General features: G+C 41.1%; 2 protein-coding genes, 1 long non-coding RNA gene and 1 pseudogene across 3 annotated transcripts; all 4 read left to right on the top strand.

The window, feature by feature from the left end:
* Positions 1-22,318: 22,318 nt before the first annotated feature.
* LOC120729282 lies at positions 22,319-24,787 on the top strand. The gene is made up of 2 exons (XM_040024816.1): positions 22,319-24,022; positions 24,248-24,787. Exons 1-2 carry the CDS (start codon positions 22,625-22,627, stop codon positions 24,764-24,766), a joined length of 1,917 nt encoding a protein of 638 aa, XP_039880750.1. The 5' UTR covers positions 22,319-22,624; the 3' UTR covers positions 24,767-24,787.
* A 1,019-nt stretch (positions 24,788-25,806) lies between these two features.
* LOC120729280 (lymphocyte-specific protein 1-like) lies at positions 25,807-68,508 on the top strand. The gene is made up of 14 exons (XM_040024815.1): positions 25,807-25,978; positions 33,223-33,363; positions 36,058-36,316; positions 50,984-51,138; positions 51,903-52,197; positions 54,418-54,543; positions 62,460-62,483; positions 62,862-62,903; positions 63,765-63,796; positions 64,012-64,096; positions 65,241-65,381; positions 65,552-65,650; positions 67,084-67,167; positions 67,251-68,508. Exons 1-14 carry the CDS (start codon positions 25,920-25,922, stop codon positions 67,371-67,373), a joined length of 1,665 nt encoding a protein of 554 aa, XP_039880749.1. The 5' UTR covers positions 25,807-25,919; the 3' UTR covers positions 67,374-68,508.
* LOC120729281 lies at positions 41,807-50,773 on the top strand. Its single transcript, XR_005694878.1, has 3 exons — positions 41,807-41,988; positions 45,729-45,734; positions 50,763-50,773. It is a non-coding gene; the product is annotated as an uncharacterized LOC120729281 (long non-coding RNA).
* Positions 68,509-70,886: 2,378 nt separating the features above from the next.
* Positions 70,887-72,089, top strand: part of LOC120729289 — a 6,926-nt pseudogene continuing 5,723 nt past the window's right edge.

Below are 72,089 nucleotides of genomic sequence, written 5' to 3'. Positions count from 1 at the left end.
TTCCTTCTGACGATGCTGTCTGTGTTGAGCGCTCAGTGAATCTGTGTTCGACTACTCCGCCTAGGCTGCACTGTCGAGCGCAGATCCACTGAGCGCTCAACAGAGACAACATAGTCAGAAGGAAGAGCGCAGGGCAAGCTAGCGAGACAGAAGTTAAGCTCTACTTGCAACAGGCATTGAACCTCATTCAGATCTGGCGTTTGGAATTATTTTGGTTTTCATGTGACGTATGACCCTGAAGGTAAGCGAGTCATGGACTAAAGTAAAACAGTATGTTGGATGTGCCATGCAATGCTCAATTACATTGGTGTGAACTAGTGTGTTAGCGCAGTTAGCTCATTAACGTGTTGGTCGTCTAGCCCCATGCACGGAGCGATCGGCGGTAGCTCGTTAACGGAGATTTGCCGTGTTGTGGTGTTAAGGTCATTTCAATGAGATTAACCTGAAAACACTAGTGGGAACACAACGAATATGACTGCACATTTACGCCGACATCATCCTAGTGCAAACACAAGTGGAAGCAGACAAAAAAAAGCAAGCATGCTACTAACTTTAGCCGAGTCATTTAGACAGCTGTTAGCACATGATTCTCCTTATGCTGCTGAGAATATAGCCCAGAAGAAGCGGATAGTATAGCTTTTATTTTGGAAAGAGACATTTCTCTGTAATAAACTCTCTTTTCCAAAGATGAGTGATTCCTCAATCAGATACAGGGCTTGCAATATCGCTAGCCCGACGTCCCGGAGCTAGCGATTTTTTTCAGTCGGGCTACCAAAATCTATCTCTTCCCTGCCCGTCGGGCTATTGTAGGAAAAATATATGTCAATGCTTTTGCATTCTTTCAGAAATGTAGCTGGGTAATTATGTCATTGGCATCGGTGAGCCACTGTCAATATGTGACATATTGAAGTCGCGTTTGAATTTGCGCTTGTTTTTTTGCTTTCACTTTGCAATCGTGCGAACTGTGTATAGAGAGCGACAGCACTGATCTGTGAGTGATGATAATTTGTGCACCAATTCCTCTGACATCGTCTTATTAATCGTTAGCTTACTATGCAAACATGACAAGTGAAATCTCCCGCAGCAAGCTTAAACATGTGAGAGGTTGATCGCGCAGAGAATCGCTGAGCTTATGTGAGTGCGTGTGTAAAAGCATTTCAGTTCTGCTGAGCCAAATAAGACAGGTCGGGGTGAAGAAGTGACAGCCAAAGAAAAGCTTACCACAAAACGGAGAAGTTATGACAAATCAGACTATAAGGCAAAAAGAAAGTGCAGCTTTATGGTTTCATGGACAAAAGAATTTCTGTGGCTGCAATATGATGAGCTAAATAACCAGGGCTGCACATAAGTGGTCCGCAGGTGCGCATTCGCTGTCAAAATAAAAAACATGCACAAGGGTTAGGGTTAAATTTAAAAACTGTACTTTTGAGTTAAAATATATATTTATAATTTTAATAAATGACAAATTAAAAATGCATGAACATTTTTTGTATCGAAAAAATATCGAACCGTGACACCAAAGTATCGAACCGAACCGAACCGTGAATTTTGTGTATCGTTGCACCCCTAATACATACATATTAGGGGCGCTAACACACTAGTTCCCACCCATGTAATTGAGCATTGCATGGCACATCCAACATACTGTTTTACTTTATTCCATGACGCGCTTACCTTCAGGGTCATACGTCACATGAAAACCAAAATAATTCCAAACACCAGATCTGAATGAGGGTGGGGGGGGTCCATGTTGCAAGGAGAGCTTAACTTCTGTCTTGCTAGCTTGCCCTGCGCTCTTCCTTCTGACTATGCTGTCTGTGTTGAGCGCTCAGTGGATCTGCGCTCGACAGTGCAGCCTAGGCGGAGTAGTCGAACGCAGATTCACTGAGCGCTCCACACAGACAGCATCGTCAGAAGGAAAGTTGATAAAATAAATTACAAATGTTGTATTGTTCGATACATATGCGTACCGAACCGAAAGCACTGTATCGAACGGTTCAATATCGATACGAATATCGTTGCACCCCTAATATATATATATATATATATGTGTGTGTGTGTGTGTGTGTGTGTGTACAGGGAGTGCAGAATTATTAGGCAAATGAGTATTTTGTCCACATCATCCTCTTCATGCATGTTGTCTTACTCCAAGCTGTATAGGCTCGAAAGCCTACTACCAATTAAGCATATTAGGTGATGTGCATCTCTGTAATGAGAAGGGGTGTGGTCTAATGACATCAACACCCTATATCAGGTATGCATAATTATTAGGCAACGTCCTTTCCTTTGGCAAAATGGGTCAAAAGAAGGACTTGACAGGCTCAGAAAAGTCAAAAATAGTGAGATATCTTGCAGAGGGATGTAGCAGTCTCAAAATTGCAAAGCTTCTGAAGCGTGATCATCGAACAATCAAGCATTTCATTCAAAATAGTCAACAGGGTCGCAAGAAGCGTGTGGAAAAACCAAGGCGCAAAATAACTGCCCATGAACTGAGAAAAGTCAAGCGTGCAGCTGCCAAGATGCCACTTGCCACTAGTTTGGCCATATTTCAGAGCTGCAACATCACTGGAGTGCCCAAAAGCACAAGGTGTGCAATACTCAGAGACATGGCCAAGGTAAGAAAGGCTGAAAGACGACCACCACTGAACAAGACACACAAGCTGAAACGTCAAGACTGGGCCAAGAAATATCTCAAGACTGATTTTTCTAAGGTTTTATGGACTGATGAATTGAGAGTGAGTCTTGATGGGCCAGATGGATGGGCCCGTGGCTGGATTGGTAAAGGGCAGAGAGCTCCAGTCCGACTCAGACGCCAGCAAGGTGGAGGTGGAGTACTGGTTTGGGCTGGTATCATCAAAGATGAGCTTGTGGGGCCTTTTCGGGTTGAGGATGGAGTCAAGCTCAACTCCCAGTCCTACTGCCAGTTTCTGGAAGACACCTTCTTCAAGCAGTGGTACAGGAAGAAGTCTGCATCCTTCAAGAAAAACATGATTTTCATGCAGGACAGTGCTCCATCACACGCGTCCAAGTACTCCACAGCGTGGCTGGCAAGAAAAGGTATAAAAGAAGAAAAACTAATGACATGGCCACCTTGTTCACCTGATCTGAACCCCATTGAGAACCTGTGGTCCATCAAATGTGAGATTTACAAGGAGGGAAAACAGTACACCTCTCTGAACAGTGTCTGGGCGGCTGTGGTTGCTGCTGCACGCAATGTTGATGGTGAACAGATCAAAACACTGACAGAATCCATGGATGGCAGGCTTTTGAGTGTCCTTGCAAAGAAAGGTGGCTATATTGGTCACTGATTTGTTTTTGTTTTGTTTTTGAATGTCAGAAATGTATATTTGTGAATGTGGAGATGTTATATTGGTTTCACTGGTAAAAATAAATAATTGAAATGGGTATATATTTGTTTTTTGTTAAGTTGCCTAATAATTATGCACAGTAATAGTCACCTGCACACACAGATATCCCCCTAAAATAGCTAAAACTAAAAACAAACTAAAAACTACTTCTTACTTACTACTTATAGATCCAGAGGGCAGATTCTTAATCATTAAACTATCTATACTTGATAAAAAGCTATGTATTGCAAGTGTATATGGTCCAAATGTTGATGATCCCTCATTCTTTCACGTTTTTTTCAGTGCACTCTCTGAACAATTAGATGGCACACTTGTTCTTGGAGGCGACCTCAACCTTGGACTAAATGAAGACATGGATAGGCTCAATACAGCGGGAACTCAGCGTAATTGGCAATCCACAAATATAATCAAACAGTATATGAGCGACCTTGGTCTTTGCGATGCATGGCGCTCCCTTCACCCCACCAGTAAGGAATATACTTTTTTCTCACATGTCCATCACTCCTACTCTCGTCTGGATTATTTTTTGGTCAGCAGCTCACTGCTGAACGACATTTCAGACACTGAGATTCACCCTATAGCTGTCAGCGATCATGGTCCTGTATCTTTAACACTAATGCACAAGAATAATACTACGCCAAGAAAAAACTGGAGATTTAATATATCGCTACTTAAAGATGAAGACTTTATTAAATATTTTAAAAAAGAGTGGACTTCATATTTGGACTATAATGACACTCCCGAAACATCAGGTTCTGTTTTATGGGAAGCAGGGAAAGCTGTGATGAGAGGTAAAATAATTTCTTTCTCATCACATAAAAAGAAAAAAGAAAACAAAAATATTCAGGAATTAGAAAAAAACATCAAATCACTAGAAGAAGCCTACGCGTGCGACCAAGATCAGGAAACATTGAACAAAATACGCAAAACAAAACTAGAATTAAATGAGATAATTGATAAAAAAACAAAATTCTTAGTACAAAGACTACACCTACAAAATTATGAACATGGTAATAAATCCGGTCAATTTCTAGCAAACCAGCTAAAAATAAATAAAGAAAAAACAACTATATGTGCTGTTCAAGATTCATCTGGGAACACAATATATGATCCGATACAAATAAACAACATTTTCAGGGATTTCTATAAAACGTTGTATTCACCACAAATAAACCCATCTAAAAAAGAAATTGATCAGTTTTTGGACAACATAACTCTTCCAAAATTATTGGACACTCAAGCAATGGCACTGGATTCACCACTGACACCAGGTGAACTCCAGGAAGCCCTGATAAGTATGCCCAATAATAAGGCTCCAGGTCCAGACGGCTTTCTTGCAGAATTCTACAAAGAATTATGGACGATTCTAGCACCAGTTTTCTACAGAACGTTGTTGGAAATTAAAGAAAAGGGCAGACTTCCATCAAATATGAATTCTGCAAACATTAATCTCCTGCTAAAACCAGGCAAAGACCCTGTATATCCCTCAAGCTATCGTCCAATATCCCTTATAAATGTAGACCTTAAAATAATCTGCAAAGCTCTCTCAAAGAGACTGGAGAAAATAACCCCCCTCTTAATTCATCCTGACCAAACTGGCTTCATAAAAGGTAGGCACTCATCAACAAATACACGTAGATTACTTAATTTGATAGACTACTCATACAGTAAAAACCTTGAAACTACAATATTTTCTTTAGATGCAGAAAAAGCATTTGACAGAGTTAACTGGAAATTTCTATTTGCAACTTTACACAAATTTGGTTTTGGATCCTCTTTCATAAACTGGTTAAAAATATTATATAATTCCCCAACAGCTTGTGTTAGAACAAATGACCAAACATCCTCCAGCTTCTGTCTCTTGAGGGGCACCAGGCAGGGATGCCCACTCTCCCCTTCACTGTTTGCAATTTTTATTGAACCACTAGCAGCAGCAATTAGACAGAATTCAGTAATTAAGGGCATAAAATGCAAGAACGTGGAACATAAAATCAGCCTTTATGCGGATGATGTGGTACTCTTTCTCCAAAATTCACAAACCAATATCTCTGGGGTGATTGAATTGATAAACTCTTTTGCAAGAATATCAGATTACTCAATTAACTGGTCAAAATCTACAGTTCTACCGATTAATTGCTCCCTCCATAATTCCTCTTCTACACCACTGCAATCGGGAAATATAAAATATTAAGGTATTAATGTTTCTCCCAAGCTTGCAGATCTAACTAAATTAAACCATATCCCACTTTTAAAGAAGGTAGAAGATGATCTGGCTAGATGGAAATGTCTACCCATATCACTCATGGGAAGGGTTGCCGCTATAAAAATGATGGTCTTACCAAAAATAAATTATTTATTCTCAATGATCCCAACTAAACCGCCACAAGATTCGTTCAGATCTCTAGATTTATGTATGTCCAAATTCCTTTGGAAAAATAAACCCCCACGTATGAGCTTAAAAACACTACAAAAGACCAAGGATAAAGGAGGACTAGAACTGCCTAACTTTCAGCACTACTTCTTAGCCAACAGGCTTCAGTTTATCTCAGGATGGCTAAAACATACCCTCTTAGATGAACCTTGGCTAGATGTAGAACAAGCACTTTGCAATAATCTAGAGATCTCAGACCTACCATTTATCAGCTCAAACATCCAACGACATGAATGCTTTAAAAGCATCAACATCAGCTCTTCTCTGACAGCATGGTGGGAGTTTCTAAAATTGACGGCGTCTTCATTAATCCCATGCAAACGTACACCTATCTGGAACAACCCTGACATATTACAAAACAATAATATGATAAACTTTTCAGATTGGAGTGGTAAAGGAATCAAATATTTAGAACATATACTAGAAGGAACAGAATTTATTTCATTTGACGGACTAGTTACACAATATGGGATCAACAAGAAAAGATTTTTAGAATATCAACAAATTAAATCCATAGTAAAAAAGAAATTTAAACCGGGTCAAGTTGAACTACAAACACCACCAAGTGTGGTTCAATTTCTTACTCTTAAAACCCCCAAATTACTATCCAAAATATACAGAATGCTTTCTAAAACAGATGAATCAATATCACTTCCTATTGCAAAATGGGAAGCGGATTTATCAGTTAACTTAGACCTAAACTTATGGTCTCAGATTTGCTTAAAAACCTTTCATCTAATTAGAAATCCCAGTCTTCAATTAATTCAATACAAAATATTACATAGAGTGCACTATACAGGTCATCGGATGTTCAAGATGGGCTTTACGTCTACCAACAACTGCTCACACTGCCAAACCAATTCACCGGACAATTATATCCACGCTCTTTGGTTCTGTCCACCAGTTCAGAAGTTTTGGCGCGAGATATGTGAAGACTTATCGAAGTGTCTGAAATGTAACATTCCAACTTCCCCCTTAGTGTGTTTGTTGGGCAGCTTAGATAATGTCACTTCAGAAAAGAATATCGCCCATATGGTTTTCACTGCCCTATGCATAGCCAAGAAAACAGTCCTCATGAACTGGAAAAATAAAAATAATCTTAATTCCAACCAATATAGAAATTATCTATTAGATTACATTAGTCTTGATACAGCCTCTGCCACCACATCAGATCAATTGCTCTGGGCTCCTTTGATCAGCTCCATCACCTAGTGGGGGTGGGGGGTCATAGTTTGGTCCCGCCTTCACTGTTGTGATTGGTGTGGGGGTAGGGACAGGCTTAGGGCATCGGGGGGTTCCCCGGAGGCATCTTCCTTGGGGGGCTCAACCCGGGGTAGCGGTCATGTCCGGTTAGGGGCTCTGTTGGCTCTCAGGTGACTGTTTCCTCGCGGCTGCGTGCAGCGGGGCTAGGGGAGGGTCTGTGCTGACGGACGTGGGTTACTGACCTGGTAGCCTGGCTGCCCCTGGGCGGGTCCGGGATGGGCGTGAGGTTCTGGGGGCGCTCCGTCTCTGGGCTGGGGCCCGGGCCGGGCCTCGGGGGCTTGGGTCCTGGTTGGTGTGTTGCCGGGGTTGTGGGCGGGTGGGTGCATGGGGGCCCAGCCCTGGAGCAGGGTGCCGCCGGTGCATCGAGCCACCTGGGGGGCTCTTCAACTGGTGGGGAAGATTGTCACATCTTGCAGGAGCTTTCCTCTCCTCAGGAGCTCTCTCTGCAGGAGGGGGAGATACAGGAGAGGTGGAGGAAGATCTCAGCCTGGGTATTTATTGTCTTATGTAGTCTGGAAGATGAGTGGATGGTGGGGTGGGTGCAGTTTTCTCTGTGATGGGGTTTGGTGGACTGTCCCGGGCACTGTGGGGCCGGGAGGCGCTGCTGCACTGGGCCCCGGTCTGGAAGGGCCTGGGCCCCCTTTCCCTGGCGGGTCGCGGAGTATGGGGGTGCCTACTGGGGTCAGTGGGGGAGCTGGCCCCAGGGAGGGGTCACTTGCCCCTCCCTTCCTTCCCTCCCCATCTCCAGCTGCCTCCCTCTTCCCGCTCCACCACAACCACCCACACATGCAGGACCTTGGAGTAGGGGTATGTCACCAGGGTGCAGAGGAGGCTACCCCCCACCCCCCACCCCCTCTGTCCCCTTCTGGCTGCCTCTGCCTCAATTTTATCCCACAACTTAGACATTCACATTACTCACACTGTCTGCCTCCCCCCACCGCAGGGAAAAGGGTAACACCACCTGGGTCTGGGTGCAGTTCCCCCCTCCAGGGGCAAGGGTACCTAGACCCGGTTTGTAGAGTACGCTTGGGGAGTGTGATCGTGTGTACAGCGTCTCTTTATGTCTGTCTCCACGTTGGTTGAGTGTGGAGTAAGTCCATATGAGAGCTTGAGGGTGGGAATGGATGTTTGTATATGTGTGTGCCTGTATTTCTGTGTCTATATGTCAGGTTGGGTGTCAGGCGCCACCTCTCTGGGAACATCTCAGGCCCTCCAAGGTTTGGAGGCCTATCTCCCCCTACCACCACTTCCCCTGCCAGTGGCGGACTCCCTCAGACATCGGTGCGTTGGTGGTTCTTTGTGTCCGGGGATGGGCGTCCAGGTACACACCGGCTCACTCCTTGGCGGCCGCTTATCGGGGCCTGGAGCCTGGGGCTCGCTCGGGCCACTTCGGAGGTGGGGTGCCCCCGGCCTCTCGGCCTGGGGCTCGGTCACTCAGGCACGGCTGGCTGCCGGCGGAGCTCACGGGCGCGTCACTGCAACTCCCCCTGGCTTCTGCTCCGCGGCTGCTGAGTGAGCCCTCATCTGGGACTCTCCTCAGCTCTTTCTGGGACAGTGGCGCGGCTGCCCCTCTGTTGGTCTTCCTTGGTCTCTTGTGTTCTGGGGGCCTCTGGATGTCTGGAGTTTTGATCTCCTCCATACCTGCTTCATACCCTGGAGGACAGGGCTGTGGCCCCCCCCCACACTCCCTAGCAGATCGTTACATGGAGAAACCTTTGGAATGCAAGCATGCTGATCCACACAGGTATGCACACAGGTGTACACACTGGTATTCACAGACGCGGACTACAGCTTTCATGGCTGGAGGACGGGGCTGTGCCCCCCCCCCCACACACACACACCCTCTAGCAGATCATTACATGAAGGAACCTTTTAAAAAAAAAAAAACAAGCGCGTCCATGCTCACAGGTGTACACACGGGTGATGACACCCACAAACTACACCCTTTTTGGCTCCTACCTCAAAGCACACTGTGTTCTGTTGATCTTATGTGCTGCACAATAATGTTTAATATTTAGTATTTACTGTCATATTCCCATATATCATTGTGATGTTGTTTATTCTATTACTCTTGTTCTCTTCTGCTTGTTTTCTTTTTTCTTTCTCAGCAGGTGATCCAGGTGATTGATATATGCATTTTTTTTTCTTTTTCTTTTTTTTTTTTCTGCTCATTCTGTTGGTTTTTGTTTTTTGCCCTTCTCCCCCGTCCCTCTTCTCAGCTGTTTCTCTTTCCCTCTTTCTTTCTCCCCTTCTTTCCCCCAGTCAAGTCTGTCCCGTATTCATCAAGTGAAAATAAAATAAACAATAAAAGGTGAATCAAATGGACCATTACGGCGAGGCTGGGATGGTCAATTTGGTAAGGTAAATCCGTTGGGCATCTTTCTTTGCCTTTAGACAACAATTGTGATGGCAAAAGAGCCAAACGGGACAGGCAAAAAAAAAAAAAAAGGCCTCTGCACCTGGGGTGAGGGTGTGGCCATGAAAACAATGTGACATGCCATTGGATGTTGGGACACATAATAACATGACGCTAAGCATTGGCCAATGAATGTGAAATAACAACCAGAAAGTCGCGGGTATGGCTGCGACCGTAGGAAAATATCCTAATATAAAAGTATTTTACTGCATTTTACAGTTTTGTTCTGTTCTTCTAGAATATCATTAAAGTTACGTAAATAGACTGTGAATAAATGACGACCTCGGAAAAATGAGGAAATATGAGAACCGTCTGGACTCAATCTACACATGTTCACTCTTTTCCTTCAAATCGCTTAGAAACACGCTATTTAACGTCATTAAAGTCCTGGTTAAGGTCAGAAATAAGGTTATGGTCAGGCCCAGGGATAAGGTTAGGTTTAGGGCTAGAATACAGGGCTGGAACGTCTATTACCGCGGGAGCGTCATAAGAAAGAAAAAAGAGAAAAAAAAAGAAAAAAAAAACACTCCCAAAAACATTCAGCTTTGATATTAATGAGTTTTTTGGGTTCATTGAGAACATGGTTGTTGTTCAATAATAAAATTATTCCTCAAAAATACAACTTGCCTAATAATTCTGCACTCCCTGTATATGCGCTGTGGCATTGGACTGCATATGTTTTTATTGGGACAAAGCGACTCTCCTTGTAGTTAAAAAAGCTCTCTTAATACCTTTCGCTCCTTCTTCCCTGTAGGTGTGGACAGGTCTGCGCTTCCCTGGCTAGTGAATGGCTGTGGGTGAACGGGGGAGATATGATGTACTCCGATATGCCCCTTTACGGTATAGCGCTGTGGAGTTTTATCCAAGCATGGCACAGGCAGTATGGAGACCAGAGACTGTGGAGAGAAGAAACTTTCTGTGTTGTAACAAAAGAGCCTAATATCTCTGCAAGCAACACTACTTAGACCTGCCTGTTCAAACAGTAACAGTAACTTATGTAATTGTATCACTCTAGATTAAAATTATGAAACACTGTAAAATCTGGATGTGTTGGTCAGTGTTAAAACTGATGAAAACTGATATTCACAGCAAAAACATGGGTGATATAATCAGTCGATCCTATTGTATATTTTATTCTATTTACTCTACTGTATATAGTATTTTATTTTATTCTTTTCTGTACAGTTGTGTACAGTATTTTATTCTTATTGTATTCTAATTTTTGCTATATAATTTTTGCACTGTCCACTTCCTGCTGTGACAAAACAAATTTCCCACGTGTGGGACTAATAAAGGTTATTTTATCTTATGTCTGTGAAGGTTCTCAGTCATCCAGGTCATGCGCTTGTGAAGTTAGCCACTTCACAAGCGCATGGCACAACACAGAAGAGCCACCTCCACAGGACAAGACTCAGCAGTCCATCTGCATCTTAAGGATAAAGGACACTCTTTCGAGGATGCCAATGTTCACATTTTGGACAGAGAGGACAGATGGTTTGAAAGAGGAGTGAAAGAAGCCATCTATGTCCACTGTGAGCGACCATCTTTGAACAGAGGTGGTGGTTTACGACACCAACTCTCTGCCATCTATAATCCAGTTTTGAGATCCCTTCCCAGACGCCTTAACACCCACTCACATCCTGGGCCATCTGATCTCAGGAATTCGCATGATAAGGTGGGGCCAGGTTTCACAATGAACTCACCCGAAACTCTGTTTGATTGTGACCCACACCCAGTTTCACACCTTGGCTCAGGGGATTAGAGGATCATCAGGGGGTCCTTTTGTCCCTCTGTGGGGGGATACTCCCACTAGGTTTATATCTGGGACTCTCCACCATTTGACCTTAGAACTGAAGAAGCTTCTCGGATGAGAGGTGAAACGTCTTCAAGTAACTTAAAGAAGTCCAGACGCTTTTCTTTGCAAGCTCCTTTGACTATTTTATCTTATCAACCATTTGATCATGTCATAGTAGACTGCGTAGGTCCACTACCAAGAACAAAGTTGGGAAACCAATATTTACTCACCATTATGTGTGCAGCTACATGTTTCCCTGGGGTTATTTCACTACACAAAACTACGGCAAGGTCAGTTGTGCCCTTACTATGTTTTTTTCTACATTCGGCATGCCTAAAGTCATCCAAACAGATCAAGGTTCTAACTTTCGGTCTAAATTATTCAGGCAAGTAGCTAAAAGCCTAAATATCAAACAGGTTGTGTCCTCTACCTATCACCCAGAATCCCAAGGAACTTTAGAGTATGAAACCTTAAAAGCCATGCTCCGCGAGTATTGCTTAGAGGCCAAAGTGGATTGGGATGAAGGGATTCCCTTTGTGTTGTTTGTTGCTCGCGAAGCCGTCCAAGAGTCACTCGGGTTCAGTCCCTCTGAACTAGTGTTTGGCCACATGCCTCGTGGCCCACTTAAAGCAATAAAAGAGGAAATTTTGATCCAGGAAGGGAGCCCTAGAGTGGGAGTGACAAAGTATGTGCAAGATTTCCATGAGCGTTTGAATCAGGCTAATGCTCTGGCTAAGCAGCACCTCGCTGTTTCACAAGGAAGAATGAATTCAAAGTTTTATTCGCCACATCCAGGTTGCCCTGCAGTGAAATGGGACCCCCCCGACCTTACACACACAGGAAAAAAAAGAGACCTCTACTCATGCTGTGCTTCCATGGTAGGACAGCATGAGAACAGGAAACAAAAAAAACTCCTCTGCACAGAAAGCACATAAATGTCCACAGCACAACTTTGTGAAAGACATGACAAGCCACAGGATTGGGTGGGGGGTGAGGTGTCACTGAATACTGTAACGTCTTCTGTAAGAAGCTTTTCTGTCCCCCACTCGTTACCTGTATGAATGGCACCTGTTTGAACTCATCTGTATAAAAGACACCTGTCCACAGCCTCAAACAGTCAGACTCCAAACGCCGCCATGGCCAAGACCAAAGAGCTTTCGAAGGACACCAGGAAAAGTATTGTAGACCTGCACCAGACTGGGAGGAGTGAATCTACAATAGGCAAGCAGCTTGGTGTGAAAAAATCAACTGTGGGAGCAATCATCAGAAAATGGAAGACATACAAGACCACTGATAATCTCCCTCGATCTGGGGCTCCACGCAAGATCTCATCCCGTGGGGTCAAAATGATCATGAGAACGGTGAGCAAAGATCCCAGAACCACACGGGGGGACCTGGTGAATGACCTGCAGAGAGCTGGGACCAAAGTAACAAAGGTCACCATCAGTAACACACTACAACGGCAGGGAATCAAATCCCGCAGTGCCAGACGTGTTCCGCTGCTGAAACCAGTGCATGCCCAGGCCCGTCTGAAGTTTGCCAGAGAGCACATGGATGATACAGCAGAGGATTGGGAGAATGTCATGTGGTCAGATGAAACCAAAGTAGAACTTTTTGGTATAAACTCAACTCGTCGTGTTTGGAGGAAGAAGAATACTGAGTTGCATCCCAAGAACGCCATACCTACTGTGAAGCATGGGGGTGGAAACATCATGCTATGGGGCTGTTTTTCTGCCAAGGGGACAGGACGACTGATCCGTGTTCAGTGTTGGGAAGGTTACTTTTAAAATGTATTCCATTACAGAATACAGAATACATGCCCCAAAATGTATTCTGTAACGTATTCCGTTACGTTACTCAATGACAGTAACGTATTCTGAATACTTTGGATTACTTAATATATTATCATGCTTTTTACAACAACATGAATGTACTATTGCTGTGTGATTTATTACTATTACTGAAGGTCCGCGACTCCGAACTGTAGTAAAGGGACCTCTGACTAATACGGCGGGGTCCCTGTAGGCTCGTAGCCGAAAAATAGCTTTACTTTGTTGTGTTGGTCAACTTTTCTTGCGAGAGACAGAGAGAGGCGTTGAAAGACTGCTCCAACGGAACTTATTGTTTTCCTCCGAAAACACGAACACGGTGTACAGTCGAGTCTTAATAGCTTACTTACAACTGGGCTCGTCAGGCACTCTTCTTGGCTGCAGTGGTTATTATTATATTTACATGCTTCCAGCTCCCGTTTTTCCTCAATGACAACTCGTACCTTTCTACTCCCCTTTTTCTCCCTCCTCACGCTCACAGACCCATAACGTGTATGGTAGTCCATTCTCCCTTCAACAGGGACTACACTGCCCATGATGCTACATTCTTTAGAGCTATGCTTGTAGCATTCTGCCTGTTAGCTTAGCACAACAACAACAACGAAAAGGCGCTCTCTCACCCAGGAAACACACAGTCGCAGAGAGAGAGAGAGAGCGTCGCCCTGTAACCATGGCAACCGTAACGCTGCCGCCTGGAACAACAGAACGTAGCTGTCAAACAAAACCCAAACAGTCCTGACCCGCGACAAAATGAAACAGGAAAGTACCGCAGTGTAATTCATTTATTTCAACAAAGTAACTGTATTCTAAATACCACCTTTTTAAACGGTAACTGTAACGGAATACAGTTACTCATATTTTGTATTTTAAATACGTAATGGCGGTACATGTATTCCGTTACTCCCCAACACTGTCCGTGTTAAGGACAGAATGAATGGGGCCATGTATCGTGAGATTTTGAGCCAAAACCTCCTTCCATCAATGAGAATTTTGAAGATGAAACAAGGCTGGGTCTTCCAACATGAGAATGATCCAAAACACACCGCCCGGGCAACAAAGGAGTGGCTCCGTAAGAAGCATTTGAAAGTCCTGGAGTGGCCTAGCCAGTCTCCAGACCTCAACCCCATAGAAAATCTGTGGCGGGAGTTGAAAGTCCGTGTTGCTCGGCGACAGCCCCAAAACATCACTCTTATAAACAGTACATTTGCATAATGTCTGTGAAGGTGCATAATGACTGAAACCAGCCCACTGAAGGAACAATGAGCTGGGAGGTCAGTTCCTTAATCTTAATTATGCAAATTCTCATGACCATTGATCAACAACCACTGTCAAAGACCACTGACCTCCCAGCTCATTGTTCCCTCAGTGGGCTGGTTTCAGTCATTATACAAATGTACTGTTTATAAGATTGGGGAAACCTGCAGTCAGCTGAGACTGAAGAAGTCACTTGGATGAGTGACGAAACGTCTCTCCCACAAAACGGAGATTTACTTTCCTGGATGATTGAGAATGCATCAAGACTTTTCTGAATCCTTTATCATCTGCAACTGAAAATAGTTGTGGATGATTACTATACCTTTCTAATGTGACGCTGTTGTCCCTGGCTTTCTTTCTCTGGCTCTCCCTCCTGCTCTGTTCCTGTGCTACTGCGAGTGTAACTACCGCCCCTCCACACAAGGCTCACATGTGGAGTGAAGCGGAAAAAAGTGCGAGAGAGAGGGTGAGAGAAAGAAAAATAAAAAACCCACGGCTCGCGCCGTTCATGTCAAAGATCCGTCTCTGAGAGCCGTTTCGTTTGCGACCGACACATCACTATAGTACACTGTCATGGCATTTGGGATGTGTAATGCACCTGCAATGTTCCAGAGGTTGGTGAATCTCCTCCGTAGTCCAGCCGTTAACCAACCTACTGAGTCCTAAGGTTGATTTCCTAGTGCCTGGTGAATGCCTTTGAAAGTGCAAAAGCCCTCCTATGCCACACTCCTGTGTTAACTGCACCCGACTTGACGCATCCATTCAAGTTAGAGGTTGATGCCAGTGCTGTTGGGGCTGGGGCAGTATTATTGCAAGAAGACTTGCAGGGATTGGACCATCCCATTTGTTACTTCTCCCGCAAGTTTAACAAGCATTAGGTAAATTACTCTGTCATTGAAAAGGAGACATTGGCCTTGTTGCTAGTTCTTCAGCACTTCCATGTGTACTTGGGGTCTGGCACATTACCTGTTGTAGTGTACACTGATCATAATCCACTTGTATTTCTTGCCCGAATGTTTAACCACAATCAACGACTCATGCGATGGGCCTTGCTGCTGCAAAAGTACAACTTGGAGATTCGGCATATAAAAGGATCAGAAAATGTACGAGCTGATGGTCTCTCCCGGTTGTGAGTATGACTTGTTTTGTTGTCTGTCACGAATATTGAAATCTGTGTATACAAAACGTAGTCTTTTATTTTAAGGGGAGGGGTGTTACGGCCCTGGGCCTTGGAGGAAGTGAGACCGCCCTTTTGTTTATGCAAATCCAAGTGTGCTAGGACTCGTGGATGACTGGCTGCTGGGAGTCCTGTGCCAGCCTTCTTTTATGAAGATCAAAGTGTGCCAGACCATGCGGACGATTGCCTGCCTGGAGATCCCATGACACTCCAAGACCAACTGACTGGCTGATTGTCTACACCTGTGAGTATAAAAAGGCTGAAGATTCTTCACACTGCGGGGAACTGCTGCTCTGAAGTGAACATGCAGTGTCTCCCTCGTCTGCCTAGCATTTGAGCTGTGTTTGTAAACTCTGATATATAGCTGACCTTAGTTTTATTAGAGTCTTGTGTTTGCTGGCTCACCTTAGTTAACCTTTAGCTTTTATTCTTGCCTGTTCTTTTCTTTGTGTATTAATTATTTGCCCAGTGGTCTGTTGAACAGCCCCGTCGGTTTTCAGTTTAACGTTTGCAATAAAACCCCTTATTTTCTCTGATTTCGTGAGAGGGCTTGTGTATGTTTCTCCCCACCTGTCGCCTAGCAGAGGGGGTTGTAACAATGGGTTCAAATTGCTTTTAATAATACTAAAAGAAAGAGTAATATTAAAAGCAAATATTTAAGTACACTTTAAATAATAATCAGTTTTCTAAAATGCAGCACATGGATTGCCCCCATAAATTACAACTCTTACTGTTTTCTGCCACTACTTTTGGCCAAAGAGAAAGAAAAAACCCACAGTGCCACAGTAACCTGATCAGTGAGAAATACAACAGGTTGAAATAAATCAGAAACATTTTATTGTTAGGGTTCATGTCTAAAAGAAACCAGATCACAGAGCTATGATCTGGTTTCTTGGCCAATATTTTAGGTTGATGAGAGATGAGGGGAAATAGCAGTGTGTGTGTGTGAGAGAGAGAGTGTGTGTATGAGTGGGTGGTTGGGGAGGGGTGTTTTAAATTGAATGCAAACCTTTCTAAATCAATGCCTTTTAAACTAACCTGCCTTTTTCTACCCTGTAAGGTATCTGAAGGTTGCCCTGCAGATGAGTTCTTATTTTCCACTCTCTCCCTGTGGCAAATTTTATGAATGCCTTATTCTATCATTACTCTGGAACAAAGACTTATTCTTGAGATGCCTTTTTTTTTTCTTTCATCTCTGACAAGCTGGAGTAACATCAGACTTTCTTGGATTAACTGTTGAATGCTTCTTGTTGATGTCACTCACCTTGAATCCATTCCCTCATCTGTCTGGATCAGACCAGCAGTGGCTGGTTTCCTGCTCGTGACGCCGTCTTTATGGGGCAGCTGGAAACGTTTACTGCAGTGTGAAAGACTGATGAGGAGTTGGGGCCAGTAGTTGAGGACTGAGCTGCAACCTTAAGGCAAAACTCAGACGGAAATTCTCAGATTGTTTGGTGATGTTTGAAGAACTGTTAAAAAGCTAAAACAAACACCAACAAAATAAATCTGTATTTCACTTTGTTTAATTCCACCATGAACCAAATGCAAATGCTTGAAAGTGGTCAGAAAAATAGCACTATTCTAACTGGAACAAATCCTCTATAAGACACAGCCACACACACACACACACCGTTTTTTTTACATGCAGGCATTGCTTTCAATATGCCACTTTCTTTCGTCTTTCAGTGTCTCCTAATGGGTAGCTCAGAGTATGCAATTTTTATATTTCCCCTATAATGACTTTAAAGGTGCACTGTGGAGGAATTCTGGCCCCCTATTCTTTTCAGGACTGTTTTAACTGAAACACATTGCAGGGTTTTTGAGCAAGGTCATGCCAAATGATCCTATTGTCCTTTTGAAAAACCCAAGCGTGCTTGAGTTTCAGGGCATGAACTGACAGTTGATCTTTCTCTTTCAGGATGTTCTGGCAGGGAGCAGAATTCATGGTTACATCAATTACAAAGGAGCCCTAGCATGCTATAATCACCATGTCTGACTGTTGGTATGATGATCTTTTAATGAAACGCTGTGTTAGCTTCAAGTCAGATCTAACAGGACTCAAATCTTTCAAAAAATTTCACCTTTTGTGTCATTAGTGCATTTAGCATCTTATCTTTGTCTACTCTCAGAATTTGTTTATGCTACTAGCTTAACCAGTAGCACTTATCACTTGCCCTAAGAACAACTTTGAGAATATGTAAGCAAATTTATCGTGGATCCATAATGGTACCGTAGCGGCATCTACTGACCTAACAAGGGATTACTTCATTACAGTGTGTGCATGGGTTGTGTGTTTAAAGACACAAGCCACATTATGCTTTGACTAATTTAATCACAAAGGAAAAACATGGGGAGAAAATCCTAAATCATTCTTGTCTGTTTAGTTAAATAAAAAGAAATCTGCACATCTAAATTGATCCCACTTTAGGGCAACTAAGCTCCCCTGCCTTGATTGAATTACGCCACAGTGATGACGACATTATTAGGGTTCTTCTTGTTCCATTGCACTTTTCTAAGAAAGAATGGTGTGCCAACAGAGTATCACACAATATTTTCAGACTAACCTTGTTATCACCTCCTCCTGGCTTGGTAGTGGTTCCACAATAAAAGCTACCCTGAGGTTTGTCACCTGTTTTTTTTTTTTTAAATGTGAAGTCTCAGCACAGGCTAATGTCTGCAATACATTAACAGTAAATACATCTATGTTATGCTGATATATATTTAAGCTAAAATTCAAAGCATTATCTTAGAATCCTATAAATCCTGTAAATCCTGTAGTCTGTGTGAAGGCAATTTTTATTCAGTGTAAGATCACTACATAAAAGGATAGTCATGAAATACAGTGAATGACTGTTGAAGGAATATGACAATAAAGACAGGGTTTAGTTTCATGAAAATACAAGGGATGCTAACTTTGTTACTTTAGTCTAACTCTGAAAAATACAATGGAATTTAAAGCTTTAAGTGAGACTAATCAACTGTTTAAAGAAATGATGATTGCCATGAAGAAAGCTTGAAGTACACAGTTACTGTAGCAGCACTGCATGTGTTGGGTTTTACTGCTCTAAAACTAAAACTCTTCCTTTGGGGAAATACTGGAAACAGTGTCGAAGCTGGCGGTCGGGGTGGTGTCTCTGTCCACCACCATCAACCTCATACTGAGTCGTACAAGAGTTAGGCTGAGTTAAGTGCTGTGGGAGTGTTGCTGTGGTAACGGTTCTGTGGAGTGTTTGTGAGTGTTTCAAGCTCCTACGGGATTCAGGGGGCGGGCAAGTAAGAAACTGTGTGTGTGTGTGTGTGTGTGTGTGTGTGTGTGTGTGTGTGTGTGTGTGTGTGTGTGTGTGTGTGTGTGTGTGGTTATGTATGTATGTGTGTAAATGAGTGCTGGCTGGAAATGCCTGGGTGACCTAATGCACATCTGTGTTGTTGGAATGATAGACAGAGAGCGTTTAAAAGTCTAAAAGTCTCCTCTGTGCAGAGGAGCAGAACAGCAACTTTAATCAAGGCATTAAAAAAGTCAAATTTAGGACAAAACATCAAGCAAACAAACAAGCAGTGTGTTATCGGGCCCCAATGCTCTGACACTGGGGATGTGACTAAGGTTATCGTGCCCCCTCCACCAGCAGCTCATGTTCTAAGCTGCCATATCTTATTAATAAACCTGCAGAATAGTAACCAGATCCAACCAACTCATTCGTTCTTCAGCCTCATTCTCAAGCTGTTCTACAGTTTCTCAATGCCAGAAAGAGCTTTATCTCTGAGTTGAAGTTTTACTTATTTCATCTCACTTATCTAGTGTGTTTATTATTCTTATCCAGCTCTTTCCTATTATCATACTATTCATTTTACTTTCAGAAATGTAATTAAAAAGCACCAAGTCCCATTATAGGAAAAAGTAGTTCAGTATTCTTACACCTTAATCCTTCCAGGTCTTGCATTATTTTTAAATCTGTTGCTTTGAAGTTTTGAAATGGTAGTCCACAACCATTTGTTTGTTTGTTTTTACACACAGCAGGTCTATCAGTCTCACAGTCCAAAACCACCCAACCAAAGGGTCTAGGTCAGGGACACAATTTTTCACTTTGTTTTGTATCAGGATGCATTTTACCTCAAGTTGGTAAAAATAGATCTGTAGCTGGAATAGGTTCCATCTGCCCCGAGACGCTGAAACATATAAGAAGAAGAGGATGGACGGATGGCTTATTATGAATCAGTTTCATAATCTACAGACTTCCACTACAGCAAATGTGGTGGCAGAATTATGATGTCCACTAAAAGACATACATTTGTTAAAAAAAATAAATAAATTGTGAAAAGCCACATTAGTTATTTCAAATTCGAATGGTGATTCAGATTGCCTTATTCATGTGCTTCAAATTTAAGCAATTGACAGACCAATCTCTAAACTTTCTCTAGTTAAAAAAAATCTTGAAAGAGTAGTTTGCCATCGCCAGTGTGTGAATGTGTGTGTGAATGGGTGAATAACTGAATGTAGTGTGAAGCGCTTTGGGGTCCCTAGGGATTAGAAAAGCGCTATACAAATGCAGGCCATTTACCATTTACCATTTAGTTGTAAAACAGCAAAGTGGCTGTCTGCAGAGGAATGGTTTCTTTGCAAAATTTCAGTCAGGATTAAAAATTCATTACAGAAACAGCGCTTATGACAGTTACTAATGACCTACTAATGTTTGCTGACAGTGAACTCATCTCTGTGATTATCCTCATAGACCAGCGTTTTATACTATTGACCACAATGTTTCATTACAGAGATTAGAACACATTGTACATATTATTTGTCTTGGGCTGTAGAGCTTTGAATCATTTCTATCTAATAGGGTCCAATTTGTTCATGTAAATGGGGATTCTTATTCATACACTAAGGTTGATTATGGAGTTCTACAGGGATCTGTGCTAGGTCTAATTCTAATTCAATTTATATTATGCATGCTTCCCCTGTGCAGTATCACTCAGTGGCTTTTAGTATAGTATACATTTTCATTGCTGCCCAAATGATACACAGCTGTATCTTTCCATGAAGCCAGATGACACATGCCAGTTCGTTAAACTGCTGAAATGTCTTGATTACATAAAGACCTGGATGACCTCTAATTTCCTGCTTGTGAATTCAGATAAAACTGAGGTTCTTGTACCCAAAAATCTTAGAAACATAGTGTCTAATCAAATATTTATCCTGGTTATCTTGACCTGCAGTAACACTGTAAGGAATTGAGTTATTTTTGACCAGGACATGTTCTTCAGTGCCCATATTAAACAAACAAACAAAAATATTAGTAAAATTGTCCTGTCTCAGAATGATACTGAAAAACTAGTTCATACATTTATTACTTCTATGCTTAACTATTGTAATTTATTATTTTATTTTCAGGTTGTTCTAAAGGTCACTGAAAAGCCTTCAGCTAGAGCAAGAGTATTGACAGAGTCTAGAAACAGAGAGCATAGTCCGCCAATACTGGCCTCTCCCTGTTAAATCTGAATTGGATTTAAAATCCTTCCCATCACATACAAGCTCATGAATAATCAGGCCCCACATTTTCTTAAAGACCTCATATTCCCATTTCATTCAAATAGTATATGTTTCACTTCACTCTCAGACTGGTTTACTTGGCTCCAAGGGTATATAAAAGTACAATTGGAGGCAGAGTTGGGATTTCCAGTTAGGATTCCAGAGACAGACAACTTCTCTACTTTTAAGATTTGGCCTAAAACTTTCCTTCTTGACAAACTATATAGTTAGTTCTGGATCAGGGGATCTTGATTCCTCCCTTAGTTAAGCTACAATAGGTTTAAGGCTGCTGGATACATTAAGTGTTTCTTCTTCACTCAGATTTTTATCACTATGTGTTTACACACCACTTTGCACTTAGTTACTATTAATCTCTGGCTCTCTTCCACAGCATATCTGTTGTTCTGTCTCCCTCACTCCCTTATTGTATGAACTACCTATACTATAAAGTGCCTTTAGGTGACTGTTGTTGTAATTTCGGAACTAAACTGAACTGAATAGAAAATCACTGTCCAGATAAATCCTTAGCTGTCGAGTGGTAAGGGTTGCTTTGAGAAAACTCAGTGAAAGCCAAGCAGTGACGTTGATGTGTTGCTTTGATTTACAACAGCTGGTTTTGTAATGGCCCTCCTAATCATCCATTAAACATGAACATTTTCAGTATGCACTTATGCTTCTTTTTGTTACAAGTCAGGGAAGGTTTTTGTTTTGCTTTTTTATTTTTTTATTTTTTTTTTTTTTGAGACTTTGACCTTTGAACTAAGATTACTTTGACAGCCCTACCCTCCTGTCTATGCTTTCTACCAATGAGAGATTAGACATGACAGCCAGCAGTGCCAGTGGTGCAAAAACATCATTATAGTCCCTAGCAAATTCTTAACTCACATATATTTTTATATACTGCATTTAAACTGAGAACTTAAAATGTAATTGATAAATAAAACAACAATTCAATCTTATCAAATCCAAAATATACACAAACTTCCTTAAAACTGACAGGTTCCGAGCTCTGACTGAGCTACTCTCACTGGTGTTAAGCAGTTCCAGGCAGGACTGTGAGCACTAAAGATCACAGAGACATTTCCAGTTGTTTTTGCTGTGCTACATGAAAGAGAACAGAAAAGTGACAGCTCATCAATTACCAAAAGTCAACATGACCTTTAACCTTTAGAGCACATGCTGAAGGAATCTGTTAAAAAGTGTGATACCAGTGCTTTTTAGTCTGTTTCACTTGCAGTGGCTGACACAAATGACTTAGCAGCTCAGGCTCTGTGGATTTTGAATGAGCAGTGATGCCGGTAACGCGTTGCTTAGTAACGCGTTACTCCGAATATGACCACTTTTTCAGTAACGACTAATCTAACGCGTTACTATTTCCATAACAGTAGTCAGATTAAAGTTACTTGTCCAAACCACTGTGCGTTACTATTTTTTAAGCAAAAAGATTTGGTTTCTTCTTTTCGTCTCAGCGGATGACAAACGCATACGTGTCGTGAAACGTCACATAAGCGACAGGTCACGTTTCCCGCTCACAAGCAGCCAGCGACGTAAAAAAGTGTAAACAACAATGGAGGGAGAGAGATGTTCGTTCTTTAGCTGGAAATATGGTCACTATTTTGAGTTTCTGTTAACTAAAGATTTAAATATTAAGGTTCGTTGTACACTCTGTGTTGGCGAAAAAGTGTTATCTACCTTCAAAAACACTACGTCAAACTTAAAGAAACATTTGGAGTCGCAGCACAGCACAGTCAAACTCACAGAGAGAGTCCCACCAAGTGGTCCGAAGCAGAGAGCCGTGACTTCCGCAGAAGGTCCTACACCCCCCAAACAACAAAAGTTGGACTTTGGTGCAAAACCAGTAAGTGATGAAGAATTGAAGAAATTGGTCGCGCAGTATATTGTAGAAGAAATGCTACCTATAAACACTGTTGACTCGCCCTCGTTTCGTGCCATAATAAAAAAGATCCCTACTTCTGTTAATGCCGAGCTGCCTCACCGAACGACTTTTACTTCTTACTTGGAGAAGGAGTTTACAGAAATGGAGAGAAATTTGAAGGCCACACTGAATGAGATTGACTTTGTTTCAACTACCGCGGATATTTGGACTGCTAACAACAGAAGCTATATGGGAGTAATGCTCCACTGGATCAGTAGAACCACATTAGAGCGTCACAAGGTTGCATTAGCATGTAGGCGAATTCGTGGTAGACACACGTATGATGTCACTGGTACAGAAATCGAAAACATCCACTCCTCTTATGGATTACTCAACAAAGTAGTTGCAACAGTTACTGATAATGGATCCAACTTTGTTAAGGCGTTTCAAGTTTATCATCCTGTCACGGAGTCCGATGATGAGACGGAGGAGGAAGAGTCCAGCCCCAAAGACGATGATGTCACTTTTTCTGATCTGTCAGAAATCCTCTCGGCTGAGAATGAAAGTGATGGTCAGCTGTCTCTTCCCCCGCACCGCAGGTGTGCTTCGCACACCATCAACATAATTTGCACACGTGATGTGGAGAAACATTTAACAACCAATGCAGAGAGCAGGGCTGTGTATAGGAGCAGCACAGCAAAATGCACAGCTCTTTGGACCAAATCGAGTAGATCTACACTTGCATCAGAAACAGTGGAAGAAATCAGCAAAAGAAAGCTCCTAATACCAACATCCACAAGGTGGAATTCCTTTTTTGATGCTGTAAAGAGAATTGCAGAAATCCCCATGGGTGAGCTGAATACTCTGTGCACAAAGCTAGGACTGAAGTGCTTCAAAGATCAAGAATACCAGTTCCTGCATGAGTACTGCATGGCCATGAAACCTCTGACTGCAGCACTGGCCATTTTACAAGGCGACTGTCCATATGGAACTTTACTACCAACACTTGAAGTTCTGATGCAGAAGACCCAGGCTGTGAAAGATGACCTCTCCAGGATGACTGCAGGCCTTCCAGATGCCATTGTACAGGTACGCTCTATCTTGAAATTAGTCAGATTTTTTGCTTCATACAATTCACAAACATGGAACAGAATATTAATTATCATTGAAAAATAAGATTAAAACAATTAAAATGTTTACAAGTAACCTAAAACAAAATAAACCCATAATACTGATCTCATATTAGGCATGGTTTGCAAATAATTCAATAACATAATAAATTGTAGGCATAAAAATATCAATTATGTTTTTTAGGCTATTCAGACTCGTTTCGCCGGTGTGCTGGATGACAAAGATGCCCTTCTTGCAGCTGCCAGTTGTCCAAAATTCAAACTCCGATGGCTGAGAGATGCAGGAAGGAGGGAGCGAGTAAAACAGCTTCTGACAGCAGAGTGTTGCACCACTGCTCCTCTGGCAAAAAACCCTGCCAGTGTGCCCAGTGCTACTACATCTAGCAGCCAAGGTGAGATGGACTTTTTCACTTTTGAGGCAGAGCCAGAGGAGGAGACCTATTCTGCAGAAAAAGAAGTCATGGACTACCTGATGTCAGGCTACGACCTTCAGATTCTGCATAAATTTTCAAGCATAAAGACAATTTTTTTAAAGTATAACACTCCAACCCCATCAAGTGCTCCTGTGGAGCGACTTTTTAGTCTGGGAGGTTTGGTGCTCACGCCTAAAAGAAATCGACTTTCTGACAAAAGGTTTGAGAAGCTTCTGTTAATGAGGTACAACCACTGGTTTACTCGCTCCACTCTACTGTTTCCCCCATAACATGCGATGACAACATATACTGAAAAAACAGAGAATGGGGAATCCAATTTAAATAATTCAATTACTTGTAAATAGTTAAGTTTATCAAAGTCACTTAATAAACTTATTAAAGTTTTCAAGTTGATTAACTTAAAACAATTACCTGCAAGGAAGTAAGGCAATTTAAGTTGGACCTGCAGTCTCTTTTTTTTTTTTTTTTTTTTTTTCATAAGATTAGTCCAAAGTTACAAAAGCGGACAATAGTGCTTACATGTGGATGGTATAAAAAGTATCTTAAGGGAAGTCAAGAAAGACTCTTTGTTTGTTTGTTTGTTTTTTTATAAAAAGTATTTATGTTAAGTGAAGTAACAAAACTGTCTTTATTTTCATACAAACAAGTATTTCTGTCAGGAAAAAAGTTAAGTTCAACTTCAAATGTCAGGAGATATATTGTTGACATTACTGTTAAAATACACTTCCAATAAAGTGAGTATTGGCAAAATCGGTTGATTTTTTTATGTTGAGGCAGTGGGGAGTGTTATTGGCAGCTTCTGAAAGTAACTAATAAAGTAACTAGTAATCTAACTTAGTTACTTTAAAAATAAAGTAATCAGTAAAGTAACTAAGTTACTTTTGGAAGGAGTAATCAGTAGTCCGTAATATATTACTTTTTCAAAGTAACTGTGGCAACACTGTGAATGAGAGATATTGACTGGTAACGAGTGTTTGAATATTCTCAGGTAATGTAAAGAAAATGTACTTTTTCATTAGAAAACAACATAGGAAGTATAAATTTGTGCATTATTAACAGTCTGAAGTGTTACTAAATGAATATAAGTAATAATTAAATGAAAGAAAACACAGAGTTACATGCATATAGTATTGTTACCAGTTCAGTGTTATGATATCATCTCACTTTCCCCCTTGGGAAAGTCACATGACATTTGTTAGGGCAAGAGGAGGTGGAGGGGGTTAAAGTGCCTCAATGAAAACCACATGGGGGGAGGAGAGACCTGAGACCAGAAAGAGAGGGGAGGGGGGAGACAGAAATAGAGAGAGGCCCACTTGAGCTAGTAAGATAAAAGAAAAAAGCTGTAAAGAAGGTCTAAGAGTACACCAAACTCAGAAGCAGGACTGAATCCAGGACCACGGACCAGGAGCGGCCCAGTTCACCATGTCAGACTCCATCAGAAGAAGAAGCTCCAGCAGGCAGCTTCTGCAGAACCTCATCAGGTCAGTGGGAAATGTTTTTTGGTCACAGATTCTTCACCTGCACAATAAAATGAGTAGATACATAATGACACATCAGCCAAAACAGTAGAAGAATGCAAATGCATATTTAAATGCTAGCGATAAACTTAAGATAAGTGCATATCTAGCAGATATTAAAAACCTATGAGTACAGCTAAAATTTCGATCAGCCATACTTTGAAGCAAGATACATTTTTGAACGTGCAATATTTGTAATACATCTTATATTATGATCATATGACCATATTGTTTGTAACCAAGCGTCATCTATATTGGCTGTAATGTACAAATTGAAAAACTGTAAAAATGAAGAGATGAACTGATTACAGCAGAAAAGCAGCATGGCTTTTTTATGTTTCGATTTCAACTTAGTCCTTTCTACTTTATCTTTAATATGCAATTGTATGCATGCAGGTCTCATGGTTTAAATTATGTCCTTGAAGATGGGTGATGTGGGTTTTTTGAAAATCAAGACATTTCATCCTCATGACTTCAGCATTACAATGGAGTACTTGGCAAATAACATGAAGCTGTGACTGTTTTTTCAAATGATGTGAGTGAAAAGCTTATAACAAAGCAGTCCAGTATCTCTGTTTTGTACTTACATGTCACCTCACCCCTGTTTAGGTTTATTGCAACCAGTTTGCACCACATTTATCTGAATCGTATTTCACATCCTACTGAAATTGTGTATACTTCTAAACCAGAAATGTGGTAACGGAGAAATTAAAATGTATAGTTTAGTAGTTTTAGTGTTAAACAAAATAAGACAAAAAATAAGTATTTTTCTAAAGAAAACGTAAAGAAGTGTCTTCTGCTGACTAGTTGTTAACCACTGTTTTGGAGCATGACCTGACAAGTTACCAAGAATTAAATAGAAGTTTGTAAAATGAGTTCTAAACAGTTTCTGCAGCTCCTCCTTTAAAACAATGGAGGTAATTGCTCAATTTAAGTTACTTTTATCATCACAATGATTTTTAATTCAACCAGCCATTTGTTGCTTTCTGTTCTCTATTTGCCTAATTTGGCCATTTACAGCAATCTGCTCTAATTTTTCACCTCTAATAGGCACAGGACCCTGAATCAGTGATACAATCATTGTCTCTGTATTTCTTGTATTTCTTGTTTCCTCCATGAGTGCTGGAGCATTGCTATGTGACTATACTCAAAATGACATTAGGCTGAGTTCAATGGCTTCCTTTATAGCTGCAACTTTCTTAATGTCTATGACATCATCTGGCTGACTCCTGAACCCCCTCCTGCTCTACTACGTACACACATACACGCACACACACACACAAAGAAAATCCTGTTCTGCAGGCCTGCATTGCCTCATTGTGTAAATGGTGGAAAAAATTATGCTAATCAGACAGACATCCTCTGTAATTTTATGGTTATTAACATTGTGTTAAATACCCCAGCAGACCCCAAGGATACCGTGTAGTTCAGACCACTCTGCAGAGACAATACATTGTCTGAGCATGTGAAGAAAATGCAACAATACAAAACTGTGCTTTTTGGCAGATCACACAAACAGTTTCACACTGCCAGACTGATTTGTTATTGCATCTAAAAGCAGTCGTGTAGAATGCAACAAGTCAGCAGACAAGCCAGCTGTTGGTCAGTTCTTTGTCCACTGTTTTGTGTGCATAGATTAAGTGCTGCTGATGTTATACCACACGTTGCATGGATTGATTGTGTAGGTCATCCACCAGTCAAAACATTGGTGAATCCATCCCTGACTCCGCCAGTGCCAAAGTATCCTTTGGCACTGGCGGAGTCAGTATCCTCCAACAACAGTTGCCCCAACAGTTACCCCAGTGGACCATATGGGACTATGTGTGTGCGTGAATGTTATAAAGCACCGTATGAATGTGTGTGATTGGTGAATGAGATTTCTAGTAAGAAAATACTTTGAGTGCTCAAATAAGTACAAAGGCATGACATTTGCCAGTATTAACATTTGACAGAAACCATAAAGTTCAACTCACCTTAAACAAAGTGATGTGACTCTATAAACCTCACCACACAAATATGCAGTTTATACAGCCGCAATACTGCCTAATCAACTTCCAGAGAGGTACATAATTATTATTTACTCAAAGGAAGCAATTACTTAAGGACATAGTGTCAGTGGGATGTCATCTAATTTTAGATCACATCACAAACCATAAAAATTAAAGACTATGTGAGAGTACTATATTTACAGTTTGGCCAACATATGTAAAATTGCAATTATTTCATGCGTTAATTTAAATTTTTACAGGAATTGATAAGACTACATTTGCCTTTGCACAGAAATAATAATTCAGCAAGCATGATCAACTAATTCTGAAATTTAACCTGACACAGTTTTTTATACCACTTCCTAAACATAGCTTTTAGATAAGCAAACAGTGTGTGTGTTAGGAAGCAGGTAGGCTGTCCTTGAGGCAACAAATTATGCTAAATAGATAACAGGCTATCATTTTCCAAAAGGCTCCAAAACATTTGCATAGCCCACTCAAAAAGTTGACTCTGTTCTTCTGGATGTTGCGTTTCCAGTGTGAGAAACATTAGGTCACTTCATTTAGTGACTTCTTCTGGAGAAGAGTTCTAGACTCCTACATGTTTAATCTGTTCAGGTTAGCAGTTCAGCTGCCATTTTTGTTTTTGGAGCCAGAAGTTTATGTAACAAATCTGGATGAGAGGTTAACAGTTGTCAGAAAATGCTAGTTAGCTTGTTGCCATCGTGTATTCAAAAACCGCATAGGTGCTAATTAGTTATAAGCAACATCCAATCAAAAATACTTTAGTTTCTGAGTGCATTGTACCTCACAATAGGTCATATTATTTGTCAGATAATTTCATTCAAAATGCTCCAAAAGACACCAACAGAAACATCAAACATCAGCGAGCAAATAGCCAACACATATGGACATATAAAGATTTCATGCTTCTTCCCCTTGTTACATTTCATGCAGTAGTGATGAGGTCCAGACAATCAAACCTGATCTCCAATTGACCCATCACCACCCACTCTCTCTCTCCCCATAGCCTGACTGCGAAGCCAAAACAGCCCTGTCACACATCAAATCAGATTACTGCAAACTTAAGACAGACTTGACAACATGACTCCTACTACATCTCTAGTGAGTACAATCTTATGTAGGTCACTTTCCCACATAACAACCACAGCATGTTTGACTTAGAACTTATGGTCAGCGTCCTCACTAAAAGTCTTAAGCAATGAGATTTTCTTCAGTTGCTTATTAAAAACTTTCACAAAGATTATATCCACAGATGAGCTGATTTATATTTAAGCCTTTTGCATTGCATTGCACTGGCAAATTTTCTGCATGTTTTATGTATTCCTTCAGTTAGAACCAACAAGATCACACTTTTTCCTTTCTTTGTTCCTGCTGTTCTTGTACAGTTTTATGAAACGTCAGAAAAAAATATTTCAAAATGAGACACTAAAAATAAAGTAATGTATTTTGAAGCTTTTTGACTGCTGGCATGGGCCAGCAGTGATTATATGTGGACAAGAGTCAAGAATGATAAGTTAGCAGCTAATGCTAGCTTTAATAGCAAACTAAATCCATAAACTAGATAATATCCCTTTTTAAAAATAATAATAATAAAAATCTGACAAACAAACGAAACCAATTATTTGCACCAGGATGTAAATGTGATATTTAATGTTATATAGTCATATTTTAACATAGCGTTGAATCGACTACCTCATTATTAAACTTACACCCATCATTTATTTTGATGCTTTTTTTCCTTGGTGCAGTTTTCTACCAATGCATATGGTTCAAACAGATTGATCACAGACTAACAATTTCCAAAACAAGTTAGTGTGGAATAAATTCCAAATGTTTGACAAGGTTTGTATCTCTTCACAAAACCACAAATGGGATTTTGGAGAGGGGTGTTTTTCCAAACAATGCAACTCTCCTAGTATTTCTCTCTCTGTTTTGTTGATAATTTGATGTGATATATAGGTGATATGTATCATTCATCAAGCTAATCATGTAATGATGTGTATACTATACTACAACATGGACATTAGCGTTACCATCCCATTCCAGAGAAAGAAATCAAAGCTGAATAGTTGAATGTTTACACACAGTGCTAAAACTTAATCATTTATTGGCTTTTTTTAAAAAAAAATGCTTCCAGAGTGTTTATTTTAAGCCCAACGTCTCTTCTTGCATGCCAGAAATAAAGAATATGCAACAATGTTGTTATGTTTCCAAACAGAAGCAATTAAAGTGATGAATTCACTGCCATTGTGGCTGTTAAAACTGTATCCAAATTGTAATGAGCTGACATTTTCCTTCAAAACAATGACATCACACTCCAAAGACCCTTTCTGTACACAATAGAAAGTCCAGAGATTTAAGTGATGTCAAACTCCCAGCCAATCAGATGAATAAATATTTCCGAGGTTTTGCTCATTCCAATTTCCAGACAAGACTTTATCCAGACCTCGAGTTGTATGACAAGATGGAGCATTAAGGTCTCTCTCTGTCCTTCTCCTCCATATCTTGACCTCCTCCTCCACCTCCTCACTCTCCTTCTCTCTGTTTTTCTCTCGAGATTGAAATTAAGTGAAAAAGCACGGCAGCTGGCTCAAACTCCACCAGATGTTCTTGGACAATAAAAGGAGTTATTGTTATCAGGTCACACCCACTGGAAGCTAAAACCAATCGGGCAAATGAACTAATGAGCTTTTGATGGGAAAGGACTCGTTCTTTCCAGTGAATTTTAAATTATGTGTGAAAAACTCATCATGCATATACTTCCATAGGTTCATTTCAACATTGTACCAGATAAATAGCAAATGTGCATAACATAGATCTGGGTGCCAGCGTGGCTGCTCGATGCTAATAAGGTCAGTTCAGTTTTTCATTTCTTACAACTTTCAATCCTCACTATATCATCCTGGGTTTGGCCTCTTAGACTAAATTAAAGGAAATTTTAGTTTAGTGACATCTTTGTAGCACCCTGTGTACAAAGCAAGTTCCCAAAAGATTTTTTCCCCGAGTTCTAAGAGCATCCACAGAGCCCCAACCTCATTTCAATTCAACAGCTTTGGGATGAGTTGGAGCAATGCAGGCATTATTGCTCAACATCAGCGCTCTCATGGAAATACTGAACCAAAACACTGGCTTTCAGAGCAGCATATTTCCTGGCAGAGTAACCTTCTAAATAATCACATGTTGTTCTAATATTCACAGTAGGTGTCCACAAACTCAGAACAATGTAGCAAATCTGGAAGGTTGGGGAGCCTTGGGCAGTTACATGGGCACACACTGAGGGGAAGCCAACTTTACCATCTCTTCAACAGCATAAAAGTCCACCAACAGTAATTACATGAAAACTATGTGAAGAATTTTACAACTACTTATGGCTTTTTTTTTAAATACACTTTTTTGGAAATGTATGTATGTATGTATGTATGTATGTATGTATGTATGTATGTATGTAAAAATTAATGAAGAATTGATTTCCATTTAGAGTTAATATATCCATCCATCCATGTCCTTGCGCTTATCCAGTAAGGGCTGGATAAGCTACATATAGCCTCTTAAAAGGTCTTTTCTAAAATGTACAAGGAGTGCAGAATTATTAGGCAAATGAGTATTTTGTCCACATCATCCTCTTCATGCATGTTGTCTTACTCCAAGCTGTATAGGCTCGAAAGCCTACTACCAATTAAGCATATTAGGTGATGTGCATCTCTGTAATGAGAAGGGGTGTGGTCTAATGACATCAACACCCTATATCAGGTGTGCATAATTATTAGGCAACTTCCTTTCCTTTGGCAAAATGGGTCAAAAGAAGGACTTGACAGGCTCAGAAAAGTCAAAGATAGTGAGATATCTTGCAGAGGGATGCAGCAGTCTCAAAATTGCAAAGCTTCTGAAGCGTGATCATCGAACAATCAAGCATTTCATTCAAAATAGTCAACAGGGTCGCAAGAAGCGTGTGGAAAAACCAAGGCGCAAAATAACTGCCCATGAACTGAGAAAAGTCAAGCGTGCAGCTGCCAAGATGCCACTTGCCACCAGTTTGGCCATATTTCAGAGCTGCAACATCACTGGAGTGCCCAAAAGCACAAGGTGTGCAATACTCAGAGACATGGCCAAGGTAAGAAAGGCTGAAAGATGACCACCACTGAACAAGACACACAAGCTGAAACGTCAAGACTGGGCCAAGAAATATCTCAAGACTGGTTTTTCTAAGGTTTTATGGACTGATGAAATGAGAGTGAGTCTTGATGGGCCAGATGGATGGGCCCGTGGCTGGATTGGTAAAGGGCAGAGAGCTCCAGTCCGACTCAGACGCCAGCAAGGTGGAGGTGGAGTACTGGTTTGGGCTGGTATCATCAAAGATGAGCTTGTGGGGCCTTTTCGGGTTGAGGATGGAGTCAAGCTCAACTCTACTGCCAGTTTCTGGAAGACACCTTCTTCAAGCAGTGGTACAGGAAGAAGCCTGCATCCTTCAAGAAAAACATGATTTTCATGCAGGACAATGCTCCATCACACGCGTCCAAGTACTCCACAACGTGGCTGGCAAGAAAGGGTATAAAAGAAGAAAAACTAATGACATGGCCACCTTGTTCACCTGATCTGAACCCCATTGAGAACCTGTGGTCCATCATCAAATGTGAGATTTACAAGGAGGGAAAACAGTACACCTCTCTGAACAGTGTCTGGGAGGCTGTGGTTGCTGCTGCACGCAATGTTGATGGTGAACAGATCAAAACACTGACAGAATCCATGGATGGCAGGCTTTTGAGTGTCCTTGCAAAGAAAGGTGGCTATATTGGTCGCTGATTTGTTTTTGTTTTGTTTTTGAATGTCAGAAATGTATATTTGTGAATGTGGAGGTGTTATATTGGTTTCACTGGTAAAAATAAATAATTGGAATGGGTATATATTTGTTTTTTGTTAAGTTGCCTAATAATTATGCACAGTAATAGTCACCTGCACACACAGATATCCCCCTAAAATAGCTAAAACTAAAAACAAACTAAAAACTACTTCCAAAAACATTCAGCTTTGATATTAATGAGTTTTTTTGGGTTCATTGAGAACATGGTTGTTGTTCAATAATAAAATTATTCCTCAAAAATACAACTTGCCTAATAATTCTGCACTCCCTGTATAACATTGCATTTGCAGTATACACTGTGTGTCCTGTAAGTGTAATGATTTTTGTGCGAACTGCAGGGTGACAGCACAGCGGAGCCAGGAGGATGCTGAAGAGATTGAGCGGGAGAGAAGGAGAAGGGCCAGGGAAAAGCAGAGAGGAGAGAGGAGCCCGTCCTGGCTCGAGCCCACCCAACAGAACCACTACACACAAAACACAGAGTAAGTAATGTTGTACCACACATTGTTTGTCAGGCCTTCCAGCTTCTTACAGCTTTTGCTACGTAAATATCAACAAGTCTGTCTAGAAACAGAAAATATAAAAGTATGTAATTTTTCTTTTTAAACCTGCTGTGATTAGGTCAGAGCGACACAGGTAATATTGAGCATAATTTTTCTCGTCACATAACAAATAACCTTTTATCTTAGGCTTAAGTTGAGTTTTTTATAGTCTTCCACCCAAAGAAATGTTACAGAGCTGTAAAAGGATATGTATCCATCCATCCACTTACATCCAGGTCACCAACCTCACAAGGCTAACAGAGGCATAGGGAGAATCACACAGAAAATCCCCAGCCAACCAGAAGGTTCAAACCAGAACATTATGTTAAAGTAAACAATGAAACATTAAATTATTTTTTGAACTTTCAGTTGTATGATATGACAAAGACTTTTAAAAAATATGTTTTATTGCTTAGAGAGGCTGTACTTTCATTAAACACAAGGACAGCTTGTGCTCTGTGAATACTTCACAGTAATAAATTGATAAACTTAAAACAACAAGAATTCACATCACAAACTTTGCAAAATGTCCAAGTTAAAGACTCTTCTAATGAGTTGCATGCATGTTTAGTCTTTATGCAGCAGTTTATAAAACTTAGGAATGTTAATCAAGTGAAGCTAGGATTAATACACCAATAAGACAACCAAGAAGAGTATTTAATTTGCTTGGATTGCTTTCTAGCAAGACTTCTCAGCTGATACTATCTGTTCCAACAAGGCTTGGTTTCTCTCACTAACCCAACCGTTTCATTTACAGCAAACACTGAAGACGGGCTGCTCTTCATGTTTACAGCTCAGCCTGTCTGTGCTGATTGTTGGGGAAAAGCGTGTGTTGGTGTCATCAGTACATTCAGCCCAGTTACCTAGCCCAGTGATGCTGCAGGTAAAGGAGCTGAAAAAGCTGCTGCACCATCAGCTTCCGGTTGTATGGGCAGATGTCAGAAAGGGAATCTCTGGAGGAAATATTCCCATCGCTTGAGTTTATGATACTCAGCATAAACTGCACAACTCACTCATCCTCTTATCAGAAAATTTCTGTATTAACAACTGTAAGTTCTTTTCCTGACCCATTGCCTTAACTACCACCCAGTCACACTGAAATATAATTAGTTTGTGAGACACCTGTTATTATAGATTGCTAAAAGGACAAGATTTGAATTAGATTAATCTAAATAGAATTCCAGTTGCTAAAATCTGAAATGCTGAATATAATATGAACCTTTATAGAGAAATCTAGGGTACTCTGGAATTTCCAGTGGTGTAATGGTTAACACATTTGCTTGGCAAGTATGAGGGTGACAGTTTGATTCCAGTGAGAGACACAAATCCCCTCTGAGTTTGCATCAGGAAGAAGATCCAGTGTAAGACATTCTGCCAAAGGACATCCAGTGCCTCCTGCTCTAGCAAGGGACAATCTGAAAATGGCTTTTTTAAGAGAAACATTTGTGTAAAAACAAATTCTACTTGGCGTTATTTAGAGACATCAGTAGCTTTTAATCTGTTGCTGCTTATAAGGTTGGTTTGCTGACTTGAGGTTTTCTGAAACTGGAGGCAGCAGTGCCTCTGTTTGGTGTTTCCACAGTTATTGTCTCTGATTCCATGGAGCTTGAAACCTAAGATCCCATATGCCACCTGCCGGCCATATTTCAACAGTTTTGCCCCCATGAATATATTTTCTTTGTTTGCTCCGAAGCAAGCTCACTTTCTGCCTAACAAATTTAACTAAACAGAATCTAAACTTGACTATCAAGTTCTGAAAATGTGAATAGCAGAATTAACTGAAAATAAGAAAACTGACTGGCTTTCCTTTTATATTTTCCTACCTTATGTGGTCAGTTTGGAAAAAAAATCAGTTCAGCATGGTTGGTACATACAGGTCATCAGATGTTGTGCATAAGACTTCAAGTCGTGGAGGGGGTGTAATCATAAGAGGGAATCATTTAAACTTGTGTAAGGGTGTTCCCAATGTGAGAGAAAACCGTATTAATTATTGATAACTATTCTTCTCTTGACTGGGATGGGCTCACTCAGGATAGTAGATTAAAAGCTCTACCTTTCTACACCTCAGACAGGTGAGCTCTCACACACAGAGTCAGAAAATTTCAAATGATCAGACTGGGTCCTGAACTCCATGTCTGCTGTCAAGATTTTATTTTATTAAAGTTAGTAAGATTCTGACCATTTTTGCCAGATTTACTATTAGTTATTTTCCATCTTCTGCCTAACTTCACATTGACCTTTTGCACCACTGATAGTGATTATTGTAGTGATATTATAAACCTGGATGTCTGCCATATGGACTATGAATGCCATTAAGATTAGCAATAATGAAAACATGGTTAAATTACAATACATAAATTAAGTATTAAAGCTATTTTCTGACAATTATTTACACATTGTTTTTGGTTATACTATGTTGTGAGACTTTCAGGCTTTCCCATAAAGGCATGTGATACTTCTCCTTCCTCTGTTTAAAGGACCAATTACTTATGAGTACTGTGAAAATGTCCAAATCTCCCTAACACAGTCAAAGACTACATGTCAAAGACTACATGACTAAAACACTGCACCCAAGGCCAAGGTTTCGGTTTCTGAGATCAGGTAAGTGATAAATTTTCTGTGCTCTATTCTTAGGTCAGATGAGGAGCTGAAGCCCAGTTGCTCCGTGGGCCTGGATGAAGATGAAGGTTTCAGTGACTGGAGCCACAGGCTAGAAACCCGTAATGAGCAAGAGATGCAGAATGGCTGCAGGGCAAAGGAGCAGAGACCTTCAGCATCACCACCAAACCCTCAGAGTGACCAACATCAGGTGGATGAAGAGGGACAGGAGGAGGCAGGAGGACTAGAACCAAGGAGTAGGACCCAGGACACTTCAACAGAAGCTCCAGTGAAGGTCAAATAGATTTGTACCTTCAATGGCATACTAATGTAGTGTTAAACCTACATCTTCAGTGCAGATTTACCTCACTATAGTGATCTGAGGTTCATTCAGACACAAGAGTTCTGGTTTACAGTTGTAGTAAGATGTTTACATACACTCATCATGGGCATGATTGCCATGTCATTTTGTTATTTTTTTCAGAGTGGAATGATTATACAGCGTACGCCTTTAATGACTTTAAAAACAAGAATTGCGTGCATAGTGTTGAAGCATTCATATAGGCTCAAATTGTCATGTCTGCAGTGGCAGACGGTGAGGAGTGTAGAGAGAGAGTAGACCCAAATTCTACTCTCTCAATGTTGAGAGAGTACCAAGACACAAGTACCAATACCAAGACACAATTTAATATTAACAAAAAGTGAGCCTTTATTTCTGGCTGCATGAAATGCAAACAAAGCAAAGGGAGACTAATATTCAACTAACTAAACACTAAGTACATGGATCGAAATTACCTGGAACAAGAAAAACATGGGACTAGGAAACAAAGGGCAGACAGTCCAACAACAGGCAAAGGAAGACAGAGGGCTAAATACACAAAGGATAATGAGGGGATGAGAATCAGGAGGGAAACATAGCTGGAACTCATCTGACACAATGAGACAGGGAGGAAGCAAAACAGAACACTCTGAACACAGCTCAAGGGACTATCAAAATAAAACAGGAAACATGAGCCACACACTAAGACGTGGCTTTGACACAGGGACTGGGGAAGAATCAGACATGGGAACATAACTGACACAAAACAGACACAGGCGATAAACAAACATGAAGACAAGGGAGACTAGACATGAAACGTGGAATACAGGGGAGGCACAGTGACAAAACCTAAAGACTAGAAACGAATAGTTATGTCTATAACTTCTGTTCCCTGAAGGAGAGGAACGAGGTACAACACATAAGTAAGGGATATCACGCCCTCGCATGTCCTGGCTGAAGAAACCTTTATTCACGTCTTTAAGGCAGATGAGGGCTGTATCCCAATTCAGGGTCTGCAGCCTTAAAGGCCGCATTTTAAGGCCGATTACGTCACAGCGACGCGACAAAGGCTGTCCCAATTCGAAGGCTGCTCGAAATGCGGCCCTCAAATGCGTCCTTCATTTCCCTGAATTTTAAGGACGTGGCGGTGTAGACTTCGTGGCCCAACATATCCCAGAATGCATAGCGCGGCGGTGGGTGTGGATAATTTTGCCGAAAAAAAACGGCGGATGAGGGGCGCCTGAAGAGTAAACTTTAAGTAAGTACTGAATATTATGTCACTTATTTATGTGCAAATGTTTAATAACGAAGAACATTAAAACATTACTGTTGGCCACATGTCGGCAAAGTTATGTGACATTAGTGACGTTTGTACTAACTTGGTTTTACAGCCTTTACTTTAAAATATACGCCGTTCAATAGCTGACCTTAATCTTACAGAGAATGATCAAAGCTCGTGTAGAAACAACCAAACAAATGAACAAAAGATTTTCTCCTTCATTTCTGTCAAACAATGCTGTATGAAATGTTTCCAGCTGTTAGTATTATGGTTGCTAGGCAACCTGGGCAGCGCAACGGAGGCTGGACCGTCCCATTTCACAAGTCTCGCACTTCCGGCCTTAGCGGTCTTTAAGTATGCGGCCCTTGAGGATCGTTGAGGCTGCGTACTTTAAGGCTGCAGACCCTGAATTGGGATACAGCCGACATGTGATGACATGCGTACGGTCCCACCTGCACATATAACCGCTGTCATCACAGTCATCCCTCAGTTCAATAGCCGCTCTTCACCGAGCCAAAATGCTCAGTGGGGCCACCTCGTTTCTCTCCTTCAGGGAGCAGAAATTATGGACATAACTATTCGTTGCCTTTCAGTTGATTCACACGGTACAACACATAAGTGGGGCAAAGCAAGACCTTTGGTGCTGTACACCAGTGAGATAGCTTCTATAATCCTGTGGGACAGCCTCTGTTTAGACAGAGCTCTACCTCTAGTTGGATTAGCGAAGCAGACAAACAGCTGGTCACACAAATGCACATTCTAAGCGCGCTCAATGTAGGTGTGTAGCACACGCACTGGACAAAGAGAATGCATCTTCCTCTGCTCCTCAGATGCCAAAGGAGGGGAGCAAAAGCTCAGCACCTCAAACTCCATTGAGCTATAAAATGCAGGCATGATCTTGGGAAAATAGGCAGCATTTGGACGCATTATGACCTTGTGGCCATCAGGAGAGAACTGTGTGCAGGAGGGATGCACAGACAGCACATGAGGACACCCACCCGCTTTGCCGAAGCCAAAGCAAGAAGGAATGGAGTCTTATTTGAGAGAAATTTCATATCCACAGATTCAATGGGTTTAAACAGCACCAAAGACAAGTCCCAAGCAGGGACACTGGACTTAAGCATGGCTCTCAGCTGGCGAACCCCTTTCAGAAAATGTATAGCAAGGGGATGTGCACCTGGTGTCACCCTGTCAAAGCCAACATGACAAGCAGATATAGGTGCTAAATAAACCGTAATTGTTGAAAATGAAAGGCCCTTATCGAGCAGCTCCTGCAGGAATGTCAAAACATCCACAATAGCCCTTTGGTTATTTTTATTCATTTATTCAACCTTCTTTAGCTCTGAACAATGTCTCAAAGTAGTGTTTAACATGAATAAATAGAATTAGACATAAAATAACTGCATTGAAAATACAAATACGCACTGAAAATGTATTACAAAATACAGAAGCAAAATACAGAAGCCGTGTGTGTGTGTGTGTGTGTGTGTGTGTGTGTGTGTGTGTGTGTGTGTGTGTGTGTGTATAAAGATCTGCTACCCAGATCTTTATTCCTTTTTTCCTGGTTTGTTGGAATGTACACCTTGAAGAAACAGCAACCTCTGAAAGGTACCAGGTGCTCATCAACTGTCACCTCAGGGCCTGCATTGTACATAACTGGTAGGCGCTCCACCCACCTGTTCAGTGGCCAATTCAGTGGGTCATTCAATGGGTGTCGTTCAGCAGCCCATTCAATGGGTCGTTTAGTGACCCATTCTGTGGTGTCGTTCAGTGGGTGTCGTTCAGTGGGTGTCGTTCAGTGGCCCATTCAATGGGTCGTTCAGTGGACTATTCAGTGGGATACCCATTCATTTCCTATGGCGATCACCTTTGACCAGGAACACCACAGATGTAATCAAACACTCAAAATTCAACAAAAGAGGCGATAATCACTGTGAAATGTTCTAGTGCATGGTGTGGAGGATGCATAAGGCCTTGAGGCAATCGGATGTAAAACACAATATTTATGAGTGCTTTAAGCTGTAAATCGGTCAAATTTGACCTGAACACAACAGGAAGGATAGAGCACTGAAATGGGAGAGTGTGGCGGTCCTGGCACCATTGCTCGAAGGCTCGCCATTTGTAAGCATACAAGCCTCTAGTAGATGGGGCCCTAGCGCTCTGAATTGTTGCTACTAGGTGGCAGACCCTTAGCAATCAAGTTTGACCTCTCAGGAGGTAAGCATGAAGGTGCACAGATCACGCCACAGGTGTGGATGAACCATTTCTCCTCCTGCCTGAGCGAGGAGGTCCCTGCGGATTGGAATCTGCCAAGGACTCGCTGCTAGCAGGCTGATTATCTCTTCATACCACGACCTTGTGGACCACCAAGGGGCCACTAGAATCAGAGAGAGAGACTGCCGACACACTCTCTCTAGAACTGGAGATATCATTTCCACTGGGGGGAAATGCATACAGGAGCATGTCTGGCCATTGGTACAACAATGAAAAACAGCGGCGACACTTAATGTGGTCACCTGAACATTTAACACACCTGAACAGGGAGTTACAACCTGAGGCATTTTGTGTGCAGGGGGTTTGTGCTTGGAGAGAACTTAAGTGGCACCTTTTGGGCGGCAACAGAGGGGTAAAAGTAGCGTCTTCCTGCTGCTGGACCCCTTCTCCACTCGGAACCACAGCTAGGAGGGCTGAGGCTTCTTCCTTCTGGGCGTTGGGTTCCACCGGGGGCCCGAGCGTGGGCCTTTGCTCCAGACCGACTGGCGTGGAGCTTGGACTGGAGGATGTGCTCCTGCTGGCGGCACACCCACTGCGGCAGTAGGCGCTGGTCTCTTGCCAGTCGGCAAAGGAGTGGCGGGCCTGTGAGGGCTAGCTGCAGGCTTGGGCCTCACCTGACGTCAGGGGATGATGTCGCGCAGAGCTTGAATGTCCGAATAACCCAGCCGCAGACACAGATATACAGCCCTGTCCATATCCAGGACGTCAGAGAGGGTCAGTCACACCTCTGTGCCACTACTGTTGAAGCCCAGGGAGAGCGCTGCACAGCAGGACGCACGGAGGATGTAATCCGTGGCGACTCTGACCTTGTTAAGAAAAGGTGCCAGCGGGCTGTCATCAGGAACCAGAGATCCGAGCTCCGCCAGGCACATCGCCTGGCATGTCTGGAGCATAGTGACGGAGCTCATGGCACAGCGTCGGCCTGAGGGATTTTGGCCATTGCGGGCTCCGTTCGGAGGAAAAACCTGTGAACTGCGACGGCTTCTGAGCTAGCAGAGGAGAGGGCCAATCGGTCTGCAGCTTCTCAGCAGCACGGTGAAAAAGGGAAAAAAGAGAGGTGTCATCGTGGCCAACCGGTGCAGCAGCAGCGGCACACTGGGCAGACAATGAGCGCTCCTGCTCATCCTCCGACAAACCATGGATGTCCAGGCCAATGTCCAGCATGTCATCGTCTTCCTGGGAAGCGCTGGAGGGCTTCAACCCAGGCTGAAGTCCGTTAGCGCTCCTCCATGGTTCCGGCTCATCATCGGCTAACCCAGACCTTCCCAAAGTGTGGGGCCCGCCCCCTAGGGGGGGCGCAGAGCCATTGCAGGGGGGGCGTGGCATGAAAAGGGAAAAAACAAACAAACAACAACACTTGGACACTGCTAGCACGGGGCACCCACACAAACGCAAAGCAGGAGATGTAGCATTGCTGAATATGTTTCCAAACCAACTTCATTCTAAGCCAAAGACTAGAAAATATGGTGAAGCAAATCTTCCCTTTGGTTTCACCTGCTCAAGTGCTAAGGTACGTCTCCCCTACAGAATTGCTTTTCCCTTCATCGGGAGCACACGCTGGGCTCTTCAAATCACGGACAAACAGTATCCCACATTCTTGAATTTTAGTTCACAAATACTTGTTGTAATGACTAACTACTCCTGAAATTTTGGAGATGTTAGCTCTTTATACAGTAAAGTTAGAGTGGGATAAAAATAACATCAGGCTGATGCTACCAAGATTTGTTCCCCCTGTTTAAATCCCAGACAAACAGTATCCCACAGCTGTTTATGTTTTTTAAACCCATTTTGCACAGAGAGGCATTTTTTTGAAAAATGTATTGATAGCAGTGTTGAATATTATTACACAGGAAAAAAACAATTACATGTAAAATAATTACACCGTGACGCCTCTGCCTTTCTAAATAGAGGGAAAGTAACTGCGTGTTTATATGTAAGCATGCAAAACCTGAAGATAGAGACAAAATACTGTTAATCTGACTATCTGCCATTCTGCAATTCATCTCCTGTAAGCAATAACGTGGCACACAGCTGACGTGAAAAAAGGTACATACCTTTGGCATTGCGTGACGAACTCTGTATTCCTCGTCCACATGTAAATGGAAAAAAAGAGTTTGAAAAAATCTCAGTTTCTCAGACAAACGGGTGTATTCCAATAGAATTCGTCCGACAAGGAGTGTGTGTGTGATTGTCTGTCCTACCGTACTACTTGTACAGTAGAGGATTGTAGTCCATCAATGTGCAAATGAGTGTGCATGTATATGTATATCGTCTCCTAGGATCTTGGGTTGGCTCGCCATCCAGTGAACAGTGGAACACTCTGGGTTCTGGAATCGCTGACCTGGTCTTTGGATTCGTCCCATATAAAAACCTGACTGCCGTCTAGTGGATGCTCAGTGTTTACGTGAAGCCACAGCTCAGTAAACCTTCCGGTTTCGCTCTGCCTGATAACAAAGTTTTAGTCCACCTTCTCTGTTCGGCTGTAGGAGCAAGAGAGTGAAAACATGGGAGCTGGTACTAAGGAGGGACAAGAGCTGCCTAGAGCTTCACCGATTGGCTGATATGCGAGGAGTGGAGTAAAACAATAGGCTCTCATCAGAGCTCATCAACCCTCTGAGAAAACTTAACCCTTGTTTGACCAGAGCATACCATATATAATCTGCGTCCCTTCTATGTTTAAATAAATATTTTGATCTCGTTTCACTTTCATTAAACAAGGACAGTAAGAACAGAAACAATGAACATTAAATGTTTTGCTTTTTCTTCACTTTTGTTTGAGATGATTTTAGGAACTGGGTTACACCCTCCCCTCTTGAATTCATGCAAGTCCCTTTGCGTGTCTACTGCAAACTGCATCATCTAAGAACAATAATTCAGCTTTAGCATTTAAAGATTCAATGAAAGCTGTGGTTAAACCCTGAAATAATGATTTGACCACAGTGACAAGGGGATTTCCCAATTCAGGGTAGTCTAGCCTTTTTGGTGGCTGGCAACTTCTTTCAGATCGTCGGACAGGAATTTCTTTGCTTGTTTGTTCATCTCTCTCCTTGTTTACTGTTTCTCTGTCAAATATCAAGTCCCCTCCTTCCTCATCACTCCCTAACATGTCTGGGGGAAGTAGGATTTGTTCATCCCTCATGTCAGGGCAATCCGTAGAAGGTAAGTCTTTTTCCTTTTCAGATTCATCATTTCCAGGTAAGTCTCTTTCCGTTTCAGGTAAGTCTTCTTCATACGAGGCTTCTCTATAACTTGTGATCTGATTGTCATAAGGTTGGTTGTGGTCAGCATGACTGGCTGGAACAGCATCGGATATGGTGTCTGCACAAGCTGGAGTATTACCAGCCAACTTGTCTTGATCTGCAGTCACATTATCTTGACCAAGACTTGATTTATGAGTCAGCAGAACATCTCGCTTGACAATGTACGCTGAGTCATTTGGCACTGATCTATCTGCAAACCAGTGGAATGAAACAGTATCATCCTCGTCCGAGGGGTGATCTGCTCTTTCATTGTCTTTGTGAGTGGTCTGTTGCGTTCTGGGCCTTTTCTTTGGTTTTGGTTCTTCAGGTTTCACTTCCTTGGCTGCAGAGAGGAACCCACAAGGGAGTAAGAGGTCTCTGTGTAGGGTGCCATCCCCGCCCTCTGGTATAACGGTGTAGACGGGGAGGTCTCCAGCTCGTTTCACCACCACGTAGACGGTCTGCTCCCATTTATCGGCGAGTTTGTGCTTCCCTCGAATGCATATGTTCCTGACCAGCACTCGGTCCCTAATTTCCAAGGTAGATGTGGTCACATGTTTGTCAAATCTGGTTTTGTTACTTTCGGCTACCTTTGCAGCACTCTGTGTAGCTATTTTATAGCTCTCCTTGAGATGGAATTTGAGGTCCTTAACATATTGGAAGTGTGACTTGTTTCGTTGTTCTCTCACAGGTAAACCAAATGCTAAGTCGACAGGCGACCGTGGCTGACGCCCAAACATCAGCTCATACGGTGTGAATCCAGTCACCTCGTTCTTGGTACAGTTGGTAAATGGTAAATGGCCTGTATTTATATAGCGCTTTACTAGTCCCTAAGGACCCCAAAGCGCTTTACATATCCAGTCATCCACCCATTCACACACACTGGTGATGGCAGCTACATTGTAGCCACAGCCACCCTGGGGCGCACTGACAGAGGCGAGGCTGCCGAACACTGGCGCCACCGGGCCCTCTGACCACCACCAGTAGGCAACGGGTGAAGTGTCTTGCCCAAGGACACAACGACCGAGACTGTCCAAGCCGGGGCTCGAACTGGCAACCTTCCGATTACAAGGCGAACTCCCAACTCTTGAGCCACGATCGCCCCAGTTGTATGCATGAACTAAAGGCTTTACAAAATCCTTCCAACGTGACTTGTCTTTGTTCTCCAGAGTTCCAAGCATACTTAAGAGTGTTCAGTTAAAACGCTCCACCGGGTTGCCGCTGGGGTGGTACGGCGTAGTCCGAATCTTCTGTATGCCTGTTACTTCACACAGCCCCTTGATCAGCTGAGACTCAAAATCAGGCCCTTGATCGCTGTGTAATTTTTCAGGAATGCCATAGTGTACTATGAAATGGTCCCACAGACACTTTGCGACAGTCTGAGCTTTTTGGTTCGATGTTGGGATAGCGACTGCATATTTAGTAAAATGATCTGTGATGACAAGAACATCTTTCACATTACTGCTGTCTGGTTCAATGGATAGGAAATCCATGCAGACTAACTCAAGGGGTCTTGTCGTCATGATATTCACCAAAGGTGCAGCCTTCTCAGGTAACGTTTTCCTGTGCACACACCTGTGGCAGGTCTTTATCTTTTTCTCCACATCTGAGGACATTCTCGGCCAATAGAACCTTGCTCTGACCAGATCGAGTGTGCACTCTATTCCCATATGACCCATGTTGTCATGTAGGCTTGTCAACACAGACTCTCACAGGTCTTCAGGTAAGACCAACTGATAATGTTTACTACCACCTTCATGGCGTGTTCTGTAGAGAAGTCATTGCACAGCTCGAACCTGTTCAACTCTCTCAGCAATAGGACTACGTCTGGAAGTTCTTTCCTCAATGTGGGAGGGGGTTTCTCCCCACTCTCCATCTGGGTGATAATATGTCTGATGCACCGATCAGATCTCTGGCTGTCTCTGAGATCTGCCTGTGAGAGTTTGGGAATGATGTCTAGGCCTCCCAATGTCTCTTCGTGCTCAAAGCTGTCAGGTACAGCATCTTCAGAAATGGCAAGACTTTCGACAAGGGTTATACCTGCATCATCACCCAAAGCTTCAGAGGTGGTTGAATGATAAACAAACTGTTTCTCACAGATAGCATGAACGACATCCTGATCGACTGAGTCAATATTGTCTGGATCTGACAGATGTTGTTTTGCGAACTGGCATATCCAGTCTCTCTCTTTTTGAGATATAAGGTCATCAGGTAGCTTGCCATGAGGACGACGCGACAGTCCATCGGCATCTCCATTTTGTTTTCCAGAATGATACTGGAGTCTGAAATTGAAGGTAGAGAGGGCCGCCAACCACCTGTAGCTGGTTGCATCGAGTTTTGCTGAGGTGAGGGTGTAGGTCAGAGGGTTTGAAACTGTGACAACGGTGAACTGATTGCCATAGAGGTAGTCACTCAGCTTCTCTGTTACAGCCCACTTTAAAGCCAAAAACTCGAGCTTATGTGCTGGATAGCGGGACTCACTACACGACGAACCTCTACTCGCGTAGGCGATAACCCACAGCTGTCCCTCCTGCTCCTGGTATAAGGCTGCTCCAAGGCCCGTAGTGCTCGCATCTGTATGAAGGATGTAAGGCAGCTTTGGGTCAGCAAAGGCCAGGACTGGAGGCGATGTTAGCTTGTCAATGATAGCCTCAAATGCTTTCTGGCATGCAGGGGTCCACCGTCCGTAAAACGGCTCCTTTGGATCATGATACTGATTACTCCTCCCTTTTGATTTGCAATGCTTCCTCAGTGGTGGATAACCGGACGTTAGATCGTTCAGCGGTTTCACAATACTTGAGTAGCCTTTAACAAACCGTCTGTAATACCCACAGAACCCAAGAAAGGATCTCAGCTCCTTGAGGTTCTGAGGGACTGGCCAAGTTTTAAGTGTGGCCGTCTTTTCTGGGTCAGTTTCCACTCCGTGCTGAGAAACAACATGCCCCAAGTACCGAACTGAGGACTGGAAGAACTTGCACTTCTCGGGAGACAGCTTTAACCCATACTCCTTTAAGCGTTCCAGGACTTTCATGAGTCTGGCTTCATGCTCCTCAAGGGTTTTGGAGAAAACTATGAGATCATCCAGGAAAACAACAACTTCCTTCAGATTTATGTCTCCCATGCATTTCTCCATAAGCCTCTGAAAAGTACTTGGCGTGTTTGTCACTCCCTGTGGCATACGGTTGAACTCCCAGAAACCTAGTGGACAGACAAAGGCAGTCTTGGGCTTATCACTCTCTGCAACTTCGATCTGATAATAGCCGGACTTAAGATCGAGTGTACTGAACCACTTGGAACCTGAGAGTGCGGTGAAGGTGTCATCCAGTCTTGGGAGGGCGTATGCGTCTTTACACTGTTTGTAAGCTTAACTTACAGTAGTCAACACACAGACGTACCTGACCGTTCTTCTTCCTGACCACAACAATTGGTGAGGAGAATGGGGACTCGCTCTCGCGGATTACTCCAGTTGTGAGAAGCTCTTGTAGATGCTTTCAAACAGCCTCTATGTCGTGTGGGTGAATTGGTCGGGCTCTGTGTTTGAATGGCGTTTCGTCCAATAACTTAATGTGGTGTTTGACCATGTCCGTCCTTCCAAAATCCAGATCAGTCTGGGCGAAGACCTCTGGCATACTGCTCAGCTTTTGAGTAATGTGGTCTTTCCAGTCAGAAGGGATAGGAGAGTCGGCAAAGTCAAATGTCACACTAGAGGTCTTGGATGATTCACACTCTGATGGCTCACTCACAATTTGTTTGTGAGATAGGACAGTCTGTATTGCACTGAGTCCTGCAATCACACTCTTAGCTGGGATGGTAATGTCATGCTCTGACTCATTGGAAACTACTACAGGTAGTTTGCACAACTGGTTACTTGGCAAGTCAAGGAGACAGGTTTGCACTAAAAGCCCCCCAGGCAGGGAAGATACTGAAGGATATTCCACAGCGCACATCTCTCAGTGTAAAATTCCTTGATTGATACTGTCCCCTCAAGAACGACTGTTTTCCCAGCTGGGACGATCACTTCATCCTTGCCACGCATCCTCACTAATCCAACGTTTTCATCTGAACATTGCTTTTGCCGCAACTCCAGTACTTTGAGTACGGTTCTGTACCCATGAGGAATGGGTTGGTAGCCCTCTGGGTTTGCCTCTATGTACATTTCATACACTACATCAAGAGTGTTTGTTCCAATCAATACACAAGACTTGGTTAATGTCCCGGTGTCTGGGACTACTAGAGCTAGCGTTTTGACTTCTAGTTCAGCACCAAGAAAGTCTTTAGGAAAGGTGATTCCAATCTCAACATAACCCAGGTAAGGTACAAGCTGCCCATTGGCCCCTTCAACTTCCAGAAGGTCATGTAGTGGCTCTATCTGTTGCTCAGACAAATACTGGTCACAGTAGGACTTGGTGACAGTGGTCACTTGAGAACCTGTGTCAAGGAGACAACTGCACACCTTACCTTTGATCATGACTTGACCTGTACTCTTTTTTGCCTATGAGCCTCTTAGGTAGTCTGAAAGGTTGTTCTCCAACATGGGATTGCCTCAAAGTGGCCTGTGCTCTTGGTTTAGCTTGACTTCCAGATTTAGTGGGACGATGTTGACCTGCTTCAGTCCCAGTTTGCCCCACAACTGAGACTGCGTCTAAAAATCCTGGTCAGCAGATGGAGTGTTTTTCATCTCACAAATGCGATGCTTCTCTCTCAATTGCTTCCTCTTATCAGCAACAAGAGTGGGGTCTGGGTCATTACTGCAACTTGCTGAGATGTGGCCATTCTGACCACACTATACGCAGTACCATGGTTTTGGCAAGGTGCTCTGCCATAAGTTGGTCAGGCTTCGCACTTGTGACCTTGACCTTTTCCAGATTAAGATCTGAGAGCAAGGTGTGGTCCCAACATCCACGACAAAACTGCTTGAGAATGTGTTTATCGGCATCCTCAGCAGAGACTCCTCCCCTCTTCAGAGTGAGGTTCAATGCGCCCTGAAGACGGCAGAGGTATGCAGAGGCCTTTTCACCAGGATCCTGAAGAGTGTTCATGAATTGGGCGAAAAGCTCCTCTCCGTCTTCCACTGTTCCAAAAGCTGCATCCAACAACTGAAGGTAAGTTTCAGGTGTAGCTTCTGGGCTCAGTCTGTTGACAATGTCAGCTGCAGGGGGCAACAAGCTCTCAAAGATCTTTCTAGATTTTTGAAGTTCAGACATGGCGGGGTCTTTCCTGAGAAGTTCGACATGTGAACGCCATGTGTCATAATCCGTCTCACCGCTGGGTCTGGGGATCCTACCAGAGAATGAGCGGAGTCTCATTGGAGATTATGAACGTGCAATCAAGTCATCTTTCTTCACGATGTGTTCCACAATGACTTTCTGAATTTCAGGTGGGTTGAAACTGTTTGCCGCACTAAATGGGCTCTTTTTGAAATCAACAGGTATGTGTGGCTCTGTACCACCTTGAATCAATCCTACCTGTGGTGGATCTTCAGACAACTGCTGGCGTGCAATCTCAGAAGTTTCAAGAGAGGGGTGAAGCTGGTTCTCCCTGTTTGGATCATCAGCTTGCATGGAGGAGAGCATACATTCATCATCGGTCTCTGAACTCCCAATGATTTCACTGATCTCTGTCATCATCGACTTCAGTACCTCTTCAAAACTTTTGCCACTCAGTTTTGCCACCTGCTTTATTTCATCTAAGTAGGATTTGGTAGCACTGCCACCCACCTTGGCAGTGTAAACGCTGGAGAGAGCTCTTACATGGTATTTTACACCGGGCTTCCCTTCAACTTCATATGTGTATGGCAAAAGATCAGTTAAGGCATCAATGGAGTTACCACTTCGGTACTCAACGATCAGGTTATTGAAAAATTCGGAGTTTGGAGTCTACAACTGGGACGGCTCTAAAGGTACCATACTGCTTCAAAAAGTCAAGAACCTCTTCATCATCCGATGAATTGAGTATACCACTAACAATTACTGCATTGGGGACTTTGATACCTGAGCTCAATACAAAATCCATCTTGTGGCAATAGCAAAAGATGTTTAAATGAAAATACACACTTTAAGGAGGTTTCACTGCTGATATTCATGCACCAAAGAGCTCCTGGGTAGCTCACCACTTTTGTAGCACGTTGAGTTATATAAAGTACCAATGGATAATTACCAAGGTAAAATGTAATTTGGGCTAGCATCAGAAGATTAAGAACGAGTCTTAGAGCTCTGGTACACGAATGGCAGAGAAACTAGACAAACACAGTTGTGTGGCTTTAAAAGTACTTTAGTGATGTTAAGTCTTGTAAAATAAATTTGTAAACAGCACAGTATTTCAACAGGTTTTAACAGAATGTCAAGTATAAAAATTTCCCCCAAAGTAGCAAAAAAAATAGAATAAAATAAAATTGTGCACAAGTAAAAGAATGAGTCTTTTTTTAAGTCCAAATGGTACCGGTGGGGCCCATGACAAACGGGTGTATTCCAATAGAATTCGTCCGACAAGGAGTGTGTGTGTGATTGTCTGTCCTACCGTACTACTTGTACAGTAGAGGATTGTAGTCCATCAATGTGCAAATGAGTGTGCATGTATATGTATATCGTCTCCTAGGATCTTGGGTTGGCTCGCCATCCAGTGAACAGTGGAACACTCTGGGTTCTGGAATCGCTGACCTGGTCTTTGGATTCGTCCCATATAAAAACCTGACCGCCGTCGAGTGGATGCTCAGCGTTTACGTGAAGCCACAGCTCAGTAAACCTTCCGGTTTCGCTCTGCCTGATAACAAAGTTTTAGTCCGCCTGCTCTGTTCAGCTGTACGATCAAGAGAGTGAAAACTTGGGAGCTGGTACTAAGGAGGGACAAGAGCTGCCTAGAGCTTCACCGATTGGCTGACATGCGAGGAGTGGAGTAAAACAATAGGCTCTCATCAGAGCTCATCAACCCTCTGAGAAAACTTAACCCTTGTTTGACCAGAGCATATCATATATAATCTGCGTCCCTTCTATGTTTAAATAAATATTTTGATCTCGTTTCACTTTCATTAAACAAGGACAGTAAGAACAGAAACAATGAACATTAAATGTTTTGCTTTTTCTTCTCTTTTGTTTGAGATGATTTTAGGAACTGGGTTACATTAAGCTGCTGAAATTGCCCACTCAAAGCTCTGAGCTCAACCGTATTGAAAGTTTGTTTTAAAAGCCAGATCAGTGCCAAGAAATCAACAATTTTAAATGAGCTCTACCAGTTCTGCCAGGCCCTGGTAGAGTTCAAATATTGAGACAAATATATAGCAAGAAGTATGACAACCACTTGGATCTAATGACTTCTAAAACCACCCCGGCAAGATGTGAGTTATTGAGGGAGATTTAACCAAAAAATAGTGGGGGTATATAATTATTTGATCTCGTCTGTATACCTTTGACCCTTTGTAGAACTTGTGCACCAATTCTTGTTTAGTGAAGTCATTAAATGCTTAAATGCTTTGCAAAGTGGAAAAAGTTCAAGGAAATCATTAAAAGCTCAAATTACCATGACATTCATATCTACACTCTGTTATGGTTCCCAAATCTGCACTTTGGTTGCCCAATCATTTACACTATTAATCCTCTACATAATGATTGTTAGGGAAATTTCTCTGCAAGCACAGGAGGAATTTAAGTATGTTTATTATTACCTGTAGTGATTTTTAATCGTAACTTGTAACCTAGGGGTTTATGTGGGGAAAAAGTAAATAATTCTAATAAATAATAATTGCAAACCTAAGAAAAAATGCATGGTCTGATGTAAACATCTTTTGCACACTCTTGGTATATAGCATTAATTTATTAAAGATGTTGTGTTCCCTTCTCTGCTTTTGACTTCTTATAGACCTCGAATGACAAAAAGGAAGTCAGGACATCTTACAGCTCATCGGTCTTCTTGGCACACGACACAAGGTTGCAGCACACAACCTGCCGGCCAGCAGATATGACATCGTATTTGGCAGCAGGAACAATGAAGCCACGATATGCTCCCTACTCACTGTTAGTTTTTTTTTCCTTGTTCTTTTTTTTTTTTTAATGTCTTGCTGTGCCCCATCTAGGTTATAGACACACAGCATTACTCATCTTCTCTAATTCTTAAACACAAAAAGCTACAAATATAGCTAAAATATAACATAGCATGTTGCTATATTGTATTTGGGTTGACAAAAGAATTAAATAATAATAATGAAAAAAGAATTAGAAGTGAGCTTGCTTAACAAAAGGAATGAAACAAAACTTTATTTGATGAAAATATAGGAAAATAAATAAGTCACAGTCATGAAAATTGTGGGTTATCTTGTTGCAATAATACAAAATTATATTTTGGTGGTAATATTTTGCCAATGCCTGCTTTAAAAAAGTGTTGCGTAGTTTCTGTAGCAAGCCAGGCAGATGTTTTAGGAAAAGTAATATGTTTTTTTTTTTACTTTTCTTCAACATTTTCTTTTCTTTTTTTCCTGCTGTTGTAAAATGTAACATAATTGCTATATTTTTAAGAAAACGTTAGGGAAAGATGATATCATGTGAGGTGAAATCACACAGTATGACTGTCAGCCTCTACTACACCCTGCTCATTTTGCTCAAGTACAGTACTTAAGTGATTTTACTTTTTTGTTCACTATTGCATGGCATTTTGAAATGCAGTAATTTGTGTAGGTTATGTAGAGTTTTTTTCTTTGTTGTTTTCCCCAAGGTTTTTACTTGTGGTAATGTGTCTGGATCACAACATTTTGGTCAGTTCAATGTAATTATCTTTTCCACAGTGAAGAAGCCTGCAGGGTGAAGGGGGAGGTGGAGGTGCAAAAGGAACAGGAGGAGAAGAATGAGAATAACAAGCATGAGCAGGAGAGAGAAGAAGAAGAGGTGCAGCCAACTCTGCAGAAAGAGAGGAGGCCGACAGAAAGCAGACAGACTCCAAGAGATGATGAACAGGAGGAAGAGGCGGACTTCACACATGAAGTGAAGGAAGACCTCCACCACATAAGGGAGTGGCGACACAGGGATGACAAGAATGAGGCGAGGGAGGACAATGAAGAAGAAAGAACACTGCAAAACAAGGTTTGCTTTGTACAGATTGTAAGGAAATCTATGGATTTATACACACACACACACATATGTATATATATTATATAGAGAGAGAATTAATTAAAAATATATGTATTATATATTACATATAAAATATATTTTTTATATTTAAATTTACTTAGGTAACTGTCCTTTTTGCACAATAAGATCAATGTAGAGCAATCTTGAGAATAAGATCATACTTTCATGTAAGATTTGCAAAATGCTACCTCAGAAAATGTCAGGAGGTTTGTGAGTCTATCAATAAAGGCAGACTGAAGATCCATTTTCAATAAAACACTGTTGACATGGATGTCATGCAGCAAGCACACAGGTTCCAAATCAACTAGAATTACACTCTTCTGGAAACAATTTTGAAATTTTATATTTGGCTATGTCATTTATAATCCATCGTGTGCACATAAAATTAAATTAATCTCATGAAATCTTCATGAGATAATAACATCAAGGACAAACTAACTTCAGTTTTGCCTCCATGATTCAATCTCTCACACAATTTGTCAAATGTGTCCAACAGTTTCACATAGTGGGATGTTAAGAAGTTGGGATTTAGGCATTTCATTTTGTTATTCAGACATCTACAAAGCAGCTATGTCAGTACTTTACTGACATAGCTCCAGAAAAATGTCCTGTTTCCCCTAGTGTTTCATAAAAAGTGTTTCATGAAGTACACGCAAGCTTTTTAAACAACTCCAATTTCATAGAATTTGGCTCCAGATCTGAAGCAATAAAGTGAAAGAATGCTGCTTTGGCTTAGAGGGTGTCAAAATGAATCAGAGCCAGACAAAAGCACCAATGATGTAAGGCGCTGTGGAAATTCCAGTTTTTATCACCAGCAGTGGGCCAGGTATTCATTAGGCTTTTGCCACCAACTAATGCAGTTTGAGCGAACAGTGAAAACAAGTTTTAAAAGTTTCACACTTTAAAATTGGGCGATATTGGGGAAAAGTGTCAAAATTAAATTATGCATCAACACCCAGCCCCGCCAACATTTGAAAGGGGTGCACTCTAAAAGTACCAAACGCCAGCTACGCTTTCAGAGAGGTATATTGTTGTACCATTAATCCTACGACAGCTTATGTCTGGAGTGTTATTGTTTAAGATGCTGTCATTGTGTCTTTGATGGGGGGTAGTTATTTGTTACAATTGTGGTTTGTGCTTTATGGAAACAAACCTTGATCCTTGTCACAGGCTGGGTCTCCGACCCAGCACTCTGAGTTTTTCTTTGTATTTTTTGATATGTTATTAGTTTTTGTGTTATTTCCTATTTTGCCTTTAGTTTAGGCAGTTATTGGTTATTGTTCCTGGGTTTTCTATGTTTTGGGGTTTGGTATTTATTCATCACGTATTAGGTCTGTCAAGTTGTGTTGTCATGTTTAGTTTTAGTATTTCCTGTTTTATTCTGACAATGTCATGTGTTCTCTGTTAATTGTATTTAGCTTTTCTCTCCTGGTCCTATCATTAGGTTTATGGCTGTCAGCTGTTTCCCCATATGTTTCCACTTCCCCTGATTCACCTCATGTCTGTATTTAAGCCCTTTGTTTTCTGCATGCCATTGTCGGGTCGTCTGTTTATTCTGCCCTAGTTCTAGCCTGGTTCTGTTTATTTTGACCTCGGTCTTAGTTATGGTTTTCTTCTGTTATTCATCATTAGTCTTAGTCATAGTATTTGCTGGTTATTTTCCATCACAGTCATAGTTTAGGTTTTGGTCTCAGTACCGTTTAGTGTTTTGTTTCTTAGTGTTTTGTCAGTTTACTTTGGTTTCCTGGTTTATTTCTGCCGTCATCTAATAAAGGATCACTTTTCTGCTCAAACTTTCAACTACTCGTCATCATCTGCTTTTGGGTCCTGTTTCCACACACATCGGCGCACCCCGCCGTGACAATCCTCTTAGGAAAATATTCTGCCATAATGTACAAAGGCTGCGATACCAAAACTAGCAACATCTGGTTTTATTTTGCTTTTCCCCACCCAAGGGTGAAGTGGATACTAATGTGCCTTAAAGAAATAAGAAAGCTTATTAATTTAAATCATCTTAAACTCGAAAAGAAACAATGCAAATATGTGCTTTATACTGCTTTGAGGCATATATTTACCTTGCCTTCAGTGTATACAAATTAAGGACAGAAAGTACTTTTACTGCACATCTGTCTATCAAATACAAATGTTCTGTTTTTCTTTTTTTTTTCCTAGCGACTGACAGACAGCAGAGACCACTGGAGCGAGCTGGAAAACAGAAGCTCTGCCATTTCTCTCTGCAACAGCAGTGAAGGAGAAGAGTCATTAAACTGCTACGGTCCCATGAGTCCAACATTCAAGGTAACTTGTAAAACCGAGGGTGATCTGTAGGACTTCTTTTGGTATTTACTGGGTCTCCATAATCATATGGTGTCTAGTGTAAGCCTCCTTACAGAAAAGGTAACATCTACTATGCTCCGGTACAAAATTTGATGTATTGTACTCAATGTTCCCTCTAAGCTGCGCACGTGCGCAATTGCGCACTGCTGGCATGGTCTCTGCGCACAAAAAAAAATCTAACCTGAATTGAAATTAAAATTAAAACTTTAACAATTCTGTTTTGCAGTGCTAGTCAGTAAGTGACTGGCTGCTCCCGTATGGTATTAGAACGATGCCACCTTATCCCATAGTCCAGCCAATAATGGGATTCACATTCGTATATACGCAGCTAATCAACGTTGCTGACAGGCTATGACAGCGTCCTTATGTGCCGACACTGGTGTTTTAGCTAGCAAAGCGGCGTGGCTGATGTGGAGGGAAGCCACGTTAATGACAACGTGTACAACCATTGGAGATGTGAGCAGGACAGACGGAACAATTGACGGAAAAAGTGTGGACTTTATACCAGTTTTTAAATTGTGTTGATAGGCCACATTAAACCAGAGTTATGATAAAAAAATATGTGCAATGTTTGGTTTTCTTCCTGAATACTATCGTTGTTTATATTTACTGCGGGAAGAAACGTTCTATAAGAAAAAACGCTCGAAAGCACTCTCCGCCTGTGAGCAAAAACAAAACCAAAAACACCCCCACCCTTTCCTATTGGTTGAAAAAAGTACCATGTCGACCAATCAAAAAATGATATGGCAAGTTGTTAAGAAACGGGGGGAAGTTTTAGGAGAGACGACGGTGTTTTGAGATGTGAGAGATTTGCGACGTTTAGCGCAAATCTTGTGTAGTTAGTGTGTAGTGTAGTCAATAGTTTTGTTGTGTGTGTCAGAACAATGAGGCGACTGCTGAATGTTACAGGTGTTACAGGAGTGATACATCTCCTGTTGTCAGGCCTGCAGGTATCAGGCTGTTGTTCTCCTTTATGTGGACAGAAATTATTTTTGGAGTGGCACAAATAATTTGTGTGGCATCATATTTGATGCAGAACAGCTGATTGTGCTGTAAATAGTTTGAAATGTTTATTTTAAAAAAACACCTTGGCTTCATTTGAAAAAAAAAACAGCTGTAAAAAACTTTGTTGTTTGCCAAACTGAGTTACTTTTTTGAAGAAGTAACTATATAATTAATTGCCCAACATTGGTCTTTATATACTGTATTTTGCAGACAGAGAGTTACAGGACTCTCTCCCAGACCACAGACTCATACTCATAATACAAGTCAGAGCTTTATTAAAAAAAAGAAGGAAAAAAAGGAAAGAAAGAAAGAAAAGAAGAAGAAGAAGAAGAAGAAAGTTGTGTTTTCAAAATTCGAGTTCAAGTTATTTTTACTTCCAATAGTGTTAACATACTACACAGGTCAATGACTACATTTTTGTTTTACATTTTCATTGTAAGTGGGCTAAAGCAGTTAATTAAAAGTACTCTAACATAAATGTAAATGCTGTAATTTGATTATCTTAATAAACCATGTAACTTGGATGGATTCGATGCTGGCGTGACCACAGTGCACACGTCTGATGTCGCTCACAGTGGTCCAAGGAATCGCTCAGGGAGTTTGTGTGTTCACCATAGCTGGACTGGCCATCGGGCATACCGGGCATTTGCCCGGTGGGCTGATGGTGATTTTTCATTTTTATGGGCCAATGGGGTTTTTTTTCTCGTTTTTTTCCCATAACGGTATAAACACTGAAAGGTGGTGGATTGGCCAGATGCTTAGAGATGTGTAAAAATAACTCAATTGTTTGGTGGTGGCTATTGCGGAGCTTCCACAGATTCAGTAACATTAGCAAGTGGTGGAGGCCAGCAGATGGAACACGCTGGCAGGTGGATGACGGAAAGGCAGGAGTACTGCGTTTAGTTATTCTGTGTTTTTGCTGCACAGCTGCCCCTTCTTCTCTCATTCTCCCCCCTCCCACCCCTGGTTCTACTTCAATCATGAAACTGATCAATGATCAGCTGATCGGCTTTTCTCTCTTGTTTGTTTATCGCCCACTTTGCGCCAGAAAGAGGAAACCAGTGGATGTCGCGCTAAACAACAGCAGCACGTTTAAGCTTGATCAGCTGTTGTTAGAATGTATTTAATATTAATTTTTAGTATCAGCTGATGTTTGCTGGAGCCACAGCTGTAAAAGCTGCTGGTCATGATATCGGTTTGGTTATCTGGTGAGAGGGAAACATGAAGATGGAACGAGGAGATGTCCTTACTGAATCATCAGAGCTAAACAGGTGATGGAGAAACAGGTTTACCTTTTAGGTGACATGAATGAGTTGAAGGGAAGTTATGAACGGTTTCTGAGAGACAAATAACACCAGGATCCTTTTTATGTAGCTGACAGCTGGTAACTGTGCAGGGGCGGGTCTAGCAAAGTTTTGCCAGGGGGCCAGGTAGGGCATTAACAGGGAAAGGGGGGCACAAAGAAATACTTTTCTTTCTTTTTCTCATTTAAAATGTCTCGCTTTTAAAAAATAATAATCTGAATCTTACAACAAACGTTTTCATCTAATGTAAAATGTATAGAAATCCATTATGGTACATAGTAATTTTTTTTAGGGTCCCATCATAATTTCTTCAGAAGTAGCCAAGTGATGATGCCAAGTGATATGATGCCAGTATTTTCCCACATTTTCTAGATACTGTACCAGTACTGTGTGTAAAATGCCATCAAAAAGTCAATTAAGTTTTATTCTTTCTCACCTGTCTTTCTATCTCCTATCGCCTTTTAAAGGTTGCCATGTTAGAAAAAATATGTTGCCCTGCCATGCTGTTTATTGATGTGGCAAATGAATGGTTTATGAAAATATATCTAAATCTGTCATCAGTAATCAGTAATGATCATGTCTCCCCTCTAGTCTTCTCTGTCTTAATTTCAGGTTTTCACCATGTGTTGTAGATAGTTCAGGAGGTTAACTCGACCAAGCAGTCTACTTTCGGGTACTGTTTAGAATACCAGAATAGGGAGGATGGTGTATTAGACTGATACATATATACCAACACATCACTGTGACAACAGCATTTGTTTTCATTCAAAGGCTTTATGGTTTTTCCTATAATACCTGGTGGGCCGGTCTCTAGTCAAAATGCCCGGGCTGATTTTTTGTCCCAGTCCAGCCCTGGTGTTCACTCAGACACATGGAAAATTAGAGGGAACATTGATTGTACTGTTCCTGCATTTACATATTGTTCAATCAGAATACAGAAAACAACTAAAGCTAAAGTTCAATGCAAAGTTTTCATGTGATATGTTATGCGCAAGTGAATTTTGATTACTTTACAGATTTTATAGGTGTTTCCTTCAAAAATTAAATTTCTTGTAAAATTCCCTTGGTTTTGTTTGAGGATGTTGCAACTCATCTGAGATGGACTAGTTCCTTCTTCATTTTTTAACAATGAAGCAGGTGTGTACCACGTGGATCGGTCTGGGTCAGCTTCAGTTGCACCCAGCACTTTTTACCTATGATGATGTTAAATTGCTCAGATATAATGTAATGAACTTCTGATGATAAAGTCTTATTGTATGAGGTGCCGTAAGGGACATTATTACTGAAACGCTCTCACACACACTACTGAAATTTTACCTCTCACACACACTACTGAAACACTCTCACACACACTACTGAAACGCTCTCACACACACTATTGAAATTTTTAGCTCTCACACACACTACTGAAACGCTCTCACACACACTACTGAAACGCTCTCACACACACTACTGAAATTCACTCACACACTCCACTGAAACCAGAGGCATTTCCACTGAACGGGAAGTTGTTTCCTGACAAGGAAACTGATGGAAAAAGCGATATATTTCAAAACACGACAAGGATGTCTACTCAGCGTCCTGCTAGTACAGCGGTCCCCAACCTTTTTTGCGCCACGTACCATTTATGGCCGACAATAATTTCACGGACCGGCCTTTAAGTTGTCTTTGATAAATACAATAAAATAAAACCAGTACTGCTACCAAAAAAAGAAGATTTATTCATAACACACGGGAAAAAACCCAGGGAAACCGAGTTAACAATATAAACGATATAAAAAAACAAACAAACTATAAATACCCTGAAAACCATAAATTTCAAACTCAAGCCTCAACTCTTGCGACCTGGTACCAAACGACTCACAGACCGGTACTGGTCCAGGACCTGGGGGTTGGGGACGGCTGTGCTTGTAGCCTAAGTGAAGCAGCCGCATTACTTAACAATATTTTAGCTTCCTTGAATCCATTCCTGGATTCAAGGTGCAACAGGGAATTCGGCAAGTATGTCCTGTTTCCCCTAAGCTTTTTATATTGGTATATATACAGTTGTTAACACTATTAATCAAAAATTCTAAAGACATACAAGGAATATCAATTTTTAATAAAGACTTCAAAATAAGTCAATTCGCAGATGATACATCTATTTTTTTGAAAGATAAATACGTGGTAGAGAAAACTACATTTTTTCTAAAGCATCTCGTTTATCTCTCAGTATCAAAAAATGTGAACTACTCCCGATTCATACAAGCTCTGACTCCTCAATAGCTTTGGTTAGAGTTGAATCTAAAGTTAAATATATAGTGCTGATAATATCTAAAAAAAAAAAAAAAACTAAAAAAAAAACAATTAGCAGAGAAGACACTAATATTTCTAACTGTATCATGGAGATGAAGAAATCACTTAGCCATTGGTTAACCAGAGACCTCACTATTTTTGGCAGAAACATCCTATCTAAAGCTGAAGGCATCTCCAAATTGATTTATCCTTGTCACTCTCTATATATCTCCTCTAAAAGCATTAATAAGGCTAACACAGTTATTTTTGAATTTTTGTGGAGGAATAAAACCCTTTACACTGAAAATCTCAGCTTGTGAAGGAATACAATAAAGGTGGTATCAAAACTCCAGAATTAGAATTTATGGTTGGCACCCTTAGAATTAAATGGTTAAAATCTGAGATAATGAGTTATACCCACAACTTCTCCCCATAATTAAACCTTATGAAATCATCAGTGTTGGGAAGGTTACTTTTAAAATGTATTCCATTACAGAATACAGAATACATGCCCCAAAATGTATTCTGTAACGTATTCCGTTACGTTACTCAATGACAGTAACGTATTCTGGATACTTTGGATTACTTAATATATTATCATGCTTTTTACAACAACGTGAATGTACTATTGCTGTGTGATTTATTACTATTACTGAAGGTCCGCGACTCCGAACCGTAGTAAAGGGACCTCTGACTAATACGGCGGGGTCCCTGTCGGCTCCTAGCCGAAAAATAGCTTTACTTTGTTGTGTGGGTCAACTTTTCTTGCGAGAGACAGAGACAGGCGTTGAAAGACTGCTCCAACGGAACTTATTGTTTTCGGAGGAAAACACGAACACGGTGTACAGTCGAGTCTTAATAGCTTACTTACAACTGGGCTCGTCAGGCACTCTTCTTGGCTGAAGTGGTTATTATTATATTTACATGCTTCCAGCTCCCGTTTTTCCTCGATGACAACTCGTACCTTTCCACTCCCCTTTTTCTCCCTCCTCGCGCTCACAGACCCATAATGTGTATGGCAGTCCATTCTCCCTGCAACACGGACTACACTGCCCATGATGCTACATTCTTTAGAGCTATGCTTGTAGCATTCTGCCTGTTAGCTTAGCACAACAACAACAACAACGAAAAGGCGCTCTCTCACCCAGGAAACACACAGTCGCAGAGAGAGAGAGAGAGCGTCGCCCTGTAACCATGGCAACCGTAACCCTGCCGCCTGGAACAACAGAACGTAGCTGTCAAACAAAACCCAAACAGTCCTGACCCGCAACAAAATGAAACAGGAAAGTACCGCAGTGTAATCCATTTATTTCAACAAAGTAACTGTATTCTGAATACCACCTTTTTAAACGGTAACTGTAACGGAATACAGTTACTCATATTTTGTATTTTAAATACGTAACGGCGGTACATGTATTCCGTTACTCCCCAACACTGGAAATCATAGGGTAATAACACTTAATCAAAAATCAATTTTCAAGAGCGACTGGTTTAAACAAAAAGCTTATATTCATAACAGATTTGTTGGATGATAACGGTGTCATTCTAAGTTACACAGACTTTTCAGAAAAATATTGTCTAAACTGTTCTCAAAGAGAATTGTCATGGTCCGCGGCCCGGCGTCCGAGGTGCTGATGGGATGCCCACGCCCACGGGCGTGGCTGTTAACTCCACACCTGCACCCCATCCCAGGCGATCATCAGGTGGACTATTTGATCCAGCCCAGCCTGCTGCTCCACGCCAGTCCGTAGTCGTCTCACAGCGATAACAACTCGGTGTGTTTTTTGAGCCACCTGCCTGTCCACCTGCCCGTCTGGAATTTGGATCGCCTTCAGTACTCGCCACCTCGACTTTCCTGGAGCTCCCCCGCGGACCCTCACCCCTCCCTCCGGCTCCCACGGCCCCGCTGTCATCCCTCCCACAGTCCCGTTTTTGGCGTTCCTGCGCAACTCATCTCCCGGTCCCTTGGTTTTTCTAGTTTCACGCGTGTTTTCCTTCTACCCTCCCGGGACACCTTCAGTTAAAATAAAGTTTATTTTCTCGTACTCCTGTGTGTGTTGGCTCTGCTTCTGGGTCCAGCTTGTGCGCTGAACTTCGGTTCATGACAAGAATATAACAAATTTTGTGAACTGGTCCCACTGCCTCTGCTTCATTTGATTAAAAATGTTATGATATACAATAATTTCTCATCAGTGCTCCCAAATTTATTGCTAGGGCAATGTCAGCTGTTTGATAAAAATGCAATAATAAATTTATTAGTAGTTTCTTCAAAGACAAAATATTTCATAGTTACAACAGAATGGTTACATTGCATGGTTCTAATTTAGTTATTTCATATACACTGGATAAAGCCTACTAAAAATTTATGAAATAGCCTATTCTACCTAAAGTTAAAGTAACACACTTTAAAGTAATAAACAAAATTAATCCTGTGGCAGAATTTCTAAAAAAAAGAGATTTGGCTTTGAGGTGGATCAGTGTTCTTTTTGTACTGATGAAAATGAAACCCTAGAACATCTTTTTTTTCTATGCCCTATCACACAATGCATTTGGTGCAACTTAAAAAATTGGATTTCCCTAAATATTAATGACGTGCCACTATTTGAATTACATCATAAATTTTTTATATGGATCATCTAGCATTGGGTGTCTCAGACATTATTAACATCATCATACTTTTGAGTAAATATCATATCCATTGTGCTAAATGGAGGAACGCTAAGCCTTCTCTCCCTGGTTTTATTAATAATTTTAAGATATTTTTTTCTTTGCTAAAAAAGACAAAAAGCACACATGCCAAAAAAAATTAACCAGGATATTCAAAATTTTGACATATGCTGAGGCTTATATATTAAGTAATGCAGCTGCTTCTCTTAGGCTACTAGCAGGTTGCTGAGTAGACATCTGTGTAGTGGTTTGTTTGAAATCTACCACTTTTTTCAGTTTCCTTGTCAAGAAACAACTTCCTGTTTAACTGAAACGCCTTCCTGTTTAACTGAAATGACTTCCTGTTCAACTTAAATGCCTTCCTGTTTAACTGAAATGCCTTCCTGTTTAACTGAAACACCTTCCTGTTCAAGTGAAATGCCTTGGTTTTTCAGTAGTGTGTGTGAGAGCGTTTCAGTTGTGTGTGAGAGAGCTAAAATTTCAGTAGTGCGTGTGAGAGCGTTTCAGTAGTGTGTGTGAGAGCGTTTCAGTAATAATGTCCCTTACGGCACCTCATATTATTGTGTTACATTGTATTAATCATGTCTAAACCCATTGTCTCTTTAATGCCTCCTGATGTCCCAAAAGAAACTCCTCATACAGTTTTACCCAGTAAGTAACCTGCATGTGTCAGCTGACCTATTGTGCAGCAATGGAAGAGAGTCATATGTCAAACTTAAGGTTTGATTGCACTGATTAAAGAGCAGCCATGAACTGCATGACACAGTTTTATTGGTAGGATTTTTAAATGGTGAGAAAACCTGTTATTGTTGGTTAAAAAACCTCTTTGAAATTTGAAGTTTATACCACCCTAACATTAACCCTCAGTGGTTTGGTGACCTGATGGATGTTAAAAAGTTCAGAACAGGGAAAGGGTAAAATAACTTGTGAACCACAGAGATATATATTTTTTATTTTGCAGTGTTTTTTGGTGCAGTCTCACTGACTTCTATAGGAATTTGTGTCTCAGCTTACTCTGTCTCTTTACAGGATGAAGTGAGCAGCCGCGTCACAGCAGATGGTAAATTCAAGGTGAGTCAGGATGAAAAACAGCAGGCCACTCTCAAGCAAACTCAAGCAAACACACCCTGATACACCCCGAATCTGGCAGCACTGCTATTAGAAAGACTGCAAAACTACTGATAATTTGACCTGCTACAAGAGGAAAAACCTACAGCTGCAAAGTGAAATCTGTCTCGGTAATAAAAGTATTAGGTAACTTAACCCCCTGAAGTCATGACATATGACTAACCCGATATTTTGAAGAATGTCAAAAGAGACGTTTTTCTAAACAAATGTAAATAGTAGTCATGCGTGTCAATTAGAATAATCCTTGTTCCCTGATAGTCAAGACTTAAAAAAACAATTCAATAAAAACAAAAATGACATATAAGGCTAGGGCTAGGGTTAAAGTTAGGGTTGGGGTTGGGAGTTGTTAAGGATGACTTTGGCCTCAGAAAGTTAAGGATTTCTGTCAGAGGGTAAAAACAAGGCATAAAACACCTTTGTTTTCTGATAACAAATTGTCTGCAGTGTTTTGCAAAAGGTCTAACAGGTCAAGTATTGAACAACTCTTATTAGAAACATTATAGGATCAAGGTTTATCCTGTTAAACTGAACCTGGTTGAAGAGAGGGAACATTTACTATCTTTGTTGCATGGACCTGAGATGAGGACTTGAGAAGGAAGACAGAGAATTTATCAGAGTAATGTTTTGGACCGTCATGAAGACAGGAATTATGTAATTGTTAGTAGAATATTATTTGACAGCTGATTTCCTTTGTGAAAGAACACTGAAGTTTTTGTGTCTCCTTTTTGTTTTGGTTTTTTACTCCTGTTTAAATTGTTGATCTGCGAAATGCAAATTAATAAACAGAAAATTTCCATTCCTCAGATCACAGAGCGAACAGAGTCTCTGAGGAGAAGGTAGGCCTACCAATAAAAAACACACACAAGAATGATCAAAATCTAACACGTGTAGGAAGCTTTCTTTCAGTGTTATATGATGTCCATCACCATTTACACGTAGAAACACCAAACTTTTCTCTGGAAGGACATAAAGAGTTTGTACCACATGCTAAAATCAGACAGAATTACACTTTTGCCATGACTGATTCAGTTGTTTATGCATTCTTCTAAAGCACCAGCAACATAAAGAAGACACTGCCACCTCTTCCTGTTTCCAAGATCGACAAGAGACTGGAACAATATACACACGCCCTGGAGGTAAAACTGCAGAGTGTTTTTCTTCTCAACCAGTAAGAGGATATTTGTGGGATAATTTTTTGTAATCATTAACAGATTCCGCAGACTGATCACTTGAAATCTCAGAGGACACTTTAGACCAGCGGTCCCCAACCCCCGGGCCTCGGACCGGTACCAGTCCGTGAGTCGTTTGGTACCGGGCCGCGAGAGTTGAGGCTCAGGTGTGAAATGTATGGTTTTCAGGGTTTTTATCGGTTTTCAGCGTTATTTTGTTATCGCTTTTATCGTTAACTCAGTTTTCCTGGGTCTTTTCAGGTGTGTTATGAATAAATCTTCTTTTTTCGGTGCCGGTACTAGATTTATTTTAATGTATTTATCCGCGACACCTTAAAGGCCGGTCCGTGAAAATATTGTCGGGCATAAACTGGTCCGCGGCGCAAAAAAGGTTGGGGACCGCTGCTTTAGACTGCTATAATTTTTTTTTTAGTAGCAGCGGTTGGTTGATCCTCCCTGAGGATCCCTCCCTCCCTCCCTGATCCCTGATACAGGTTTCTTCCTGTAAAAATGCAGTTCTTCCTTGTTCTTCTTTTTAACATTGTGAGGTCTTTGTTAAAATAAACATATTTTAACCTGAGTGTGAAAAAGATGGTGTGGTCTTGGCTCGTTTGAAAATACGGCTATCATTTATCACAGGGAAAAAGTTTTTCTGGGTATTTATCCAAATAAAAAGAATTCTAAAATTAACGAAAAGGTGATGGTGTTTAATAAAACATAAAGAAAGTGGAGAAAAAACAGTTACATCTATTCAATTTGCCTGTGACTGGCAACAATTATTGCATTAAAAACATTTTTTAAATAAACTGGTTTACATTGTCTTGTGAACCACACATCATTATTGCTATATATATATAGCAATAATAGGTAAAGTATTAAAGTGAAGGATGTAAAATCAAGAAGAAATTGGTCTGTTGTGCAAATGAGTTTTCATTTTTGTGTATGTGTAGAGTATCATCGTTTCACAATGAAGGCAAAAAAAATTCCACTAATATTTGGTTGCTTTACAAACTAGCACTCCTTTACTCGCTCACACAGTGACTCTCTCACTAGATTCTCAGAACTGACCTAAACTTTTCTACTTTTCTTTCTGTCATCTTATTTTTCTCAGCTCTCCTCAAAGGAAGGCAGATCAGGCTGCCAGACAGTGACTGATCTCACTGCTCCCACTGAACCAGTTGCATCCAAGAAGAACCTGTTTGAGGCCGGAGACGCCTGGAACCAAAATGCCACCTCGATCACAGCATCTAAGGTTTATGGAAACATAACTTGTGTGTGTGGGGTGGGGGGGGGGGGTTGTTCCTTTATGTTTCCAATAATTTCCAAAATAATATATTTTAAACAGAAAACAGGAGGGAAGATTTCCTAGGGGAATGCTTTTGATATTACTGTAATACATGATGTTTCTCACTTTTCTCTCAGGACGCAGATGCTCTAAAAGTGGGTGTTGCTGATCTCATCAACCAGTGGGTGAAAGGAAGTGAAGACGGAAGCAGATGTAGCTCCCCCTCCAAACCAGCAGTAAGTCATATCATTATTATTATTATTATTTCTACATGAATTACATTAAATTGATTACATCAGTTTTTAAACAGGTATTTTGCCCAGTCTTTATGTCTTTTTCCAACCAAAAATGGAAAGGCAACAACTACTTTAAAAATATACAAAACCAAAAGTTTAATTTATGATTTTAATGCATGCTGCCCAATTCCATATGTGTTCATACGGTCAGTTTGGGTGGCTCAAAAGTCAACATTTACCAGGATGTCAGGATGATGTCCTCTGCTTCCATGTTTATTAATCCTCCCAGGAAGATTTCTATGGTTCTAAGAGCATGTTTTTGTTCAGATTTTGTCACAGTTTTAAAAAAGAAAACCCCACACACAGCAAAAAGAAAAACTTCTTATTCAACAAGCTAGTGGTTAGTGCTTTTTACACAAAACTACTTCTTCTGCTTTTATGGATGTTTCTCTGAACATGAATATTTTCTTGCTTATAACACACTCTTTAAGTATCACACTGTTCACGGTGTCAGCTGCTATCAGCTTTTGTTTAAAGGGTACCCCATTGCTCATATTTTTTCATATTTCATATTTTTGTCATTGTATATACTGCTATAGCAGTGGATGCTCAACTTAAACATACCCAAAGTATCATGAGGTCAGTGTAGTTTGTATAAATAAAACCAAAAGCTCAGACTTCAGACCTCTCTAAATCAGTAAATAAATAAGATTCATATAATGTGAATCCTTAAAGTGAATACAAAATAAAGTACAAAATAGTGAACCTTAAAAGAAGAAAAGTTTGATTTCAGAAGCAATGTTGAATTCTGCCATCTGCAAGGGAATGATGTCATGAGTATTTGGTAAAAGAGCAAATCAAACTTTGCCCCACTCTTCATGTGTGTGTCATCTGCTTTCACTGCCAGGCTTTGCTATGCACATTGTTGTTTTTTCTGCATTGAGAGTGCTTGACATTAAGAGTGTTCAGCTATTCCCACATGGCAGTCTTTCATGCCGATATGATTTAAAAAGCCCATTTTTAAAATTTTTCGTCGTCCTGTGACCTTAAAATGTCTTTTTTGTTGTTGTTCTTATTTATTTATTGTCAGATTCACAAAAATCTCTAAAATTAGCTATGATTCCGTTCCTATCATTATTTATTATTATTTTTGTTATTATTGTCAGTTTCATACAGTTTCAGCTTTTTCCTCTATTCTCTAAATTTATTACTATTTCTTATTCTTTAAAGTCTTTCAGTCCACATCATTCTCTGTTCTTTTCTACTTCAAGTTTTCGCTTCCCACTTTCTTTTCTGTCTGGTGTAAATCAGCCTCAGGTTTGCAGGCTAGGCAGTGAAAGTCTGCCCCCTCATGGCAACATCAGCAGCTTTTACATGTTGCTCTTTCAGACAGAGATACCAAAGTGTGGTTTGTTTACTGTTCCTGTTTTCAGGAAATCAACCCTGGTGGTGTTTTAAACAAGAAAAATTTATGGGAGAGCCTTGGAGACACGTTATCGTCTGGAAAAGAAGGAAAGGTACACGCTCACACGGAGGATAGCGGAACAGAAACTTTTAAACGTTTGTCTTGATCAATATTGTTTTATCGACTGAATTGCAGGAGAGCTCCACTGGCAAAAGATATAAATTTGTGGTGACAGGTCACGGCAAGTATGAGAAGGTTTCTGTTGACAGCGGATGCAGTGAGGACATAAACTGCCAGTCAGGTGAGAGAATCCTTTAACTAGTAATGCTAACATTAGATACAATGCACTATTGTAATGGAAAATGTTGGACACTTGTCATGTCGTAGCAGCCAGAATGTCAAAAATGACCCAGCTCAGTACAATTTTATGAAACAGCAAATAGCTTGGAAAAGTTAAAAAAATGTTTAAAAATAAATAAAAATAAAACGAGAAAAATAAAACAAGCAAAAAGGAGAAAGAAAAGGAGCTCAATAAAATACAAAATAGAAAATGATGAAGAGCTCAATAAAACACACAATAATCGAGAGATAGCTAATCAGGGAAAAAGTGATCAAATATTCTTATAGAGTCATAACATTGTGGGCGGGGCTCAAATGAGACAATCTATGTGTGGAATATTGATGGAAAATAATCTAGCTTAATTTTTGAGCAAAGGGAGGAAGTACTTTTACAGTTAGTTTAACCATGGCTTTTCCACATACCAAAGCCTTACTTTTATTTTAAAATGTAAAATACTGGCTAAAGGTTTTACTGTATGAATCTTAAATGTAAGTTACAATTAAAATTGGTACAGTCTTGAACAATATTTACACTCAAATTTGGAAATTAAATTACTTAAACCCAATTGTCTGAGTAACAAATAAAAGATTTGTTGCTTTTGCTCAAATGCACACTGAAACTTTTTTTAGCCCATTGCCAGAATTAATCACTTGACCATCAAATGTGGACTAATGTGTTATATTAGTCTGTCACATTTTCTCTATTTTTACCTGTTTGCATTTTTTTTCATCAAAACTGTCATCATCAGGAAACTGCCATCAGAAAAAAAAAAAAGAAAAAGATCTTTCCCTGTTTTTGACCAAACGGGGAAGTCAAATGTTAAGACTTTGGAGGGGCTGAAAATAATGGTAATAATGGTAATAAGTATAACAGTGGAACATTCTAATGAGCTATCCTCTCTGATGTGCCGCCACTTGGAACTTTCACAGTATTTCCTCAGAGAAGGAAAAAAAAAGAAAAATCCAACAGTTTCACAAAACTTTATATATTTTTAAAAATCACACAAAGATATATTAAGCATCAGCATAATAAATGGGTCTGTTTTTAGATTATGTGATTTAAGTCCCCTTCAATGAAGAAATTCCACATCACAATGGTGATCTCAGAAAAAAACCCAAACTAAACAGATGTTGAATCCCAGTAATGTAAGAGAAAGATTTAAACAAAACAGCATCCCGTCCAGCACAATCCTATAGACAGACACAGTGAAATATCACAAATCTACTCTTCACTCATTTTCCTTCAGTTTGTCTTCCTACATCAGCCATATTTACTGTCATCATCATTTACCAGTGGTTACAGTGGGGCAAAAAAGTATTTAGTCAGCCACCGATTGTGCAAGTTCCCCCACCTAAAATGATGACAGAGGTCAGTAATTTGCACCAGAGGTACACTTCAACTGTGAGAGACAGAATGTGAAAAAAAAATCCATGAATCCACATGGTAGGATTTGTAAAGAATTTATTCGTAAATCAGGGTGGAAAATAAGTATTTGGTCAATAACAAAAATACAACTAAATACTTTGTAACATAACCTTTGTTGGCAATAACAGAGGTCAAACGTTTACTATAGGTCTTTACCAGGTTTGCACACACAGTAGCTGGTATTTTGGCCCATTCCTCCATGCAGATCGTCTCGAGAGCAGTGATGTTTTGGGGCTGTCGCCGAGCAACACGGACTTTCAACTCCTGCCACAGATTTTCTATGGGGTTGAGGTCTGGAGACTGGCTAGGCCACTCCAGGACTTTCAAATGCTTCTTACGGAGCCACTCCTTTGTTGCCCGGGCGGTGTGTTTTGGATCATTGTCATGTTGGAAGACCCAGCCTCGTTTCATCTTCAAAGTTCTCACTGATGGAAGGAGGTTTTGGCTCAAAATCTCACGAAACATGGCCCCATTCATTCTGTCCTTAACACGGATCAGTCGTCCTGTCCCCTTGGCAGGAAAACAGCCCCATAGCATGATGTTTCCACCCCCATGCTTCACAGTAGGTATGGTGTTCTTGGGATGCAACTCAGTATTCTTCTTCCTCCAAACACGACGAGTTGAGTTTATACCAAAAAGTTCTACTTTGGTTTCATCTGACCACATGACATTCTCCCAATCCTCTGCTGTATCATCCATGTGCTCTCTGGCAAACTTCAGACGGGCCTGGACATGCACTGGCTTCAGCAGCGGAACACGTCTGGCACTGCGGGATTTGATTCCCTGCCGTTGTAGTGTGTTACTGATGGTGACCTTTGTTACTTTGGTCCCAGCTCTCTGCAGGTCATTCACCAGGTCCCCCCGTGTGGTTCTGGGATCTTTGCTCACCGTTCTCATGATCATTTTGACCCCACGGGATGAGATCTTGCGTGGAGCCCCAGATCGAGGGAGATTATCAGTGGTCTTGTATGTCTTCCATTTTCTGATGATTGCTCCCACAGTTGATTTTTTCACACCAAGCTGCTTGCCTATTGTAGATTCACTCTTCCCAGTCTGGTGCAGGTCTACAATACGTTTCCTGGTGTCCTTCGAAAGCTCTTTGGTCTTGGCCATGGCGGAGTTTGGAGTCTGACTGTTTGAGGCTGTGGACAGGTGTCTTTTATACAGATGATGAGTTCAAACAGGTGCCATTCATACAGGTAACGAGTGGGGGACAGAAAAGCTTCTTACAGAAGACGTTACAGGTCTGTGAGAGCCAGAGATTTTCCTTGTTTGAGGTGACCAAATACTTATTTTCCACCCTAATTTACGAATAAATTCTTTACAAATCCTACCATGTGAATTCATGGATTTTTTTTTCACATTCTGTCTCTCACAGTTGAAGTGTACCTCTGGTGCAAATTACTGACCTCTGTCATCATTTTAAGTGGGGGAACTTGCACAATCGGTGGCTGACTAAATACTTTTTTGCCCCACTGTATATATATACATCCTTCTTGCAATTTAGTCAGAAGCCCTTAACAATTTGTAACAATGCAGAAAACTAATCCTCACCAATAAAACAGTTCATGTTGTTTTAACTATCACACTAGATGAAGATAGTTTATCATATCATCATTGTTTGGTGGAAACTATCATTCTCCAACATGCTCATACAGGAAAATATCTACTTTCATAGGTATCATTTTGTATTGTTGTATTATTGTAGGGTTTTTTTTAACCTTACAATAGAAAGCACATTGAGGCAACTGTTGGTATAACTGACTTTGCTGACAGAGGAGCTAATCTTTACCATTATGAATCAAGAGTGATGGAAAAGGGATTTGATTCTGGGATGTCCCCAGCATGAGCAATATATGATTAAGATATTAAAAAGAAAAAAGTTTTGAGCCATGCTAGCAGCTCTCTCAGACTGCACTGAGGCACAACAGTGTTCACGCTTTGATAACATTGTGACAAAGCTAGCACAAGTTTACCAGGCATAACACTTAACAGCCATAATCACTTTAGTCTAGTGTGTTAGCATCCTAGCATGCTAGCATGCTATTGTTAATTAATAAGCCATTATGTATGGTACTTTGGTATCTGAGAACTGGACAAACTAAAGTTTGGACCTAATGAAGTCCCAGACTTGACCATGACTATTTGTGGCAGATAAAAACAACGGTAATTTGGTTGTGTTCTAACAGGGGCATTGATATCAGTACAAAATATATTGCTTCTTTACATAGAAGGTGAAGATATTAGGTCAAGAACACCCAACAGACCACCGTACCATTGGAAGAATGGTCTATCCACGTCCTAAAGTTGCTAGCATGGCTAAAACCATAAACATTGCTCCTGTAGTTAACACAATATTTTTTCATTAATGCCCACCTCTGCAGTATGCCAACCTATACACTGATTGTTGTTTCCTGCCTTGCTTGAAAACCAACACTTTTTTCTCATCAATATCTGACTTACAGAAACCTACATTTATTCTGACCACACGTTGAATCTTCATTTGTCTCAGGAAGTGTGCCTTCTTTCAAAATCCATCTGCCCTGTTGTTGCAGGAATGTCAAAGCCCTTTTTATTACACAGACAAACTGCCTGCCAGCGATGAATACTAGAAGCTTTAAATTGTTTAGAAAAATAGAAAAAGGTCAAGCATTACAAATAAAACAAACAAATCTACAGTCTACAATAAAAGCATTTAAAACTCCCAACTAGCCCACGATCAAATGAAAAAAGAAAAATTTAAGCAAGTAGATTTAGACTTTATAATGTGTTTCTTTAATATTTTTCCTCCTTTTTGCGTTATGTTTTATTTTGTCAAGTTTACTTTTTTGGTCAAGTAAACCTGCACTTCTTCACCACTAAGAGTACTTGAAAACATCTATTGTGTAGCAGGGATTTCTTTTCTTTTTTTCTTTACTTTTTCATTACTTTCTTTACCTTTATACTTTAAACTACACCACGGCAATGACAAAGTTCCAGCCTTGGGTCAAACACTTGTTGCAGCATTGTTGTCATTTTGCAGCCTTCACCACCTTTCCAAGAATAGTCAGCCAATGTTTTGTTTTTGTTTGTTTTTTTCAAATCACTTTCAGTGTTCTGTCTATTGAGTTATGAATTAGCGATTTGATATATAATTTTCAAATCATTATCATTTCCATCATTACATATCTGCAGCTTTTGTTGAACCAAATCCTTTGGCTGTTCTGTTGAAGTCCTTCCGTTCTTCCTCCTGAGATTTCCGTTTTATCAGCCCCCTTTCAAACACTGCT

Source organism: Simochromis diagramma, unplaced genomic scaffold (genome assembly GCF_900408965.1).
Source record: "Simochromis diagramma unplaced genomic scaffold, fSimDia1.1 OVJJ01000299.1, whole genome shotgun sequence".
Taxonomy (NCBI): domain Eukaryota; kingdom Metazoa; phylum Chordata; class Actinopteri; order Cichliformes; family Cichlidae; genus Simochromis; species Simochromis diagramma.
Note: the sequence above shows the minus strand (reverse complement) of the source record. Positions and strands in the feature narration are given on the sequence as shown.

Bases quoted from the DNA above. Each gene is read 5' to 3' on its own strand.
- LOC120729282 (XM_040024816.1), top strand. From the start codon at position 22,625: ATGGAGGGAGAGAGATGTTCGTTCTTTAGCTGGAAATATGGTCACTAT. The intron at 24,023-24,247 runs GTACGCTCTATC...TATGTTTTTTAG, and splicing joins TTCCAGATGCCATTGTACAG to GCTATTCAGACTCGTTTCGC.
- LOC120729280 (XM_040024815.1), top strand. From the start codon at position 25,920: ATGTCAGACTCCATCAGAAGAAGAAGCTCCAGCAGGCAGCTTCTGCAG. The intron at 33,364-36,057 runs GTAAGTAATGTT...CTCTATTCTTAG, and splicing joins CACTACACACAAAACACAGA to GTCAGATGAGGAGCTGAAGC. The intron at 63,797-64,011 runs GTAGGCCTACCA...ATTCTTCTAAAG, and splicing joins ACAGAGTCTCTGAGGAGAAG to CACCAGCAACATAAAGAAGA.